This window comes from Astatotilapia calliptera, chromosome 16, assembly GCF_900246225.1.
Source record: "Astatotilapia calliptera chromosome 16, fAstCal1.2, whole genome shotgun sequence".
Classification (NCBI taxonomy): domain Eukaryota; kingdom Metazoa; phylum Chordata; class Actinopteri; order Cichliformes; family Cichlidae; genus Astatotilapia; species Astatotilapia calliptera.
Window position 1 is genome coordinate 26677605 of NC_039317.1, and position 70512 is coordinate 26748116.

The 70512-nt window shown below is 40.8% G+C and overlaps 4 protein-coding genes across 7 annotated transcripts; all 4 read right to left on the minus strand.

Moving 5' to 3' along the window:
• Window positions 1-862: 862 nt before the first annotated feature.
• klhdc3l (kelch domain containing 3-like) lies at window positions 863-23453 on the minus strand. 3 transcript variants are annotated; one of them, XM_026145380.1, is made up of 8 exons: window positions 23371-23453; window positions 11780-11975; window positions 11079-11161; window positions 10901-10979; window positions 9516-9562; window positions 8928-9048; window positions 8225-8408; window positions 863-1818 (listed from the first exon to the last, which is right to left on the minus strand). In XM_026145380.1, exons 2-8 carry the CDS (start codon window positions 11940-11942, stop codon window positions 1206-1208), a joined length of 1290 nt encoding a protein of 429 aa, XP_026001165.1. In that variant the 5' UTR covers window positions 11943-11975; window positions 23371-23453; the 3' UTR covers window positions 863-1205. The 3 variants fall into 3 exon arrangements, with proteins under 3 accessions (XP_026001165.1, XP_026001166.1, XP_026001167.1); XM_026145381.1 differs by having other exon boundaries at window positions 11780-11972; window positions 23371-23449; XM_026145382.1 differs by lacking the exon at window positions 23371-23453 and having other exon boundaries at window positions 11784-11884.
• A 3075-nt stretch (window positions 23454-26528) lies between these two features.
• Window positions 26529-31847, minus strand: LOC113008081 (ileal sodium/bile acid cotransporter-like). Its single transcript, XM_026145233.1, has 6 exons — window positions 31450-31847; window positions 30873-30991; window positions 30640-30728; window positions 28902-29077; window positions 28657-28814; window positions 26529-26875 (listed from the first exon to the last, which is right to left on the minus strand). Exons 1-6 carry the CDS (start codon window positions 31845-31847, stop codon window positions 26688-26690), a joined length of 1128 nt encoding a protein of 375 aa, XP_026001018.1. The 3' UTR covers window positions 26529-26687.
• Window positions 31848-33658: 1811 nt separating this feature from the next.
• On the minus strand, window positions 33659-39645 carry LOC113008003 (ileal sodium/bile acid cotransporter-like). The gene is made up of 6 exons (XM_026145099.1): window positions 39248-39645; window positions 38671-38789; window positions 38438-38526; window positions 36699-36874; window positions 36454-36611; window positions 33659-34673 (listed from the first exon to the last, which is right to left on the minus strand). Exons 1-6 carry the CDS (start codon window positions 39643-39645, stop codon window positions 34486-34488), a joined length of 1128 nt encoding a protein of 375 aa, XP_026000884.1. The 3' UTR covers window positions 33659-34485.
• A 2218-nt stretch (window positions 39646-41863) lies between these two features.
• On the minus strand, window positions 41864-57193 carry LOC113007920 (ileal sodium/bile acid cotransporter-like). 2 transcript variants are annotated; one of them, XM_026144980.1, is made up of 6 exons: window positions 46752-47755; window positions 46175-46293; window positions 45942-46030; window positions 44566-44741; window positions 44320-44477; window positions 41864-42472 (listed from the first exon to the last, which is right to left on the minus strand). In XM_026144980.1, the coding sequence occupies exons 1-6, from the start codon at window positions 47147-47149 to the stop codon at window positions 42285-42287; spliced, it is 1128 nt and encodes a 375-aa protein (XP_026000765.1). In that variant the 5' UTR covers window positions 47150-47755; the 3' UTR covers window positions 41864-42284. The 2 variants fall into 2 exon arrangements, with proteins under 2 accessions (XP_026000765.1, XP_026000764.1); XM_026144979.1 differs by lacking the exons at window positions 41864-42472; window positions 44320-44477; window positions 44566-44741; ... (1 more) ...; window positions 46175-46293; window positions 46752-47755 and adding exons at window positions 50446-51055; window positions 54199-54356; window positions 54445-54620; ... (1 more) ...; window positions 56113-56231; window positions 56690-57193.
• Window positions 57194-70512: the final 13319 nt, after the last annotated feature.

Consider the following 70512-nt stretch of genomic DNA (forward strand, 5'->3'; position numbering starts at 1 on the left):
ATGGGAATTGTTTAAATGTCCTTTTCATAGAACAGGTAAGAATTTCTGTCATGAAGCTATATTTCTATAAAAATATGAGAACATAAATGAAACAATTTTGGTCATTTTAAAAGGAGCTGTGGGAGAAGCTCAGCTGACGAACGAATGCGACACAATTTCAAATATTTTTTACTCGAGTAGAAATATTCTTAACTCACTCAGACACACGTTCACCTTTGTTGGCACCACCTGAAGGGAGTTTGTGTATTTTGAATGAGTATTTCTTAGCAGGTTTGCTCATTACAGTTGATTTTTTGTTTGAAAGTGTTCAGCTTTAGATTAGCTGTTCTGTCTCATGTGATGTGTGGTATTGATCGTGGACAGATTTAAGGAGGTCAGAAGAATAAAATAATCCATCACAACACAAAGAGCTGACTCACTCTTTAGATGTCCCTGCCTCAGTAAGTACCAATGGTAAATACAGACACTCCAAAGCCTTCTGACACTGCAAATACTTATTTTAATGTTAATTAAATAATGCTTATTTTTCATTTATTTCTGTTTTGCTCTTTTTTCAGTTCATTAGATACCTGAGTATAGCTGTTGCCTATCTGTATGACCACAGTGTATCCATCTTCTGATGGCTGCTTCCAGCAGGATAACATGATGTGCCACATATCTGGTATCTGGTATCATGAAGATGACAATGAGTTCACTGTACAGCCACTGTGTGATGCTGTCATGTCAATGTGGAACAAAATCTCTGAGGAATGTTTGCAGAAACTTGGGTGAATCTGTGCCATGAACAATTAACTAAAGTAGGTCCACCCTGGTGGTAGCATGGTGTACCTAATGAAGTGTACAATGGGAGTACAACCAAGAATAAAAATGCACTATTCTGTCTTTATTAATACAGGAATAAATGACTGTGAAATTCTGGGCTGATGCTCACTAAAGATCTGATTCCAATACCTTCCCTGTTCTTACAGAAACTATAAACAGATACACAGAACAGATACTGTGTTTTTTCACATTCACTGTTAACAGGACACAGCTCATGCTAATGCCATTTCCCCAAAATTTACTTGAATGTTGCAAAAAATGTAAAAATCAAAACACTGAAACTGTACAAAAGTATAAAAATATTTCATGTTGTTTTCTTTTTCACAGAAAGCTAGTAACACCTATTAAAACCTGCTTCTCGCGCAGAGAACAGAATCGTTTATTCAGTCAATCATCGTCACCTGCCACATGGAGATGGGGCTGGTTCTCGTACAAGGTTTTCCGCCGAGCACCAGCAGCAGGTCGGGCAGATGCTGAGTGATGTCTCCATCCTTGTCCTCCAGCGCCTCCTCCTCTGAGCAGCTCCATTGTTTCATGAATGCTTTGTTCTCAAATGTCAGGCAGCTTCCAATACGCTGACCATCTATCTCTATTAAGGCCTCTCTGCTGGTCTCCAGTTCTGAAGAACTTCTGTTGGCTTCTCTGTCTGGAGTGAAAGTCTCCAGCTCTATAGCGTTATCTGGTGCTGGGAAGCACTTGTTCTTAAACGGCTTGAGTTTCCCTCCCAGTAACCTGGGCTGGAGTCCTGAGTCTGAGCAGAAGCTCTTGCTGGTGCTACTGGTTTTGTAGCTGGGACCCAGACCAGTGCAGCAATGGTGAATCTTGTCTGGGGGGTTGGAGCCCGGGAGTGTGGTGAGCTGCATCCAGGTCTGAGTGATGAAGCTGTATCTCCACAGGCAGTTCTTTGGAGAGTCCTGGGTCTCGCCTCCACCGAAAAGGAGCATTGAGTCTTTATAGGTGACAGCTGAGTGTCCTGTGAGTTTAGGAGGGCCGTACCTGAGAAAAACAACCACAGGTGGTGTTAGCAGGAAAGAGCACACCAAATGATGCCAAATAAGTTCAGCAGTCAGTGCTAAAAACATCAGAGCTAAACAGACCGGTCAGACAGGAAGTGCTGGGAGTACCAGGAGCTGTAATCGATAATCTGCTGATCCATGTGTGATCGTATGTGTGATAATATTTCTATATGGCGTGTTGTGCCATGTTACTTTATTAAAATTACCCCTGGATATAAAACACATCATTTGCACTGTTAAACCTGGGATGATAAATCTATTTCTGACAGATGTGTCACTCATCGTATTTAAAGGACGGACATCTCTTTTTGTTGAACACCAGCTGCCTTGACTCCTCTCCTTGTGTCTCTTCCTTGCCTCCTCTGCTCTCTGTGGTAGGGAGGGGCTAAGACTAATACGCTAAGAGAGGAACTGAGGACACAAAAGAGGGGTGAGGCAAATGATCTGTGGAAAAACATCTTAAAGTGAGGTGTTGAGTTTAATGCTGACTCTTGTGTGTTTTGAGGACACCAAAAAACTGACTGCAGATACATCTGTGTGTCACAGCAGACACTACAAGCTTCCTGCCCCCTTTTTCCTTTCCTTTTGCCAAAGCTCTTTTCACACTTTGGGAATTAAAGCTGATATATCACAGATTAGAAAAACAGTGAGTCTATTTGTGGTACGTTTGTCACCAAGAATATGCAGACAGTAAAATTTCCCTTTGATCTGGATGCAAACTTGATTTCCAAGTCTCCTTCATCAGTTTCAGAGCTCTAATGCGCAGTGATTTCTGTGACGTGCACCTCTGATAATGTCTTTGAATTACAGTGGGGCAAAAAAGTATTTAGTCAGCCACCGATTGTGCAAGTTCCCCCACTTAAAATGATGACAGAGGTCAGTAATTTGCACCAGAGGTACACTTCAACTGTGAGAGACAGAATGTGAAAAAAAAAATCCATGAATTCACATGGTAGGATTTGTAAAGAATTTATTCGTAAATCAGGGTGGAAAATAAGTATTTGGTCAGCTCAAACAAGGAAAATCTCTGGCTCTCACAGACCTGTAACGTCTTCTGTAAGAAGCTTTTCTGTCCCCCACTCGTTACCTGTATGAATGGCACCTGTTTGAACTCATCATCTGTATAAAAGACACCTGTCCACAGCCTCAAACAGTCAGACTCCAAATGCCGCCATGGCCAAGACCAAAGAGCTTTCGAAGGACACCAGGAAAAGCATTGTAGACCTGCACCAGACTGGGAAGAGTGAATCTACAATAGGCAAGCAGCTTGGTGTGAAAAAATCAACTGTGGGAGCAATCATCAGAAAATGGAAGACATACAAGACCACTGATAATCTCCCTCGATCTGGGGCTCCACGCAAGATCTCATCCCGTGGGGTCAAAATGATCATGAGAACGGTGAGCAAAGATCCCAGAACCACACGGGGGGACCTGGTGAATGACCTGCAGAGAGCTGGGACCAAAGTAACAAAGGTCACCATCAGTAACACACTACAACGGCAGGGAATCAAATCCCGCAGTGCCAGACGTGTTCCGCTGCTGAAGCCAGTGCATGTCCAGGCCCGTCTGAAGTTTGCCAGAGAGCACATGGATGATACAGCAGAGGATTGGGAGAATGTCATGTGGTCAGATGAAACCAAAGTAGAACTTTTTGGTATAAACTCAACTCGTCGTGTTTGGAGGAAGAAGAATACTGAGTTGCATCCCAAGAACACCATACCTACTGTGAAGCATGGGGGTGGAAACATCATGCTATGGGGCTGTTTTTCTGCCAAGGGGACAGGACGACTGATCCGTGTTAAGGACAGAATGAATGGGGCCATGTATCGTGAGATTTTGAGCCAAAACCTCCTTCCATCAGTGAGAACTTTGAAGATGAAACGAAGCTGGGTCTTCCAACATGACAATGATCCAAAACACACCGCCCGGGCAACAAAGGAGTGGCTCCGTAAGAAGCATTTGAAAGTCCTGGAGTGGCCTAGCCAGTCTCCAGACCTCAACCCCATAGAAAATCTGTGGCGGGAGTTGAAAGTCCGTGTTGCTCGGCGACAGCCCCAAAACATCACTGCTCTCGAGAAGATCTGCATGGAGGAATGGGCCAAAATACCAGCTACTGTGTGTGCAAACCTGGTAAAGAACTATAGTAAACGTTTGACCTCTGTTATTGCCAACAAAGGTTATGTTACAAAGTATTGAGTTGTATTTTTGTTATTGACCAAATACTTATTTTCCACCCTGATTTACGAATAAATTCTTTACAAATCCTACCATGTGGATTCATGGATTTTTTTTTTTTCACATTCTGTCTCTCACAGTTGAAGTGTACCTCTGGTGCAAATTACTGACCTCTGTCATCATTTTAGGTGGGGCAACTTGCATAATCGGTGGCTGACTAAATACTTTTTTGCCCCACTGTAAGTTGGCAGCACTCAGTCAGTTCATTTCAGGAACCCTGCCATAAAACGCCTCTAAACCAACCAGAGAAAGTTTGGAGGGGAGGTGAGAAACAAACAATTACATCTGCATCTTAAGCTCTCATATTTTTCTCAGACTTTACTTAAATGTAACTGTAACGGTTTACAACCTACAAAGTCAGGTTATCACCATTAGAAATCACAAGACCTTCCAGTAACATTGTGTTATTAGGGTCACACTGTCTGTCTGTTTTTTTTTTTTTTTTTCCATTTGCTGTATGATACCTGTGCCTCAGGGGGCAAAAACAAGTGACGTTAGTCCTGACTATGCTACTGACCGGCTAATCATTAGTCCTGATAAACTGCTGTTCATGTTCATAACGCCAGACGAATCAATCCACAAGTCTTTACATGTAACATATTCAGTCATCCAGAACAAAAAAAACAACAAAAGAAAAACAAGTCTCCAGATGTAAATCTCAGTGATCTGAAGCTCTTTATATACATAAATTTACGTATTACTAAACCATTAAAGAGACGGTTCCTCAGGACTCTTTCTTTCCTTTTTTTTTTTTTCAACAGACACACTACAATCAGTGTTTCCACCTCACATGTCAGCCTGTCAGCACGAGGCAGCAGCGGCTGAAAAGTGATCCCAGTCTTTTCAGCCGCTGCTGAAGGATTCTCTGTCTCATCAACTGGATCAGGTTCTTCTGCCATGTTGTGTTATGTGGGAATATTCAGATGAGGAGCTGCAACAGACTGCTTGTCAAGTTTTCTCGTGAGTCTTGACCTTCCCTTTATGTTCCTCCTGCTCTTTGCTTTACTCTTTATGCTAAAAACTGCATTTGTTTTACAAGGTTTGACTCATTTCTCACCCTTTACAATTTGCCATGAACACCACGCCTCATTACTCTGCATTACACCACTCTATCTGGAATAAATCATTTAAATCATCTGAAGCAAATTAGTTTCTTGATTTGAAACACAAAGTTCTTTAAAAGCAAAACTAAAAAAATAAATAAATTACAACTAAAATATAGTTTCACAAATTAAAACACAGGTAAAAAAAATGTGAATAAAGAAACATTAGGAAGCAAAAAGTACTTTAACTTAAAAAATGAAAAGCAATGTAGCAAGCTTGTAATTTGCTAAACTGCTGGAGCGATTAGGACAATACAGCTACAGGGAGTGCAGAATTATTAGGCAAATGAGTATTTTGTCCACATCATCCCCTTCATGCATGTTGTCTTACTCCAAGCTGTATAGGCTCGAAAGCCTACTACCAATTAAGCATATTAGGTGATGTGCATCCCTGTAATGAGAAGGGGTGTGGTCTAATGACATCAACACCCTATATCAGGTGTGCATAATTATTAGGCAACGTCCTTTCCTTTGGCAAAATGGGTCAAAAGAAGGACTTAACAGGCTCAGAAAAGTCAAAAATAGTGAGATATCTTGCAGAGGGATGCAGCAGTCTCAAAATTGCAAAGCTTCTGAAGCGTGATCATCGAAAAATCAAGCGTTTCATTCAAAATAGTCAACAGGGTCGCAAGAAGCGTGTGGAAAAACCAAGGCGCAAAATAACTGCCCATGAACTGAGAAAAGTCAAGCGTGCAGCTGCCAAGATGCCACTTGCCACCAGTTTGGCCATATTTCAGAGCTGCAACATCACTGGAGTGCCCAAAAGCACAAGGTGTGCAATACTCAGAGACATGGCCAAGGTAAGAAAGGCTGAAAGACGACCACCACTGAACAAGACACACAAGCTGAAACGTCAAGACTGGGCCAAGAAATATCTCAAGACTGGTTTTTCTAAGGTTTTATGGACTGATGAAATGAGAGTGAGTCTTGATGGGCCAAATGGATGGGCCCGTGGCTGGATTGGTAAAGGGCAGAGAGCTCCAGTCCGACTCAGACGCCAGCAAGGTGGAGGTGGAGTACTGGTTTGGGCTGGTATCATCAAAGATGAGGTTGTGGGGCCTTTTCGGGTTGAGGATGGAGTCAAGCTCAACTCCCAGTCCTACTGCCGGTTTCTGGAAGACACCTTCTTCCAGCAGTGGTACAGGAAGAAGTCTGCATCCTTCAAGAAAAACATGATTTTCATGCAGGACAATGCTCCATCACACGCGTCCAAGTACTCCACAGCGTGGCTAGCAAGAAAGGGTATAAAAGAAGAAAAACTAATGACATGGCCACCTTGTTCACCTGATCTGAACCCCATTGAGAACCTGTGGTCCATCATCAAATGTGAGATTTACAAGGAGGGAAAACAGTACACCTCTCTGAACAGTGTCTGGGAGGCTGTGGTTGCTGCTGCACGCAATGTTGATGGTGAACAGATCAAAACACTGACAGAATCCATGGATGGCAGGCTTTTGAGTGTCCTTGCAAAGAAAGGTGGCTATATTGGTCGCTGATTTGTTTTTGTTTTGTTTTTGAATGTCAGAAATGTATATTTGTGAATGTGGAGATGTTATATTGGTTTCACTGGTAAAAATAAATAATTGAAATGGGTATATATTTGTTTTTTGTTAAGTTGCCTAATAATTATGCACAGTAATAGTCACCTGCACACACAGATATCCCCCTAAAATAGCTCAAACTAAAAACAAACTAAAAACTACTTCCAAAAACATTCAGCTTTGATATTAATGAGTTTTTTGGGTTCATTGAGAACATGGTTGTTGTTCAATAATAAAATTATTCCTCAAAAATACAACTTGCCTAATAATTCTGCACTCCCTGTATAAACTGGGCCTAAATTGAAAAAGCTAATGAGCAAAGTTGTGTTTTTTTAGAGGCTGACCATCTGTAAGAGCCAGTGTGAGCTAATTTAGAATGACTCTGGGTCTGGGTTCATTGCTGGTGCATTTAACTATAGTTTCAACAGGCGGCTTACCTACAGCTTCTAGGTTTTATTGTCGGAGTGTAGACCAAATATAATGATAGTAAAAACTCCCAGAAAGCTTAAGAGTCAGCAGCAGCAAAAACAATAACCACAGCACAGGATTAAAAAAACATAGAACTTTTTGACAGCCAGGTTAGTGAAACCCACAGAGATGAATTCCTTCAAGGGGCATATGATCCAGTAGTATATTCACAGGAGTGATGTGTTACATATTCACACCTTTATATCATGGCAAAAAAGACTTATGTATACCTGCAATAAGTGTGCCTCGTGAATGGACTTTTTCCAAGGTTAGGGATGTCAGTTAATAATAATGAAAAAACATCTGACTCACCTAAGAATAGCTGAAAAACCAAAAAGACTCAAAATGTCGTGAATAAAAATCTTTGCATATGACAAATGTAGACAGTATTGCTTCATTTTTCTCTTATTTTATTCATTTTCCATAAGTGTAATTAGCTATATTCAGTCACAAAGAGAATAAATGATATTGGGGCCTCTACTTAACCTATTTACAAAATGAGCCGCAGTCAAATCCACAGACCTTGTGTGGACATCATGATGAACAGAGCAGCTATTTTCAGTATACATTATTTACAAACTGGCTTGTTTTGTATTGCACTGAATTAGTAAGTAACTGAAACAGCCTCATGTACGTTAACACAACCACAGCAAAATGCTGAAACACAGAGTTCATTGCAGTCATCGCTGTCTTTAACCATTCCAAAGTATTTCTTATTTTGTTGTAAAGGAAGTTCTCCAAAACATGTATTGATCATAACTATTGATAGTCTGGTATAACATGTAGATTTGTCTAGAAATCTTCAATGCTTGTCTGTGTTGTTTCACAGAATAGCCTGTTCAAGTACTGACACAAAAGCAGCCAGCAGGTGTCGCTGTGGAGATGGCTGTGAAATTGTTTTGAAACCATGATCCAGTGCTGGCACAACGACTTTGTATGTCTCAGTTTGCCCATCACTACCTGTCAGTGGTTTTAATGTCGAGACTGATCTTTTTCACTGCATCCAGTTTTCAAAAATACAGACAAACTCCGCACTTACTTGAGTGAACTCCATGTCTGGCTGCTGGAATTCCACTTCCAGAAGTCTCTCTGCTCCCGTAAACCTTTTAAGCCTCCGAACAGGTACACGCAGCCCTGATAGGCTATAGCTGAGTGACTGTGTCTGGGGCCTGGGCCTAATGAGTCCTGCTGAGAGCCACTCAGCAGGGACCAAGACATGGTATCTGCCATTAACACACACACAAACAAGTATCTATAATTAATGCTCATTCTGCAGCTCACATTGTGTTTGCATGTGTCACAATGCTGATGATGTTCACATGCTGCCCTCTAACTGAATATGGGTGAGACTTCACTCCTAGAAACAGTTCAGCTCAGTTTAATTGTCAATTTGTTTCTCCATCTCACAGCTATAAACTACATTCACACTGGTAAATATGAGCAGTTTATAAAATTATATTGACCAAGATGGAATCACAGCTAGAAGATGAGCTTGGCATCAAGTGGGACTAAACTGATGCAGTTTACTGAACTTATGATCTATCCCATTATATTAATGCTCAAAGTTGCTTATAGAAAAATCATGCTGAACAAAAGCTACAATTAATCTTTTGATAGTAACTCTGGCAAATACCATAAAAGGTCAGCTGATTTTGAGGGTGTGAGGTGGGAATTTTAAGATTTGGTTAGTTTTATATGGAAGGAGCTGACTGAATTCTCCCTTTTGTCAGTTTTAAACTCACTAAAGTCCAAACTCCAGAAATCCTGGGAGGTGCCTTTCATGTCAATGAATCCTCCGTACATGAGCATGGCAGAGCCGAGCACCACGGTGCTGTGGCCCTTCCTGTTGGTCGGCATTTGGGTCTGCACACAGAAAGAGAGAGAAATACATTTAGAATAGATGGTAAGCTACTTCTATGACCTTGATTGAACAGTCACAAAAAATGCATTAAATTTGGGCTTCTTCAACCTAACCCTAACCTTTCTCTTCCTACTTTGGTGATCCTCTTCCTACTTAGCTATATCCATTCTGTGGGGAAACACTGCAAATCAATTTATTTGACCTTTAAAGTTCTAACAAATATGTGGGTAGTGTGTGACTTCTGTTCTGCTGATACAAGCTAAAACAAGCAAAGGATGGCAGGAACTGTGCACAGTGTTCACTGATGTGCTTCCAAGTGTTGTGACTGCGTGACACAAAACAAACGGCAGCACACGAGGACTGAGCGGTTAATTATTTCTGTTATAAGCTGATAATGAGATCTAACCATCTGATTGTTTTCTATAGACAGAGAACATGTTATCATTTAGATATGAAAAGCACTCGGTACCTGAAGCAAGCTCCTCTTTCCCTGCCACTGCACCCACTTCTGCTTTGCTGAAACACAAATGACACAAGAAAATTAAACTAAAAGAGTGACGTACAATAAAATGGATATGATATCTTTACAACATCTGTCAGCCTTACTCCAAGACAAAAAAAAGTAAGTAAAGGCTAACATACAAAGAGGAGAGGCACTTCTGCAATAATTCTGAAATACACTGACACACACTGTTGTGCAGCCCAGTCTTATGAAATCTATTGTTACAGGGACACAAACTGTCCAGTTGGCCAAAGTAGAGAGGCTTTAAAAGACGTGGTAAATGTTATATTTTAACCTAAACCAAGACAGTTTTAAACCTAATCCTGTCGTTTTTAATGCTTAAATGTAACCAGGCAAAATATTTTTAATAAATAACATATTTAAAAATACCACCAGCTACCTGTGCTACCTGTCCGCTTCCTAGCATAGGTGATTTTAAGAGAAGTTGACCCCTGACCTTGACCTTCAACTCAATTGAGATTCGAACTTAGAAAAACATCTTCAGGACCATAACTTGCTTTGATCAGTGTGATCTGTCCTAACTATTATTGAGATTGCGGTAACACCAGTGTTGTTTCTCCACTCCACAGCTATCGCTACATTGACCTATCCATCCAAGGATATTAACCTTGAAAGTTTACCCAGAATGCACTTTTTCAATGCTTGTCTCTGTTGCTCTATGTCAAAGAAATGAAACTGCTGCATTTTATGCAAGTCATGACAGATCCCATCATGCTGAACAAAAACTAGATTTTTCTTTACATCGTGACACTTGGAGTGGAACGAAAACTTCAAGAGCTTATACTTCTAAAAATATCCAAGTTCGGTAAAATGTAACAATTGTGTAAAACAATTGCTTCATTAAACATATTGTAGTTCTTATGAAAACAAAAGAACCAATTGATTTTGAGGGTGGGCGTTTCGGGGGCTTTTTACAGATGTGATATGATTTTATATACAATAAGTGGTGAGAATTGAAAAAAACTGTGCATGAGATGGAATTTAGGTTATGTTGGAACAAGCAGAATAAAAACTGAGCTGAAGTGAAGAACACAGGAAGTGTTAGAGCAGGAAATGAACACAGCTGCAGTTTTCCTCCATTTGATAAATATGTGTTGGGGTAAATCACCTTTTCTTATGTTGTTTCTAATTGTCTTTAGAGTCGTGAGGTTATGAGCATGGAGACCCTCTCAGGTTTCTCTCTCAGCTTTAGTGACACAGAGGAATGAAACGTTTTACAGGGATTAGGAGGATCGACATGCAGCAACATGTTTTACCTGCTGAGCCTGAGAATTGACTACAACAGTAGTGTGACTGGCTGCCAGCCCATGCTGCACTGCAGTGAAACTCACCGATGTCAAACACCCAGAGAGCACATCTGCATGTGGTGTATGCAGAGTCCAACAGGCCTCCAAACACGTACAGGAAACCCTGAAAAGTTCAAAGCTGTTAAACATACTCTGCATGCCCACCGCTGTCATAAGATGGTCTCTCTGCTTTATGTCCAATGATTAAAGAAATTGAAGGTACCTTGTGAGCTACCATAGAATGTCCCTCTAGCTCCTCTGGTGCCGCTTCACCACTGCAGCTCAACTCGGTCCATTCATCAGACACTGAAATATTGAACACAGCAGTGTTGTTAACTGATGATTACAAAAAGAATATTACAGGAGGCTGTTTTATAAGAATGCAGCAAAAAACATCCTTTGCAAAGTTTAAGTGGAATAAATGTTGCATCTTTTTTCATGAATGACAGTGTGTATATAAACTTGAACGACTTGCAACACTTTCTACATCTGCACAAAGGCGTTGCCCAAATACCATAGGAATAGTTGGTGCTATCTTTTAATAAAAGACTGCATATAAAAGATGGAGATTTGAAGCATTGTAGCCTTCACCAGGGCAGAGCAGGAGGTGATCATAACCATACCTGAAAGGACAGATCTTAGTGAAGATCAAAGTGTTAAGTCATAACATTTGTCTGTTTCTTTTGTGCTGTTTTAAGTAGTAGACTAATTGGTCATTTGAAGAGAGGGCTTTATGTAAATGAGTACCTGAACATGGTTTTTGGCTACTCTGCCTAATATGTAATTCTTAAAAAGAGGTCTTTCTAGTGGCTATTCTGCGACCAGCCACAAGGATATCGCTTCTAAGGAAGTATTCTGTCATCCGTCTTTATATAGATCTGCATCTTTATATATGCATGGCTATTAATGGATGGGGGCCCTTACCCACGTTGTATTTCCAGAAGTCCCTCAGACATCTGTTCTCTCTGCCTCCCAGGACGTAGACGTTTGCATTGTAGCTGCAGCAGGCGTGCTTGTAGCGGTCGCACGGGGACAGGCTGCTTCTCAGGGGGAGCTGTTTCCACAAACAGGGGTTGTTCTGACTCATACCTGGCAGCCCTCACTCTCACTGGAACATCTTCTAAAAGAAAGTAAGTGTATACAGTCGTGCGTTATATGGACCCACTATCATGGCTAAAAAGTGCCAAGAACAAATGTTACAGACTGGTAGCACCTTTTTAGCTTCATTGTGCGATGATATGCAGGACTAAATAGCCTTCTTTCTGTTAAAAGTTTACATTTTTTAGATACTAGAGCCGCTGACTGACTCCACCTGGATGCTGTAAGTTGTTAAACGGTGCAAAACGATGAGTTTCATCTCCGTCCGTGTGAACAGGCCCTGATCAAAGTGGATGAAACAAAGGCTGCACTACAGGAGACAGGACAAATGAAAAACCCAAGCAACAGCTGCTTCCGTATTCACGAGGGGTCACCACAGCAAGCTCCACATGTTTGATTGGGCAGTTGTACGCCAGATGCCCTTCCTAACCTGTCTGTGGCTGGAACTGACCCTGGAACCTTTTACTTTCTAAGCTAATGTGCAAACCACTACACAATAAATGCTTTAAAAACTGTCTGTATCACCAGAACATGAGTGGAGATTCACGAGTTCATATCTTAAAAGAGCAGAGGGACTACACCAAGTTTTTTGGAGCACCGCTCCTCAAACAGAGCCAGAATTGTAGTGTAATAATAATAATATAACACGATAATATAATCATAGTTTACTCAACTTTCCAAAAACTCTAGTACTTAAGATCCTGCACGCAACTACACTAATTTAACTTTCATTTTAGAACCCATCAGAGCTTTTCCCTCATTTGCATCTTTTTTCCGACTGCCTGCAGAGTCCTGAGAAAGACAAAATTAACTTTTATTTACATGCACATTGTGGCATTGACAGAATTTTATACCGTTCTTCTTCCTTCTTCCTTGTTGAATGATAAACTTCTTATCAAATGAACAAATTTTTTTCTCCTGAATTAATTTACTGAAGACATTTGGTTTGAGTGCACATTAACTTTACTCCTCAAATGAATCCTGTTTGTTCTGCATTTACCCGATGGCCAGTGACAACAGCAGCCTTTGGAAAACTGTTCTGACGCACAAAACAACTGGATACCTTTTTTTTTTCCCCTGTCCCGTTTGGTTCTTTTGCCATCAGAATTATCATCTAAAGGCAAAGAAAGATGCCCAACAGAATTACTTGACCAAATGGACCATCCCGGCCTTGCCGTATTGGTCTATTTGACTCACCTTTGCTTTTATTGTTTATTTTATTTTATTTTCGCTTACTACACACGGGACAGACATGACTGGGGGAAAGAAAAGGGAGAAAGAACGAGGGAAAGAAAAACAGCGGGGAAGAGGAATGATGATAAAGGGCAAAAAACAAAAACCAACAAAACAAACAGACAAAAAATACATATATCAATCACCTGGATCACCTGTTGAGAAAGACAAAAGAGAAAACAAGCAAAAAAGAGAGAGCAATATAATAAACAACATCATTGCGATGATCTATGTGAATATAACAGTAAATACTAAATATTAATTATTATTGTGCAGCACGTAGGATTGACAGCACACAGGAGGAGAAGTAGGAGCCAAAAAGGGTGTAGTTTGTGTCTGTGAGCACCCGTGTGTACACCTGTGAGCATGAGCGCGCTTGTATTTAAAAGGTTCCTTCGTGTAATGATCTGCTAGAGGGCGTGGGGAGCCATAGCCCCGGATACCAACTGGATACCTTTTTAGTACCGACTGAGAGCACCCAGCATCTGAACAAGGAGCCAAAGCAGAAACCTTCAAACTGACACTCAAGCTTCTCATCTACAAAGAAAGCAGGCTAAATCCAGACTGAACCCCTACTGTGGGAAGCATTTATCCAGTAATTTCCTGCAGTTTTGAAATATGAAATTTCAAGCCTATAAGAAGTTTAATGTTACTCAGTTACAGTGCTGAATTTGAATCAAACAGCTGTTTGGGGCCTTACTGTCAGGGTCCTGGGTCTCCTGACCCAGCGTTTTAGTTCTTTGTGGGTTGTGGGTTTTGTATTATTGTACTTGGTGTGAGTTATGCTATGGTTTCTAGTTTCTATCCCTTGCCCTTCATGTTTCTCTGTTCTGTGTAAGTCCGTGTCTGCATGTTTGGGTTCCCCTCTGTGTCTCTCGGTTCTTAGAGTCCTCTGCCTTATGGTTTATGTCTCTGTGTTTCTTAGTTGCTGTCTCCACGGTGTCAAGTTCGCGTCTCTGTGTGATCCTTCCTGTTTTACTTTGAAGGTCCGTGACTTATGTGAATGTGTCCTGCTTTGCTTGTCTCGTCAGTTCTAATTTCCCCCAGCTGTGCTCTCCTTCTGTGTCTCATTCTCCTCGTTACTTCCCAGTGTATTTAGACCCTGTGTTTCTCTGAGTTAGTGTTGCGTCGTACCCTCAACAAGCTGTGTGTGTTTTGCCTCCGTGTTGCCAGTGTTTTGTTTCCAGTTCAGTGTTTTGTGCTTCAGTGTTTTAGTCCACCAGCGTTTTTGTTTGTCTTTTGGTGAGTTTAGTTAGTAAGAGGTTTTCCAGCATTAAAGCTGCGCTTTAAGTTGAACTTCTGTGTCTGAGTCCTGCATTTTGGATCCACCACTCCTGCTTGCCCGCCTACCACACAGCCAACCATGACAGAACGACGCAACCATCAAATGGATCCTGCGGACTCACGGTCTCAGTATTTCGCGCAGTTGTGGAATTACTGCCGGGAAGTAATCCACGCTGAGGACACCCCCAAGAGACTCCTTCAGGTGGTCTTTTTCGACAACTTTTTGTCTTCCACCCTCTGCACAGCTGGTTTTTTGGACATTAACAGATTAAAACAACTAATAACAGCTCTGAGAGCCAGGATGTGCTTCGAACTGTTTGGCATGGGCGGTCCAGGCAAGGAAGGGTCAGCTACCCTCCTGGAAGCCCTCGCTGCCTGGTATTCTCAGCATCAGCATCTGTTCCCATCAAGCCTTATCACTAAATCATTCCATCCTCCCTTAAGAGAGGGACTGCATCCTCGTTGCCTTCACCCCAGTACACCAGTGTCACCTGCCCCGCAGCCTCCCTCAGCTCAGTCTCCAGTGCCTGTTTCAGCTCAGTCTCCAGTGCCTGTTTCAGCTCAGTCTCCAGTGCCTGTTTCAGCTCAGTCTCCAGTGCCTGTTTCAGCTCAGTCTCCAGTGCCTGTTTCAGCTCAGTCTCCAGTGCCTGTTTCAGCTCAGTCTCCAGTGCCTGTTTCAGCTCAGTCTCCAGTGGCTCCAGTGCCGCCTGTCGCGCAGGCCCCAGTAGCTCCAGTGCCCCCGCTACCCATAGCTCTGGCTCCAGTATCACCGGTTTCGCTCATTCACTCCATGCAGGGAGAAAGTTTAATTTCATCTCAAGGTGCTTTTCATGGTTCAGCCGCCATTGGCACAGTTTGCCGCTCCAGGGCTTCCCCAGAGGCTAGGTCTCAGTCCCCAGCTGATTCTGGATCCCTGAAGTCTATGCAGCCACCTGAGAACTGCACCATGTCAGCGTTGCCTGGGCAGAGCCAGTGCTCAGTGCATCGCCAGTTGCCTTCGTGTTTGCCAGAGGACTCCATGACTGCTGGCATAGTGGTGGCTTCTGCTGGAGGGTCCGAGGGACCGCTCCGGCTTTCGTCTCTTGTCTCCGCTGGAGGGTCCGAGGGACCGCTCCGGCCTTCGTCTCCTGTCTCCGCTGGAGGGTCCGAGGGACCGCTCCGGCCTTCGTCTCCTGTCTCCGCTGGAGGGTCCGAGGGACCGCTCCGGCCTTCGTCTCCTGTCTCCGCTGGAGGGTCCGAGGAGCCCGTCCAGCCTCCTGCTGCAGCTTCATCATCCTCGTCTGGTCCAGCTTCATCATCCTCATCTGGTCCAGCTTCATCCGAGTCTTCACCCTCGTCTGGTCCAGCTTCATCCGAGTCTTCACCCTCGTCTGGTCCAGCTTCATCCGTGTCTTCAGCCTCGCCTGGCCCAGCCTCCGTGTCTTCAGCCTCGCCTGGCCCAGCCTCCGTGTCTTCAGCCTCGCCTGGCCCAGCCTCCGTGTCTTCAGCCTCGCCTGGCCCAGCCTCCGTGTCTTCAGCCTCGCCTGGCCCAGCCTCCGTGTCTTCAGCCTCTGCTTCGCCTGGCCCAGCCTCCGTGTCTTCAGCCTGTGCTTCGCCTGGCCCAGCCTCCGTGTCTTCAGCCTCGCCTGGCCCAGCCTCCGTGTCTTCAGCCTCGCCTGGCCCAGCCTCCGTGTCTTCAGCCTGTGCTTCGCCTGGCCCAGCCTCCGTGTCTTCAGCTTCGCCTGGCCCAGCCTCCGTGTCTTCAGCTTCGCCTGGCCCAGCCTCCGTGTCTTCAGCTTCGCCTGGCCCAGCCTCCGTGTCTTCAGCTTCGCCTGGCCCAGCCTCCGTGTCTTCAGCTTCGCCTGGCCCAGCCTCCGTGTCTTCAGCCTGTGCTTCGCCTGGCCCAGCCTCCGTGTCTTCAGCCTGTGCTTCGCCTGGCCCAGCCTCCGTGTCTTCAGCCTGTGCTTCGCCTGGCCCAGCTACTGCCTGTGCTTCGCCTGGTCCGGATCGCCTGAGTCGCCGCCGCTGCCTTCCGCGCGGCCGGCCCCCGGACCGCCTTCGCCTGAGTGGCCGCCGCTGCCTTCCGCGCGGCTGGCCCCCGGACCTGCTCCGTCGTCTCCTTCGTCGTCGCCGCCGTTGGCTTCCGCACGGCCGGCCCCCTGACCTGTTTTGGCCTCCTGTGCTGTCGGCCCCCTGGCCGGCCCCCTGAACTGTTCTGTTTTGGACGCGTGTTTTGTTTTGGGGCTTTCTTGTGCTTCTGTGTTTTTGTTTCGTGCCCTCCTTCCTGGACCCCCGCCGCCCGCCCTGGTCGGGTTGTTTTCTGTTTTCGGCGGTTTTCGTTTTTTTTTTGTTTTTTTTTTTGTTTTTTTCGTTTTCTTGTGTTGGGCTGTCGGGAGCCAGCCCTTGGGGGGAGGGTACTGTCAGGGTCCTGGGTCTCCTGACCCAGCGTTTTAGTTCTTTGTGGGTTTTGTATTATTGTACTTGGTGTGAGTTATGCTATGGTTTCTAGTTTCTATCCCTTGCCCTTCATGTTTCTCTATGTGCCCTCTGTTCTGTGTAAGTCCGTGTCTGCATGTTTGGGTTCCCCTCTGTGTCTCTCGGTTCTTAGAGTCCTCTGCCTTATGGTTTATGTCTCTGTGTTTCTTAGTTGCTGTCTCCACGGTGTCAAGTTCGCGTCTCTGTGTGATCCTTCCTGTTTTACTTTGAAGGTCCGTGACTTATGTGAATGTGTCCTGCTTTGCTTGTCTCGTCAGTTCTAATTTCCCCCAGCTGTGCTCTCCTTCTGTGTCTCATTCTCCTCGTTACTTCCCAGTGTATTTAGACCCTGTGTTTCTCTGAGTCAGTGTTGCGTCGTACCCTCAACAAGCTGTGTGTTTTGCCTCAGTGTTGCCAGTGTTTTGTTTCCAGTTCAGTGTTTTGTGCTTCAGTGTTTTAGTCCACCAGTGTTTTTGTTTGTCTTTTGGTGAGTTTAGTTAGTAAGAGGTTTTCCAGCATTAAAGCTGCGCTTTAAGTTGAACTTCTGTGTCTGAGTCCTGCATTTTGGATCCACCACTCCTGCTTGCCCGCCTACCACACAGCCAACCATGACACTTACTGGTTGGAGTTTGCATGTTCCTCCAGTGGCTTGGGTACTACAGCTTCTTGCCACAGTCCAAAGCGATGCATGTGAGGTTAACTAGTGATTCAGAAGTGCATGTAGGGCTGGATGTGAGTATGAGTGGCCGTCTGTCTCTGTGTTCCCACATTTACTAGCTATTTTACTAATGAATAATCCTCCTCACTCTTATTTTGAAAGTCCAGTTGATGCTAACTAGATAGCCTCATGTTCTCCCTGACGGATGGCTTCTTCATATATTCTCTTGGAGGTGGAGTTACTCCCAGTATCCTGAAACATGCCAACACCCATAGCACTCTAGGGAAATAAAGCTTCTTTTCAAGAGTTTCACTTCCTGCTTAAATAAAAACTAATACAGCTATGGGAAACACTGCGCTCAGCATGTTCTCTCTGGCTTTAATAGATGGTGTACTGGATGGCTGATGACACACATGATCGTTTGGCATTTCAAAAACATATATTTAAATACTTGTTGTGGCAGAGACAGCGAAGCTAGAGTACTAAAGAGAACCAAAACAGGCACATTTAGAACATGGAAACTCAATACAGAAAAATTGCCTAGCCAGTCTGTGAATTCTAACCCAAGGCCACCTTCAAAAAGTTGAAAATATAAAAAAGACCAAAATTTAAAACGTGAACTACTGGCTCATTTTAAATGTAATTTAGTTTTACAGCATAAAAAAAATATTAAGGGCTGTTCTTTTTCCAATGGACAATGAAATTACTGACTTTTGTTATTGTTGTTGTTATTATTTTATCATTCATCAGCTAATCGATCATTCCGTGAAATGCCAGAACACAGATGGATATAAGGTCGGTTTACTGTGTAATATACGCATGAACAAGCAGTGGTGCTTTAGTTATATCAGTTATATTACTACAAGTCACTAAACAGCACCAGTGACTCATTTAAGGATGCTTTTACATAACATGTAAGCTGAGTTTTAATAGCGTTGCTCTTTCTCACTGTGAGCAGTAATTTTCCATCTCTAAGTGAGGAAGTATACTCAGTTTTACAAAGCCATTAGTATTCCTCTGTTTGGACTTGACCGCTGTCTTATCAGGCTGTCACAAGAGCAAACAGCTCTGAGGTCACAACACTTAAGTGACACACCTAGCCAAGTGTTGTCCAAATACTTGAGAGTCACATGAATAAATGGGACCATAACTTTGTTGTTCATGGAGAAAAAAAAGCAATATTCAGGAATGCAGTCCTTAAAATCTAGGATCAAATGGAGCAACAGCTGTTTTTCACCATATTTTTCTATATTTCCTAAAGCATCGGCTCATCTGCCTTGTGAACTTCAGGGTCACATCTAATTCTTAATACGCAGGGTTTAATATGATGTCAGCTCACCCTCTGCTGCTATAACAGCTTCAGCTTTCCTGGAAAGGCTTTCCATAATGTTTAAGAGCGTGTTTATGGGAATTTCTGACAATTTTTCCAGAAGCACATTTGTGAGGTTAGACGCTGTGTTGGATGACAAAGCCTGGTTTGCAGTCTGCACGTACAAACTCCAAAACATGTACAAAACACAACGGAAGTGCTCCAGGATGCTAGGGGCAGTGTTGAGCTTTTGTTACCTAGTGGTTACACAAGCCACGAAGTACCAAGTAAATTAACATTTTTTTAAATTATTTGAATATATATGACTGCCTGTGTATAAATACACAAACAATACACATATGCTTTCAATTGTGTACTTTAAGTGATCTAGGTAGCTTTGTTTTGGAAGTTCAGTTAACGCTAGAAATGTGTTTTGGAGTTTGTACATGCTTCAGAGTTTGTACGTGCTTTGTCTCTAGGGGCCACCGTATATATTTATATATAAACATATATAAATAAAACCACATTTTTTAAAAAACATTAGTAATTCCTTTTGTGCATAATTTTATATTGTTGTTGATAATAAATTAATTAACACTAGCATCCCCCAGGCTTCTACCTTTCTAGCAACAAAACAACCTGAAGAGCCAGTTGGGAGCCAAAAGAGCCGGCTCTTTTTAGTGAGCCGAGCCAAAAGAGCCGGCTCTTTTTAGTGAGCCGAGCCAAAAGAGCCGGCTCTCTAAAAAGAGCCGGAATTCCCATCGCTATTTTGGAGGTCAGTTGCAACTGACTATGCAGGAAGTTAGCAACCTTTGTGGACTTTTGCACCTCAGCACCCCTCAGGCTAAAACAATGGCTTTTTTGTTTTTAAGCTCTCTTTTTGTCCTCTATTACAAATCAAAGCACCTGCTCTGTTTTTAATATAGATTTTGGTTTATGACGCTCTTGTTTTTTTTAATCTTATTTAACCTTTTCTGTGTAAATGAACTCCTTCTTGATTGTAAATTTTACCTTATTGGATTTTATTTTACTGAACTTTTCTATTTTATTTGAGCTAATCTGTGATAGGCATTCTTTAATATTTTGGATACTATAACACAGGAAGTTCCAGCTTTTGGCATAAATACAGTTTATTCTTAAATTTAACATTTCAGGCATGTGATTATACTAGCACTGAAAGGTTAATCGGAATTCCTTTTTACATTTTGTCTTCCAGTGATTCTAAATAAAACAGGATAATTAGGATAAAGTGATTACTCGTTTGTTTTCTGTTACAATTCAAATGCACCTCTGTTCAAGTGTTTTCTAAAAGCCAAAACTCACTCACGGCTCAGGCTGAGATGACAGTCAGAGAATCTGTGGTTTTCGAGGTCCAATTATGGAAAGCAATCATTTGCTATAATGAAGCAGCTCGAATTAAGGCTGTGCAAATAACTGTGTATTTTGATTTCAATTACAGTTCCAACAAATATTACAACAAGTTACTCTAAAAAAAAAAACTCTACTGTCGTTTTTAACCAACTCTGAGACTTCAGATTTGTCGTAGGATTTTTTCAGTGAAGAGGTTTTCTCCTGCAGTGACTGAACCTCACTCAGTCAACAAATACTGTTATTGTAGCAGGATGTGTAATCATGTTATTACAGAAATCTGAGTCGCAGAAAACTCAGGTTGCTGCAATGCTGCCCACTGGAATTTAAATAACGTTTGAGCACCATGATCAACTCCTGTGGTGAAAATAGCACAGCAAAACTGTTCCTATGTTGTTATGTTGGTTTCTGTCTTACATAGGTTATTTAAGTCTTATAGATTTCTTTGTGTTAATGAATTTACAATATGTGAAGATATCAGCCAAACAAATGAAACAGGATGGAGCTGTTAAAGAAACTGCAATGTTTCGAAACTGTGAGCATACTCTAACTAGCGCTAGCCCATCTGCTCCATTGACCCAATAAATCATCCAATCGCAGTCGAGTTTAACATGCACCTATTAAAGCACCACCTTATACTTCGTAAAGAACCATGTGGGGCCCAAAGACAAAACACAACAGTACTGATGAGAAAAAAAAACTTCAAGCATGAAGAAATGTTCATGTGCAACTATGAAAAATTCAGATGACCAGAATTTGTGACCATACGTGGACAGCTATCAGCTGAACAGGTAAAAAAATCTGCATCCTCTTTGCATTTTTACCTCGTAGCTCCACTAACTCAGTCTGCTGCTCACCTGCATAAACGCCGCTCTTTATAAAACACGCACACTTGCTGAAACAAAGTTGGAACAAGATAAAAGGAGATCTTTTTAAACTTAGCCACTTTAAGCTCCAATCTAAAATCAAAGCAAGAGAAAAAAATGTCCTCCTATTGTTTTTTGATGCTAGATCATTCAGACTGCTCCATGTACACGTTTAATGATCAGGGAAAAAATGATCTCTTCTATGCTGTAGCCCATGCAGCAGTACAAACTCAATACCGAAGTCCAGTTTCTGGTGAGCGCAGCTGGGTCCAGTCCAGACAGTACGTGCAGTGAGGCCTGTGAATCACCTTGCTGAACTCTCCATGGCATCTGCTCCAGATCCACTATCTCCATTAGTTTAAAGGAGTGTCCTCTATACCAGCGGTCCCCAACCCCCGGGCCACGGACTGGTACCAAACAACTTTGATACTTTGTTTGGTACTGGGCCACAAGAGTTGAGGCTCGGTGTGAAATGTATGATTTACAGGGTATTTATTGTTAACTTTGGTTTCCCTGGGTCTTTTCCCGTGTGTTATGAATAATTTTTTTTGGGTACCGGTACTCGTTTTATTTTGTTGTATTTATCCACGACACCTTAAAGGCCAGTCCATGAAAATATTGTCTGACATAAACCGGCTCATTGCGCAAAAAAGGTTGGGGACCACTGCTCTATACAGTATAAAACACAGTGCAAAAGATGGACAGAGGCACCTCTGGTGTAGGTTCATCAAGTTGTGTTATGAAGCATCAAACTGAAGAGTTTTGCAACCAATTCGTGACGAAATGACCAAAATTGATCAAATAAATATTTTATCCTGTGTCGCCTGATACAAAATCTGAAAAGTGCTTACAAAAGTCAGGGCTAGTTTCCCACAGACTTCTGTGGGACCGGGAGTCTATGGAAGCAACTGCAATCAAACTGGAAACCAGAGATCAGTAAAGTTAATGGCAGTTAAACCTTTCTTAGTCCTGACTGACTGAACTGACCACCAATGAGTGCAAAGGATATCATTGACTGACACACGAGGGGAGTAAATACACAAGTGTTACCTAAGCAACCAGAGCCTGGTATCCTATCCACTACCAACCAACAGCCAGTGACAATGTTATGGGAAGGAAACAACCAAATCACTTCCTGTGTGGATGCTACTGTGTGGAGGCCACTTCAGGACTATACACAGAGTAACTGTTAGCTTGTTGCAAAACAAAAAAAAGCTAATATAATCACCTACAAATAATTTGGATTTTTTTTTAAAAAGGGTCAAATTAAAAAGTATTTAAAAAGAGACTGCATGGCCTCTTTTTAAATGCAGTAAGCTATTACTGCTTTACAAACATTCATCAGTACAGTGGAAGTGATCTGTGGAGTTACTGGACCAACATAGTGTCATCATTGTATTCTGGTAGCTGACTTGTTAGGGAGGATGTTAATCAGAAATTCAGTAATATATTCTTTCCAAGGAAATGCACTTTATAGATGGTACCGAACTTAAAATATGAGGTAAAGATTTAAATCAACCAGTCTCTGCCAATCCTCTGGGTAAATGTGTAATATATTACTTTTCCCAAGCTGGTGCAATCAGATAAAGCACACACAATGGAGCCGCTGTATTCCCATGAAGCCACATTAGTGATGTTTTCACTCCTATCGAATCTGAAATTCTCGGACTGTTACAGATAATAAGACATGAAGTTGTCTGGGTGACTAAGGCTACGCTAACTGCCCTCTTTCTTTATCTTAGGTGTATACTCAGGACAAAAAGTGTTTTCTAACCGTTTAACATTAGATAAGTAGCAACAGGCGCTTTTTTTGTACAAGGCGGCTGTTAACGTGAAGTTGTCTGATGTGTACAACCGTTCCTAACGTGACTTTAGACACTTCAGTTTAATCAGGGGGAATGCGACCCGTGAACCCACAACTCGCTCACATCTCCAGCAGCGACACCCCGCGTGCTTTCAGTAGTTTATGTAATCGAAGGAAAGCCACTTGGCTAAAGTAAGATAACTTACTGGTTTCCCACATATTAAACCCCGAGGAAAATCTATCAGAGGAATGATAACGGTAACGCTCGAGAAGAGGAAATGAGATCAACTTTTTTTTTCGTCTGTTTGATCAAAACGGAACCAAAGCAGGTCCGAGCTTCAGTGCCGAAAAGCCTCTGAGCTCTAAAATAGTTATAAAAAGGTCACTTCATGTGAAAAAAAAAAACAGCCAGTTTTGGCGTTAAAATGATGTTTTACTTACGCACAGTCCTCCGCTGCAGTGTCTCTTTTTTGGTCGTTGCTTTACTGCTAACGGGCTGCTGGTGCGTTCGATTTCACCTCGTAAATTCCCACCGCAGGTCTGGGAAGTGAAAGAATTTGTTTGGATTGGCCACGCGTCCGTGACGGCAAAAAACAAATGTACTGCGTATGATGAGATATGAAACCTCATTTTAGATACACATTACAATGTTATTTTCAAAAGCAACCTAATTAGGTGACTATGATGTATAAGAATGATTTTAAAAAATCCGTTTTAATATAATACACGTGCTCTTGGGTGAAAAACGGAACGACTCAATCATGATTATCAGAATTTTTTCCAGATGCTAATAAACAGTTTATAGCAAAGCAGATATGAAGGGAAAATATAGTGTATATTAGTTCAAGTTACTGTTTTCTAAAATGGGATTGCACACCCCCAAATGCCCCAATCTATGACTGTTGCAAGTCTGTGGTAATTCTATGTTACACAGACTCAACTTTCAGTTGATCAGTTCCTTTCTCTACCAGTAGTTTCTCAATTGCAGTAGATGCAGCATCAAAATTTGGGCCATGAACCTTTCCTTCACTGCACCCTCCTTCACACAGAAGGCCAACTGTTCTGACTTTCCATCTCTGGTCTCATCATCTGGTCTCTCGTCAGTCTCATCAGGTATTTTTTGCTTCCCTAACATACAGGTGATGGTCACAACATGCTGTAGGCACCCGTTTTTTCACTTTTACTTTGAAATGTGCTGTTTTTATCTGCTGTAAACACTGCCAACTCCTAACTCCGCCTTTCATAAATGTTGTTATTTAGATTCTTACTAAAAACCTGATAAACAAAACAGAAAGATGCATTCTTAGCAAGGTACTCCAGCCATTTGAAACCCTGGAACTAGCTTTGATGAAAGATTCAAAAACAAGTATATCATTGTGCATTTCCAATAAGTCTGGGCTGTTTTCACTATTTAAGTTCACTCTCCTTAAAGGCAATTTAAAATAAACAACGAAGCCCAATTCGACCAGAACAGTACCAAAATAAAAACAGTTCATTGGGTGGAAACTAGATAAAGCTAACTTTAGCTAATAATCAGTCTCTACTGATCTAGCCGACATTATCTGATGTTTTTGACACTATTTAGAGAGCAAATACACAGTCAAAGGATTTAATAATGCACCACGAATAAATTCTCTGGTGTAGTTTGTGTAGCAGGCAAATGACCACTGAATTTCCTAACTTAATCAGTGACAAAACAAACAGAAGGAGGACCAAAACAAGAAAAATAAGCACTGTATATTGTTGTAGTGACAACCCTGCAGATTACAAAAATAAAAAAATACACAATCAGTTATTAGTGTGCACCCTATCCTCACTGATCACTGTTGTAATATGCCTGTTCAGACACATAGAGGCACAACCTCCAGATGTAATTTTGTGGGTTGGCAGCCCACTCTTCAGTCAGAATTGCCTGAAGTTGCTGCTGAGTCAATGGAGGATTTGAATGCCATTCAAACACATTCACGGGTTGCCTCCAGCATTGCAGCAGAATGATCCCAGTCCGGTTGCTCTGCTGTGGCATTCTTACAGATTTTAATTTCACAAAAACCTGTGGTGAATGTTTATAGGGTTTAGTGTGTTTGATAAAGGAGTGGAATTAGTTGGATAAAGACACTGTGACTTCTTCTCCAAAATTCGGCCAGGCCTGCTGCCCCCCGCGACCCGGCCCCGGACAAAGCGGATGAAGATGGATGGATGGATGGATGGATAGTTGACCAACACAGAAACCCATGCAGGCCACTGTCTAGACAACTAGTTTTCATGTAAGTTGGGGGATGCCCTCATAAAATAACCTTCAACAAGGTAAAGGTGTCAGGTCCTCGAAAGTTAAGTTTAATTCAGGGACCTGTTAAACTTAACCTTTTGCCTTGTTGAAGGTTATTTTACGTGTCATCAACAATTCCCTGAATTTGACTGATAATCCTAATCTCTGATGGCTACATCATTACCAATATTATGTTTGTAGATGCTAAGCCTATGCTTGAAGCAACTGAGGTGTTAGATGGCAGGGGTGACACAGTGCCACTGTTATGAATGAAACTTGACATAATCCAATAACTCCAGCCATACTTATCTTGTCCTTTATTGTTTTCCATGGGTTGCATTTGTTGTTCAACTTGGTGACTATTTACATAACATTATGATTGTGACCTTGAACCAAGACTACGTGCAGCTGTTCACATTTTACCACACTACGGTCAAAGACAAGCTTTAGTCTTTTTTTTTTTTTTTTTAAATAAGACAAAGGACATTGGAACAACTGCACAAAAACAATAACATGCAAATAATCTTTATTTATAACTACACAACTGAGAACAGAAATGTATTCATTAAAAACTGTTTGTGTTCATCATTTAAAAAAAATGTCCAAGTAAATGAAATTAAACTGTAATTGCTTCATTAAACAAAGTCCCTCTGCAGTACAGCAGACTCATACATTAAAGTGTGAATATGTTGATTTCAAAGTCTGATGCTTGAGTATGGACAGAAAAACTGATCACTGAAACCCCAGACTTTCAAAGACTGATTACATTCTTATTAACCATTTATGTATGACTATTAAATTATTATTTCAATCATTCACACTTGGCTTTTAGCTACTTCCTCACTCAACAACTAACCACAGGATTTACTGACCAATTTTAATAATAAAATAATAATTAACAATAAATAACCAAAATAGTAATAATAAAAATCTGTTTAACTACTACTGCTACTTTTATGGAGCTGTTACACAGTTAATTCATGCTAACAGCTTTACATTGACATGACTGGATCTCACATAGATTTCTCTTAAGCTGTAACTACATCATTATATACCATTTTGTTCTTTGTTGTCATCACTGTGTTCTTGTTGCTATTGAAATAACATTAATATGAAATAAATTATGGCTGTCACCTTACAAAAAACCCCAAACACCCTGTTTACAATCACTGAAGCACTGATTAAGACACATGTCTAACAATGTACAGGCAAAGTGGTTCTAAATATTTAGATATGAATAAAAGTAAATAACACATAATTCAGCAGTTGGTCCCCACCACGTTCCCACTTGAAGTTAGATACTGACTGTCCCAGGGAAGAAATTTGTGCAACCCTGTTCAGCTAAAACTTTTCCAAATGGTTTAGTGTGGTGCACATACAGCCTGCAGAGTGCAGTGTGTCTTCACAGTAGAGTCCAAATGCTGTGATCACTGATGCAGTTGTTATTGCTCATACCAACAGTCCAAAGTCTCTGGTTTTCAGAGCTGCAATATCACAGCGCAGTGCTTTTGTCAGTGCTTTTATCCTTCACATCCGTGTTGTTGCTCTCATCGCCCTCAAAGCCACCATTTTCCTGTGGGCAGTGCTTTTGCTCTTCTACATCAGCGTTCTGACCTTCCAAGTATGTAGCGTCATTGTTTGTAGACGAGCCGCCACAAAATCTTTTATAAAGCTGGAAGCCTGGACAGGAAACAAACCATAGATTCAGAACCAGTGAGCAAAGACCTTTGGACAAAACCTTTAAATGTGGAATAAACAGGACTTCTATGCAAGATGCCATAACAAGAAAATTTGAAGCATCCCATGTTTTCTTTTCTGTTCAGTTTCAAGTATAAGTGAGCATCTACGATACACTGTAAACCAGTGGTTCTCAAATGTTTGGTGCACAGGACAGACAGAATTCAAAATTTCAAGGTATTCTGCAGAAGATGCCCTGTATGTCATTTTAGACAATGTGAACTATAACTTTCATTCATTCCCTCACTGCACATTTTCACACGAAAACCTATTTTAATGCAAGCCTATTCTCACGTCTGTGACATTAAGTAGCACCATCTTCTCAAACACACAGGAATTGCTAATTTAAGCAAATTCTGTCCTTTGAATGTGTTCCGAGATGCACTGGGGTATGGCATTAGTGGGACTGTGGAAGGTCCATTTCGTCACTGGTAAATGTGCAGGAGGTTTGTTTTAACCTGAAGTGAAAGGAATAAGTTAGGGATGAAAAAAAAACCAGCAAGCAAAAAATACCACAAAACAAAAGATCTCCTAGGTGACATAAAAACTCATGAAGATGTTGCACTTCTTAAAGTTTTTCATAGGTGTTAGAGCTTCAGTGCAGTAATGCTACAGATGTCTGCATCCATGGGGAGACACAGGAAGCAGACCCGAGGAAGCGGTGTTGAACAATACCTCTTATTGAGAGTGCATTGTTCCTGCTTCTTCTGGTTCAAGTCCAGCACTGTTTTACAGAAGCCAGTATTTCTCTCAGGAGAATGTTTAGTTAATTCCTGCCAACAAATGCCACAGTTGGGCTAATGACCATTAACATCTCTGATCCAACTAAAGCCATAAGGCTTTTTACCTGACAGTTGGTTGCTACTGGATATTTCAGATATCAGTTGCCTAGGTAACCCTATAACATATATATCGTCCTCTCATGTCACTTATAATCCTCTCAACGTCTATTTGAGCTGTTATTTTACACTGTTGCAGGAAGTTGTGAAAAGTCATTGCCATTCAGGAGTCTCAGGTTGTAAAGCTGCTGCTAATTACTTCATGCGAGGAAGTTTCTAAAGACAGGTAGCTTTTGTAGGTGATTTTGGGGGTGCTTTTCTTCATCTTCTCCGCCATTCTCCAATGCTCTCCTCAATCACAGCTTTAAATGCGTCAGTCAATAATATAGTCAAATTCAATTTCTTACATTACTTTTTTTTCTGTTACAAATTGATGCTTGGTTTACACAAAGTCCCTGGCACACCTGGACACCTCTTGGGAAACACTTGAATTAACCTTGACTGGTGCCCTTGAATTCTAAGCAGCATCCCCCTTTATGTAATTTGCTTTCACAGTTAGACAATTCAATGGTCAAAGAAATAGTAATAAGACTGTGAGGTAAAGTCATCCATTTTCCCAATTTTCCCGAAAGAAACTGGTGGAAAAAATATTCAAACTATGTGCTGACATGGATATTACGATACTTTATAGCTGACACAGGCAAACCACTGAAACAACATGAAGCACACTGCAATTCTGTTACTCTTTAAACTTGGGTTAAATATTTAATCCTTATATGGCACAGCACCTGGCTCAATCTGTTGACTCGACACAGCAAAAAAACATCACAATGGAGGAAAAGAAGGAAAATAAGGAAGCTGCATTCACTGACCAAGAACTAAAAAAAAGTCAAGCGATGCAGGAGAAAATGGCCAATGTATGTGTTGTTTGTTTTAAGGTCTTACCTCCCACAAAAATGAGTGCTGACACGAGCTGGAAGATGCTGTAGATGAGGGGGAAGGCAAACATCTTTTCCAGCTCCTCTGGGGTGAAGGACAGTTGGACGATAGTGCTGCACAACTGGGCATTCTGGATACCTGTCTCCAGTGCAATGGTTCGACATCTGAACAAATAAAGAAACAATGACGAACCTCATCAATAAGTCAAACTTGAATGTAGCTGTGTCAGAAACATTTTGCTGTCACCTCACCTGTACCAGGGTTGACCCACAAAGCGAGCCAGGAAGAACCCAAGGCTCAATCCAATAAAGGGGTAGATGGTGCCAATTATCCACAGGGAGGGAGCAATGGTCCAGGACGACTGGTAGAGGACTCCTCCAATCACAGCTATAATAATAATGAGAACCAAGCCAACAATGGATCCAACCTGTGCACAACATAAACACTCCATTAAAACCCAGTCCAGGTGATTTAACTGGTTCGGCACTGTAAAATGGAAATATCACATCCCCCCAGTATGTATGATGGAAATGCTATTTCTTTTTTTTTTCTTCTTCTTTTCTGAAAAAACAAAACAAACAAACAAACAAAAACACCCCCCCCCAAAAAAACAAAACAAAACAACAACAAACAAACAAACAAACAAACAAACAAACAAAAAACCTAGGGTTAGGAGGCAGCAGGGCAGGTAGGTTTACGTAGAACTCAGGGTTGTAACATCATACACAAAATCACACCTCATATGCTTAACATAGTCGTTCCATTTAGACCATATTCCGTAGAAGGTATCCCTCTGAAGTTTAAGAGAAAATGACACTTTTTCCATCGTATAGATCTCTTGTACAGAATGTATCCAGTCTTCTATCGTTGGTGGTTCAGGCTTAAGCCATCTTCTCATAAGAGGCTTTTTACTTGCGGCCAGAAGGATATACAGGAGTCTTCTGTCGTTGGAATTCAGTTTATCCACTGGTGCATTGCACAAAAAGATGGTCTCAAAAGTTGAAGGAAAAACAAATGAAAAAACACGTAAATGATCATGGATTAGAGACCAATACTGGCGAATATCTTTACAGTCCCAAAAGATGTGGAAATGGTTAGCTCCATCTCCCCCACATCTCCAACATTTATCACCAATTCCTCGATATCTTTGTTGAGCAGGGGTAATGAAAAATCTCATAATGCTTTTCCAGCAAAATTCACGCCAAACATTAGACCCAGTGGTAGCCCACTGTATCTTGCATGCGTGAGCCCAACACTTCTCTGTAATTGTCAAATTACCCTCCTTTTCCCACTTCGCTTTAATATACAGAGTGCTGTCGTTTTTACACCGCCGGATGCTGTTATATAATTTAGAAATAATTTTACTTTGCACTTCAGATTTGGTTAGTAATAAGAATGTTTCTACAAATTGTAATTCGTTTAGGTTCACTTTTAAGTTTTGATTAAAATAATTTCTGATCTGTAGATATCTAAAAAAATCATCAGATCCCAAGTCATGTTTACTCCTTAAAGATTCAAAGCTTTGAAATGCGCCCTTATGGACAAATGAATAATAATTGGTTATACCTTTTGAAATCCAGTTTTTGAATCTATTATCATATTGATTTGGAGTAAAATCTGAATCATATGCACACCATCTTAAAACCTTAGAGGCATTTTCCAAACCACCAATTTTTATTACTTCTTTCCAAGCTGATATCATTATTTGTAGTATAGGTTTATCTGCCATATGTATTTTATTCTGCAATTTTATGTCCGATATTAAAGCTGAAACGGGTATTTCTTTTACTATTGTTCCTTCAACATCTTTCCATCCAGCGGTGTAGTTTGGACAACAGAGACAAATCAGCGGTCTTAACTGAGCTGCACAATAATATTCTCGTAGACATGCTATTTCTAAAAAGAAACATGTCACACAGGCACAAGATGTTATAAGTGAAAACATTAAACCTGTAGAATTATATTCAATAAACTGTAGAGCATTCCTACCTTCAGGATCTTTTTTGCCATCTCAGGCCACCTGTGCTTTACGTACATTCCCACACCGATCGGGATGATTAGGGCTGCCAGTGTGATACCTGAGGATGCAAAAAAGTAGATTATAAAAAGGTTACCTTAGAGGCAGGAACAGCATTCACAGTTACATCCTGATAATACACATTATTGAGAGCACTTGTTTGAAATTATTTAAGGTGTTTCAGTTCTTTGAAAGCTTTCCTTACCGATACTGTCATACGGGATCTTGATGGTGTCACTGGATGTCCATACGCTGGTGTAGATTAAAAGACAGAGAGGCATCATCCCCAAGGCCAGGAGAGAGGAGCAGGCTGTCATACTGAGACTGAGGAGCGAAGGATTTGGACACAGATGAGTTTCCTGCATTTGTCCCTAGCTGTGCTTAAACACACTAACACAAATTGTTTTATTTAAATAGTGCATTAACATTGAATAAATGTAAATAAAACTCTAGACCAATAAAAACTTGTAATACATTAATTCTGTTGTTCTCCTGCCAGGTAGCTACACAACAAGAAAGTCTTCCTTAAAATAGCTTAAGAGTGTTCTGGGATCCAAAAAACATGAAAATATTCTATTTAGTTTACATACACAAGAGAAACAAATAGTTATCATAGAGTAAACATAGTGGTCCTCTAAGAGCAGCACTTGGTGATAGTAGGGAAAAAAGAAGGTTCCTTTTTTAACAGGGAGAAACCACCAGCTGAAAAAGGCTCAGAGAAGTCTGCTCTTTAACATTAAGGGAAAAAGAAAAAATAGCAATGAACCTGCCCAAAGTCTCACCTGAGGTCCATGTCTCCATCCAACCAGTAGCAGATGATGTTGGAGTTTGAGCCACCTGGACAGCAGCCCATGATGATGATGACCACTGCCTGCACAGCCTGGACCCCAAAAGCCAGTGACAAGGCAAAAGCTGTGAAAGGCATAATGCCAAACTGGCAGAGGAAGCCAATGATAATGCCCCATGGCTTCTTAATGTGGCCCCACAGCTTTGCAGCCTCCACTGTGCAGCCCATGGCGAACATGACCATTGCGAGCATGATGGTGAGGACCGTGCTCATCACTACTCCCAGGATGGCATTGAAGTTACTGGGAGGAACAAGGCAGTCTGTGCCCGAGCAGGCTGTGGCAGCATTGTCACAGATAGCTGGCAGCATGGTGGTTGGCTTCAGCGTGGACATTGTTGTTGCAGAAGAAGAATATCAGCAGATCCTTAAAACTTGCACACACTTTGGGGCTTCTTAGAGTCCTTGAGGTGAGACAAGTCCAGTTTCACCACCTGTCCAGGAAAATGGATGTGACAAAGAGATGGAGTGAGCTTGGATCACTGCCCTTTATGCCCACGGTTTAAAAGCCAAATAAAATTGGGCGGAAAGATAAAAAATTAACCAATAGTCTATGTTTTATGGGGTCAGCGTTCAAAACACATGCATATAAAAAAGAAAATCACAATGAAATATGAAATACCATTACACCATGGCTCCAGTTTTTACAGCCTTGTGGGTTTTAAAGTTTTAATGAACTCACAATCATCAAGCATCATCATGCAGGAAAAGTTTCAAAGAGGCAGCAGCCACAGAATACATGTCCTTTGCACAATTATATATGGCCGTCTTTGGTCTCTTAATCATTCTTTTAAACATGAGTAACCCAGAGCCCATAAAACAAAATAAAGGTGTACAGTGGTCCTTCGTTTATTGTAGGAGTTATGTTCTAAAAAATAACCTGAGATAGGTCAAATCCGCAAAGTAGTCGGCGCTGTCACTTGGTGTTTGCTCGCTCTGTGGTAGAGTACAAGGTCTTAAATAATCAGGCCCCATTTTATCTTAATGACCTTGTAGTACCATATCACTCTATTAGAGCACTTCGCTCCTGCACTGCAGGCCTACTTGTTGTTCCTAGAGTATTTAAAAGTAGAATGGGAGGGAGAGCCTTCAGTTTTCAGGCCCCTCTTCTGTGGAACCAGCTTCCAGTTTGGATTCGGGAGACAGACACTATCTCTACTTTTAAGATTAGGCTTAAAACTTTCCTTTTTGCTAAAGCATATAGTTAGGGCTGGACCAGGTGACCCTGAATCCTCCCTTAGTTATTGCTGCAATAGACGTAGGCTGCCGGGGGATTCCCATGATGCATTGAGTTTTTCCTTTCCAGTCACCTTTCTCACTCACTATGTGTTAATAGACCTCTCTGCATTGAATCATATCTGTTATTAACCTCTGTCTCTCTTCCACAGCATGTCTTTTATCCTGTCTTCCTTCTCTCACCCCAACCGGTCGCACCAGATGGCCCCGCCCCTCCCTGAGCCTGGTCTGCTGGAGGTTTCTTCCTGTTAAAAGAGAGTTTTTCCTTCCCACTGTCGCCAAAGTGCTTGCTCATAGGGGGTCATATGATTTTTGGGTTTTTCTCTGTATCTATGAAGCGCCTTGAGGCGACTTTTGTTGTGATTTGGCGCTATATAAATAAAATTGAATTGAAAAATTGAATTTGTAGATGCTAAGCCTATGCTTGAAGCAACTGAGGTGTTAGATGGCAGGGGTGACACAGTGCCACTGTTATGAATGAAACTTGACATAATCCAATAACTCCAGCCATAATTATCTTGTCCTTTATTGTTTTCCATGGGTTGCATTTGTTGTTCAACAGTCTTCTTAGTATCCACCGTCATTTAGCATGACTACTTGGTGACTATTTATTTACATAACATTATGATTGTGACCTTGAACCAAGACTACGTGCAGCTGTTCACATTTTACCACACTACGGTCAAAGACAAGCTTTAGTCTTTTTTTTTTTTTTTAAATAAGACAAAGGACATTGGAACAACTGCACAAAAACAATAACATGCAAATAATCTTTATTTATAACTACACAACTGAGAACAGAAATGTATTCATTAAAAACTGTTTGTGTTCATCATTTAAAAAAAATGTCCAAGTAAATGAAATTAAACTGTAATTGCTTCATTAAACAAAGTCCCTCTGCAGTACAGCAGACTCATACATTAAAGTGTGAATATGTTGATTTCAAAGTCTGATGCTTGAGTATGGACAGAAAAACTGATCACTGAAACCCCAGACTTTCAAAGACTGATTACATTCTTATTAACCATTTATGTATGACTATTAAATTATTATTTCAATCATTCACACTTGGCTTTTAGCTACTTCCTCACTCAACAACTAACCACAGGATTTACTGACCAATTTTAATAATAAAATAATAATTAACAATAAATAACCAAAATAGTAATAATAAAAATCTGTTTAACTACTACTGCTACTTTTATGGAGCTGTTACACAGTTAATTCATGCTAACAGCTTTACATTGACATGACTGGATCTCACATAGATTTATCTTAAGCTGTAACTACATCATTATATCACATTTTGTTCTTTGTTGTCATCACTGTGTTCTTGTTGCTATTGAAATAACATTAATATGAAATAAATTATGGCTGTCACCTTACAAAAAACCCCAAACACCCTGTTTACAATCACTGAAGCACTGATTAAGACACATGTCTAACAATGTACAGGCAAAGTGGTTCTAAATATTTAGATATGAATAAAAGTAAATAACACATAATTCAGCAGTTGGTCCCCACCACGTTCCCACTTGAAGTTAGATACTGACTGTCCGGGGAAGAAATTTGTGCAACCCTGTTCAGCTAAAACTTTTCCAAATGGTTTAGTGTGGTGCACATACAGCCTGCAGAGTGCAGTGTGTCTTCACAGTAGAGTCCAAATGCTGTGATCACTGATGCAGTTGTTATTGCTCATACCAACAGTCCAAAGTCTCTGGTTTTCAGAGCTGCAATATCACAGCGCAGTGCTTTTGTCAGTGCTTTTATCCTTCACATCCGTGTTGTTGCTCTCATCGCCCTCAAAGCCACCATTTTCCTGTGGGCAGTGCTTTTGCTCTTCTACATCAGCGTTCTGACCTTCCAAGTATGTAGTGTCACTGTTTGTAGACGAGCCGCCACAAAATCTTTTATAAAGCTGGAAGCCTGGACAGGAAACAAACCATAGATTCAGAACCAGTGAGCAAAGACCTTTGGACAAAACCTTTAAAAGTGGAATAAACAGGACTTCTATGCAAGATGCCATAACAAGAAAATTTGAAGCATCCCATGTTTTCTTTTCTGTTCAGTTTCAAGTATAAGTGAGCATCTTCCATACACTGTAAACCAGTGGTTCTCAGATGTTTGGTGCACAGGACAGACAGAATTCAAAATTTCAAGGTATTCTGCAGAAGATGCCCTGTATGTCATTTTAGACAATGTGAACTATAACTTTCATTCATTCCCTCACTGCACATTTTCACACGAAAACCTATTTTAATGCAAGCCTATTCTCACGTCTGTGACATTAAGTAGCACCATCTTCTCAAACACACAGGAATTGCTAATTTAAGCAAATTCTGTCCTTTGAATGTGTTCCGAGATGCACTGGGGTATGGCATTAGTGGGACTGTGGAAGGTCCATTTCGTCACTGGTAAATGTGCAGGAGGTTTGTTTTAACCTGAAGTGAAAGGAATAAGTTAGGGATGAAAAAAAACCAGCAAGCAAAAAATACCACAAAACAAAAGATCTCCTAGGTGACATAAAAACTCATGAAGATGTTGCACTTCTTAAAGTTTTTCATAGGTGTTAGAGCTTCAGTGCAGTAATGCTACAGATGTCTGCATCCATGGGGAGACACAGGAAGCAGACCCGAGGAAGCGGTGTTGAACAATACCTCTTATTGAGAGTGCATTGTTCCTGCTTCTTCTGGTTCAAGTCCAGCACTGTTTTACAGAAGCCAGTATTTCTCTCAGGAGAATGTTTAGTTAATTCCTGCCAACAAATGCCACAGTTGGGCTAATGACCATTAACATCTCTGATCCAACTAAAGCCATAAGGCTTTTTACCTGACAGTTGGTTGCTACTGGATATTTCAGATATCAGTTGCCTAGGTAACCCTATAACATATATATCGTCCTCTCATGTCACTTATAATCCTCTCAACGTCTATTTGAGCTGTTATTTTACACTGTTGCAGGAAGTTGTGAAAAGTCATTGCCATTCAGGAGTCTCAGGTTGTAAAGCTGCTGCTAATTACTTCATGCGAGGAAGTTTCTAAAGACAGGTAGCTTTTGTAGGTGATTTTGGGGGTGCTTTTCTTCATCTTCTCCGCCATTCTCCAATGCTTTCCTCAATCACAGCTTTAAATGCGTCAGTCAATAATATAGTCAAATTCAATTTCTTACATTACTTTTTTTTCTGTTACAAAATGATGCTTGGTTTACACAAAGTCCCTGGCACACCTGGACACCTCTTGGGAAACACTTGAATTAACCTTGACTGGTGCCCTTGAATTCTAAGCAGCATCCCCCTTTATGTAATTTGCTTTCACAGTTAGACAATTCAATGGTCAAAGAAATAGTAATAAGACTGTGAGGTAAAGTCATCCATTTTCCCAATTTTCCCGAAAGAAACTGGTGGAAAAAATATTCAAACTATGTGCTGACATGGATATTACGATACTTTATAGCTGACACAGGCAAACCACTGAAACAACATGAAGCACACTGCAATTCTGTTACTCTTTAAACTTGGGTTAAATATTTAATCCTTATATGGCACAGCACCTGGCTCAATCTGTTGACTCGACACAGCAAAAAAACATCACAATGGAGGAAAAGAAGGAAAATAAGGAAGCTGCATTCACTGACCAAGAACTAAAAAAAAGTCAAGCGATGCAGGAGAAAATGGCCAATGTATGTGTTGTTTGTTTTAAGGTCTTACCTCCCACAAAAATGAGTGCTGACACGAGCTGGAAGATGCTGTAGATGAGGGGGAAGGCAAACATCTTTTCCAGCTCCTCTGGGGTGAAGGACAGTTGGACGATAGTGCTGCACAACTGGGCATTCTGGATACCTGTCTCCAGTGCAATGGTTCGACATCTGAACAAATAAAGAAACAATGACGAACCTCATCAATAAGTCAAACTTGAATGTAGCTGTGTCAGAAACATTTTGCTGTCACCTCACCTGTACCAGGGTTGACCCACAAAGCGAGCCAGGAAGAACCCAAGGCTCAATCCAATAAAGGGGTAGATGGTGCCAATTATCCACAGGGAGGGAGCAATGGTCCAGGACGACTGGTAGAGGACTCCTCCAATCACAGCTATAATAATAATGAGAACCAAGCCAACAATGGATCCAACCTGTGCACAACATAAACACTCCATTAAAACCCAGTCCAGGTGATTTAACTGGTTCGGCACTGTAAAATGGAAATATCACATCCCCCCAGTATGTATGATGGAAATGCTATTTCTTTTTTTTTTCTTCTTCTTTTCTGAAAAAACAAAACAAACAAACAAACAAAAACACCCCCCCCCCAAAAAAACAAAACAAAACAACAACAAACAAACAAACAAACAAACAAACAAACAAAAAACCTAGGGTTAGGAGGCAGCAGGGCAGGTAGGTTTACGTAGAACTCAGGGTTGTAACATCATACACAAAATCACACCTCATATGCTTAACATAGTCGTTCCATTTAGACCATATTCCGTAGAAGGTATCCCTCTGAAGTTTAAGAGAAAATGACACTTTTTCCATCGTATAGATCTCTTGTACAGAATGTATCCAGTCTTCTATCGTTGGTGGTTCAGGCTTAAGCCATCTTCTCGTAAGAGGCTTTTTACTTGCGGCCAGAAGGATATACAGGAGTCTTCTGTCGTTGGAATTCAGTTTATCCACTGGTGCATTGCACAAAAAGATGGTCTCAAAAGTTGAAGGAAAAACAAATGAAAAAACACGTAAATGATCATGGATTAGAGACCAATACTGGCGAATATCTTTACAGTCCCAAAAGATGTGGAAATGGTTAGCTCCATCTCCCCCACATCTCCAACATTTATCACCAATTCCTCGATATCTTTGTTGAGCAGGGGTAATGAAAAATCTCATAATGCTTTTCCAGCAAAATTCACGCCAAACATTAGACCCAGTGGTAGCCCACTGTATCTTGCATGCGTGAGCCCAACACTTCTCTGTAATTGTCAAATTACCCTCCTTTTCCCACTTCGCTTTAATATACAGAGTGCTGTCGTTTTTACACCGCCGGATGCTGTTATATAATTTAGAAATAATTTTACTTTGCACTTCAGATTTGGTTAGTAATAAGAATGTTTCTACAAATTGTAATTCGTTTAGGTTCACTTTTAAGTTTTGATTAAAATAATTTCTGATCTGTAGATATCTAAAAAAATCATCAGATCCCAAGTCATGTTTACTCCTTAAAGATTCAAAGCTTTGAAATGCGCCCTTATGGACAAATGAATAATAATTGGTTATACCTTTTGAAATCCAGTTTTTGAATCTATTATCATATTGATTTGGAGTAAAATCTGAATCATATGCACACCATCTTAAAACCTTAGAGGCATTTTCCAAACCACCAATTTTTATTACTTCTTTCCAAGCTGATATCATTATTTGTAGTATAGGTTTATCTGCCATATGTATTTTATTCTGCAATTTTATGTCCGATATTAAAGCTGAAACGGGTATTTCTTTTACTATTGTTCCTTCAACATCTTTCCATCCGGCGGTGTAGTTTGGACAACAGAGACAAATCAGCGGTCTTAACTGAACTGCACAATAATATTCTCGTAGACATGCTATTTCTAAAAAGAAACATGTCACACAGGCACAAGATGTTATAAGTGAAAACATTAAACCTGTAGAATTATATTCAATAAACTGTAGAGTATTCCTACCTTCAGGATCTTTTTTGCCATCTCAGGCCACCTGTGCTTTACGTACATTCCCACACCGATCGGGATGATAAGGGCTGCCAGTGTGATACCTGAGGATGCAAAAAAGTAGATTATAAAAAGGTTACCTTAGAGGCAGGAACAGCATTCACAGTTACATCCTGATAATACACATTATTGAGAGCACTTGTTTGAAATTATTTAAGGTGTTTCAGTTCTTTGAAAGCTTTCCTTACCGATACTGTCATACGGGATCTTGATGGTGTCACTGGATGTCCATACGCTGGTGTAGATTAAAAGACAGAGAGGCATCATCCCCAAGGCCAGGAGAGAGGAGCAGGCTGTCATACTGAGACTGAGGAGCGAAGGATTTGGACACAGATGAGTTTCCTGCATTTGTCCCTAGCTGTGCTTAAACACACTAACACAAATTGTTTTATTTAAATAGTGCATTAACATTGAATAAATGTAAATAAAACTCTAGACCAATAAAAACTTGTAATACATTAATTCTGTTGTTCTCCTGCCAGGTAGCTACACAACAAGAAAGTCTTCCTTAAAATAGCTTAAGAGTGTTCTGGGATCCAAAAAACATGAAAATATTCTATTTAGTTTACATACACAAGAGAAACAAATAGTTATCATAGAGTAAACATAGTGGTCCTCTAAGAGCAGCACTTGGTGATAGTAGGGAAAAAAGAAGGTTCCTTTTTTAACAGGGAGAAACCACCAGCTGAAAAAGGCTCAGAGAAGTCTGCTCTTTAACATTAAGGGAAAAAGAAAAAATAGCAATGAACCTGCCCAAAGTCTCACCTGAGGTCCATGTCTCCATCCAACCAGTAGCAGATGATGTTGGAGTTTGAGCCACCTGGACAGCAGCCCATGATGATGATGACCACTGCCTGCACAGCCTGGACCCCAAAAGCCAGTGACAAGGCAAAAGCTGTGAAAGGCATAATGCCAAACTGGCAGAGGAAGCCAATGATAATGCCCCATGGCTTCTTAATGTGGCCCCACAGCTTTGCAGCCTCCACTGTGCAGCCCATGGCGAACATGACCATTGCGAGCATGATGGTGAGCACCGTGCTCATCACTACTCCCAGGATGGCATTGAAGTTACTGGGAGGAACAAGGCAGTCTGTGCCCGAGCAGGCTGTGGCAGCATTGTCACAGATAGCTGGCAGCATGGTGGTTGGCTTCAGCGTGGACATTGTTGTTGCAGAAGAAGAATATCAGCAGATCCTTAAAACTTGCACACACTTTGGGGCTTCTTAGAGTCCTTGAGGTGAGACAAGTCCAGTTTCACCACCTGTCCAGGAAAATGGATGTGACAAAGAGATGGAGTGAGCTTGGATCACTGCCCTTTATGCCCACGGTTTAAAAGCCAAATAAAATTGGGCGGAAAGATAAAAAATTAACCAATAGTCTATGTTTTATGGGGTCAGCGTTCAAAACACATGCATATAAAAAAGAAAATCACAATGAAATATGAAATACCATTACACCATGGCTCCAGTTTTTACAGCCTTGTGGGTTTTAAAGTTTTAATGAACTCACAATCATCAAGCATCATCATGCAGGAAAAGTTTCAAAGAGGCAGCAGCCACAGAATACATGTCCTTTGCACAATTATATATGGCCGTCTTTGGTCTCTTAATCATTCTTTTAAACATGAGTAACCCAGAGCCCATAAAACAAAATAAAGGTGTACAGTGGTCCTTCGTTTATTGTAGGAGTTATGTTCTAAAAAATAACCTGAGATAGGTCAAATCCGCAAAGTAGTCGGCGCTGTCACTTGGTGTTTGCTCGCTCTGTGGTAGAGTACAAGGTCTTAAATAATCAGGCCCCATTTTATCTTAATGACCTTGTAGTACCATATCACCCTATTAGAGCACTTCGCTCTCGCTCTGCAGGCCTACTTGTTGTTCCTAGAGTATTTAAAAGTAGAATGGGAGGGAGAGCCTTCAGTTTTCAGGCCCCTCTTCTGTGGAACCAGCTTCCAGTTTGGATTCGGGAGACAGACACTATCTCTACTTTTAAGATTAGGCTTAAAACTTTCCTTTTTGCTAAAGCATATAGTTAGGGCTGGACCAGGTGACCCTGAATCCTCCCTTAGTTATTGCTGCAATAGACGTAGGCTGCCGGGGGATTCCCATGATGCATTGAGTTTTTCCTTTCCAGTCACCTTTCTCACTCACTATGTGTTAATAGACCTCTCTGCATTGAATCATATCTGTTATTAACCTCTGTCTCTCTTCCACAGCATGTCTTTTATCCTGTCTTCCTTCTCTCACCCCAACCGGTCGCACCAGATGGCCCCGCCCCTCCCTGAGCCTGGTCTGCTGGAGGTTTCTTCCTGTTAAAAGAGAGTTTTTCCTTCCCACTGTCGCCAAAGTGCTTGCTCATAGGGGGTCATATGATTTTTGGGTTTTTCTCTGTATCTATGAAGCGCCTTGAGGCGACTTTTGTTGTGATTTGGCGCTATATAAATAAAATTGAATTGAAAAATTGAATTTGTAGATGCTAAGCCTATGCTTGAAGCAACTGAGGTGTTAGATGGCAGGGGTGACACAGTGCCACTGTTATGAATGAAACTTGACATAATCCAATAACTCCAGCCATAATTATCTTGTCCTTTATTGTTTTCCATGGGTTGCATTTGTTGTTCAACAGTCTTCTTAGTATCCACCGTCATTTAGCATGACTACTTGGTGACTATTTATTTACATAACATTATGATTGTGACCTTGAACCAAGACTACGTGCAGCTGTTCACATTTTACCACACTACGGTCAAAGACAAGCTTTAGTCTTTTTTTTTTTTTTTAAATAAGACAAAGGACATTGGAACAACTGCACAAAAACAATAACATGCAAATAATCTTTATTTATAACTACACAACTGAGAACAGAAATGTATTCATTAAAAACTGTTTGTGTTCATCATTTAAAAAAAATGTCCAAGTAAATGAAATTAAACTGTAATTGCTTCATTAAACAAAGTCCCTTTGCAGTACAGCAGACTCATACATTAAAGTGTGAATATGTTGATTTCAAAGTCTGATGCTTGAGTATGGACAGAAAAACTGATCACTGAAACCCCAGACTTTCAAAGACTGATTACATTCTTATTAACCATTTATGTATGACTATTAAATTATTATTTCAATCATTCACACTTGGCTTTTAGCTACTTCCTCACTCAACAACTAACCACAGGATTTACTGACCAATTTTAATAATAAAATAATAATTAATAATAAATAACCAAAATAGTAATAATAAAAATCTGTTTAACTACTACTGCTACTTTTATGGAGCTGTTACACAGTTAATTCATGCTAACAGCTTTACATTGACATGACTGGATCTCACATAGATTTCTCTTAAGCTGTAACTACATCATTATATACCATTTTGTTCTTTGTTGTCATCACTGTGTTCTTGTTGCTATTGAAATAACATTAATATGAAATAAATTATGGCTGTCACCTTACAAAAAACCCCAAACACCCTGTTTACAATCACTGAAGCACTGATTAAGACACATGTCTAACAATGTACAGGCAAAGTGGTTCTAAATATTTAGATATGAATAAAAGTAAATAACACATAATTCAGCAGTTGGTCCCCACCACGTTCCCACTTGAAGTTAGATACTGACTGTCCCGGGGAAGAAATTTGTGCAACCCTGTTCAGCTAAAACTTTTCCAAATGGTTTAGTGTGGTGCACATACAGCCTGCAGAGTGCAGTGTGTCTTCACAGTAGAGTCCAAATGCTGTGATCACTGATGCAGTTGTTATTGTTCATACCAACAATCCAAAGTCTCTGGTTTTCAGAGCTGCAATATCACAGCTCAGTGCTTTTGTCAGTGCTTTTATCCTTCACATCCGTGTTGTTGCTCTCATCGCCCTCAAAGCCACCATTTTCCTGTGGGCAGTGCTTTTGCTCTTCTACATCAGCGTTCTGACCTTCCAAGTATGTAGCGTCACTGTTTGTAGACGAGCCGCCACAAAATCTTTTATAAAGCTGGAAGCCTGGACAGGAAACAAACCATAGATTCAGAACCAGTGAGCAAAGACCTTTGGACAAAACCTTTAAATGTGGAATAAACAGGACTTCTATGCAAGATGCCATAACAAGAAAATTTGAAGCATCCCATGTTTTCTTTTCTGTTCAGTTTCAAGTATAAGTGAGCATCTACGATACACTGTAAACCAGTGGTTCTCAAATGTTTGGTGCACAGGACAGACAGAATTCAAAATTTCAAGGTATTCTGCAGAAGATGCCCTGTATGTCATTTTAGACAATGTGAACTATAACTTTCATTCATTCCCTCACTGCACATTTTCACACGAAAACCTATTTTAATGCAAGCCTATTCTCACGTCTGTGACATTAAGTAGCACCATCTTCTCAAACACACAGGAATTGCTAATTTAAGCAAATTCTGTCCTTTGAATGTGTTCCGAGATGCACTGGGGTATGGCATTAGTGGGACTGTGGAAGGTCCATTTCGTCACTGGTAAATGTGCAGGAGGTTTGTTTTAACCTGAAGTGAAAGGAATAAGTTAGGGATGGAAAAAAAAACCAGCAAGCAAAAAATACCACAAAACAAAAGATCTCCTAGGTGACATAAAAACTCATGAAGATGTTGCACTTCTTAAAGTTTTTCATAGGTGTTAGAGCTTCAGTGCAGTAATGCTAAAGATGCATCCATTGGGTGTCCTCGTTGGTCTTCATACAACAATTCTGATGGCTAAAGAACCAAATGGGACAGGCAAAAAAAAAAAAAAAGTAATGCTAAAGATGTCTGCATGCATGGCGAGACACAGTAAGCAGACCCGAGAAAGCGGTGTTGAACAATACCTCTTATTGAGAGTGCATTGTTCCTGCTTCTTCTGGTTCAAATCCACCACTGTTTTACAAAAGCCAGTATTTCTCTCAGGAGAATGTTTAGTTAATTCCTGCCAACAAATGCCACAGTTGGGCTAATGACCATTAACATCTCTGATGTTAATTGCTACTGGATATTTCAGATATCAGTTGCCTAGGTAAACCTATAACATATATATTGTCCTCTCATGTCACTTAATCCTCTCAACGTCTATTTGAGCTGTTATTTTACACTGTTGCAGGAAGTTGTGAAAAGTCATTGCCATTCAGGAGTCTCAGGTTGTAAAGCTGCTGCTAATTACTTCATGCGAGGAAGTTTCTAAAGACAGGTAGCTTTTGTAGGTGATTTTGGGGGTGCTTTTCTTCATCTTCTCCGCCATTCTCCAATGCTCTCCTCAATCACAGCTTTAAATGCGTCAGTCAATAATATAGTCAAATTCAATTTCTTACATTACTTTTTTTTCTGTTACAAAATGATGCTTGGTTTACACAAAGTCCCTGGCACACCTGGACACCTCTTGGGAAACACTTGAATTAACCTTGACTGGTGCCCTTGAATTCTAAGCAGCATCCCCCTTTATGTAATTTGCTTTCACAGTTAGACAATTCAATGGTCAAAGAAATAGTAATAAGACTGTGAGGTAAAGTCATCCATTTTCCCAATTTTCCCGAAAGAAACTGGTGGAAAAAATATTCAAACTATGTGCTGACATGGATATTACGATACTTTATAGCTGACACAGGCAAACCACTGAAACAACATGAAGCACACTGCAATTCTGTTACTCTTTAAACTTGGGTTAAATATTTAATCCTTATATGGCACAGCACCTGGCTCAATCTGTTGACTCAACACAGCAAAAAAACATCACAATGGAAGAAAAGAAGGAAAATAAGGAAGCTGCATTCACTGACCAAGAACTAAAAAAAAGTCAAGCGATGCAGGAGAAAATGGCCAATGTATTTGTTGTTTGTTTTAAGGTCTTACCTCCCACAAAGACGAGTGCTGACACGAGCTGGAAGATGCTGTAGATGAGGGGGAAGGCAAACATCTTTTCCAGCTCCTCTGGGGTGAAGGACAGCTGGACGATAGTGCTGCACAACTGGGCATTCTGGATACCTGTCTCCAGTGCAATGGTTCGACATCTGAACAAATAAAGGAACAATGACGAACCTCATCAATAAGTCAAATTTTAAATGTAGCTGTGTCAGAAACATTTTGCTGTCACCTCACCTGTACCAGGGTTGACCCACAAAGCGAGCCAGGAAGAACCCAAGGCTCAATCCAATAAAGGGGTAGATGGTGCCAATTATCCACAGGGAGGGAGCAATGGTCCAGGACGACTGGTAGAGGACTCCTCCAATCACAGCTATAATAACAATGAGAACCAAGCCAACAATGGATCCAACCTGTGCACAACATAAACACTCCATTAAAACCCAGTCCAGGTGATTTAACTGGTTCGGCACTGTAAAATGAAAATATCACATCCCCCCAGTATGATGGAAATGCCAGTCTTCTATCGTTGGTGGTTCAGGCTTAAGCCATCTTCTCATAAGAGGCTTTTTACTTGCGGCCAGAAGGATATACAGGAGTCTTCTGTCGTTGGAATTCAGTTTATCCACTGGTGCATTGCACAAAAAGATGGTCTCAAAAGTTGAAGGAAAAACAAATGAAAAAAACACGTAAATGATCATGGATTAGAGACAATACTGGCGAATATCTTTACAGTCCCAAAAGATGTGGAAATGGTTAGCTCCATCTCCCCCACATCTCCAACATTTATCACCAATTCCTCGATATCTTTGTTGAGCAGGGGTAATGAAAAATCTCATAATGCTTTTCCCAGCAAAATTCACGCCAAACATTAGACCCAGTGGTAGCCCACTGTATCTTGCATGCGTGAGCCCAACACTTCTCTGTAATTGTCAAATTACCCTCCTTTCCCACTTCGCTTTAATATACAGAGTGCTGTCCGTTTTTACACCGCCGGTTGCTGTTATATAATTTAGAAATAATTTTACTTTGCACTTCAGATTTGGTTAGTAATAAGAATGTTTCTACAAATTGTAATTCGTTTAGGTTCACTTTTAAGTTTTGATTAAAATAATTTCTGATCTGTAGATATCTAAAAAAATCATCAGATCCCAAGTCATGTTTACTCCTTAAAGATTCAAAGCTTTGAAATGCGCCCTTATGGACAAATGAATAATAATTGGTTATACCTTTTGAAATCCAGTTTTTGAATCTATTATCATATTGGATTTGGAGTAAAATCTGAATCATATGCACACCATCTTAAAACCTTAGAGGCATTTTCCAAACCACCAATTTTTATTACTTCTTTCCAAGCTGATATCATTATTTGTAGTATAGGTTTATCTGCCATATGTATTTTATTCTGCAATTTTATGTCCGATATTAAAGCTGAAACGGGTATTTCTTTTACTATTGTTCCTTCAACATCTTTCCATCCAGCGGTGTAGTTTGGACAACAGAGACAAAATCAGCGGTCTCTAAAAAGAAACATGTCACACAGGCACAAGATGTTATAAGTGAAAACATTAAACCTGTAGAATTATATTCAATAAACTGTAGAGCATTCCTACCTTCAGGATCTTTTTTGCCATCTCAGGCCACCTGTGCTTTACGTACATTCCCACACCGATCGGGATGATTAGGGCTGCCAGTGTGATACCTGAGGATGCAAAAAAGTAGATTATAAAAAGGTTACCTTAGAGGCAGGAACAGCATTCACAGTTACATCCTGATAATACACATTATTGAGAGCACTTGTTTGAAATTATTTAAGGTGTTTCAGTTCTTTGAAAGCTTTCCTTACCGATACTGTCATACGGGATCTTGATGGTGTCACTGGATATCCATACGCTGGTGTAGATTAAAAGACAGAGAGGCATCATCCCCAAGGCCAGGAGAGAGGAGCAGGCTGTCATACTGAGACTGAGGAGCGAAGGATTTGGACACTGATGAGTTTCCTGCATTTGTCCCTAGCTGTGCTTATACACACTAACACAATTTGTTTTATTTAAATAGTGCATTAACATTGAATAAATGTAAATAAAACTCTAGACCAATAAAAACTTGTAATACATTAATTCTGTTGTTCTCCTGCCAGGTAGCTACACAACAAGAAAGTCTTCCTTAAAATAGCTTAAGAGTGTTCTGGGATCCAAAAAACATGAAAATATTCTATTTAGTTTACATACACAAGAGAAACAAATAGTTATCATAGAGTAAACATAGTGGTCCTCTAAGAGCAGCACTTGGTGATAGTAGGGAAAAAAGAAGGTTCCTTTTTTAACAGGGAGAAACCACCAGCTGAAAAAGGCTCAGAGAAGTCTGCTCTTTAACATAAAGGGAAAAAGAAAAAATAGCAATGAACCTGCCCAAAGTCTCACCTGAGGTCCATGTCTCCTTCCAACCAGTAGCAGATGATGTTGGAGTTTGAGCCACCTGGACAGCAGCCCATGATGATGATGACCACTGCCTGCACAGCCTGGACCCCAAAAGCCAGTGACAAGGCAAAAGCTGTGAAAGGCATAATGCCAAACTGGCAGAGGAAGCCAATGATAATGCCCCATGGCTTCTTAATGTGGCCCCACAGCTTTGCAGCCTCCACTCTGCAGCCCATGGCGAACATGACCATTGCGAGCATGATGGTGAGCACCGTGCTCACCACTACTCCCAGGATGGCATTGAAGTTACTGGGAGGAACAAGGCAGTCTGTGCCCGAGCAGGCTGTGGCAGCATTGTCACAGATAGCTGGCAGCATGGTGGTTGGCTTCACCGTGGACATTGTTGTGGCAGAAGAAGAATATCAGCAGATACTAAAACTTGCACACACTTTGGGGCTTCTTAGAGTCCTTGAGGTGAGACAAGTCCAGTTTCACCACCTGTCCAGGAAAGTGGATGTGACAAAGAGATGGAGTGAGCTTGGATCACTGCCCTTTATGCCCACGGTTTCAAAGCCAAATAAAATTGGGCGGAAAGATAAAAAAATAACCAATAGTCTATGTTTTATGGGGTCAGCGTTCAAAACACATGCATATAAAAAAGAAAATCACAATGAAATATGAAATACCATTACACCATGGCTCCAGTTTTTACAGCCTTGTGGGTTTAAAGTTTTAATGAACTCACAATCATCAAGCATCATCATGCAGGAAAAGTTTCAAAGAGGCAGCAGCCACAGAATACATGTCCTTTGCACAATTATATATGGCCGTCTTTGGTCTCTTAATCATTCTTTTAAACATGAGTAACCCAGAGCCCATAAAACAAAATAAAGGTGTGGTCCTTCGTTTATTGTAGGAGTTATGTTCTAAAAAATAACCTGAGATAGGTCAAATCCGCAAAGTAGTCAGCTTTTAAAAAAAAATTATTATAGATGTTTTAAGCTGTAAAAACCCCTCACTACACACTTCATACACTTTTCTCAGACAGGCATGAACATTTTCACACTTTTCTCTCTTGTTTAAACACCCTCAAAGTTCAAACCTTTGTAGAAAAATAAGTCCAGTATTATAGAATGAAACCAAAGATCAAACCCTGTTTCAGGTGCAGAACGTGAATAGAGCGGCTGCCAGAGAATTCAACATCAATGAATCAAGTAGAGAAAGCAAGAAGAATGAGTTAAGTTTGACTTATCTGTTTTGTTTCGCTTAACGTGCCTTATAATCCGGTGTGCCTTATAATCCGGAAAATACGGTAACTTCTACCTTCCTTTAGCATGTCCGGAAGTCCAACCTTTTGTGCGATGGTTCCTTCCTCTGCCTTATGGGTGGTACCGCAGTTGCCTTTGATGGTTCAAAATGTTTCGTAGCCATTGTTGTGTTTGTTGGGGAGAAAACTTACAAACATACAGCACAGCACTGCAGAGTCACACTGTAGCGATCGAAAACGTATGTAAATTTGACAAGCTGAATGCATTCTGTTCTGTACAGGAGACTAGGCACGGGGGAAAAAGCTCGTCATTTCATGGTGACATAATCTTTAATTAACACCCCAAAGTCTGCATGATCAACCATTTTGAACATGAGTTAATTTTTAATCTGAAATGTTGTTAATATAAAAACAGCCTCCCTAATTTAAAAAAAAAATAAACAAATCCACCACGTGAGTGTGTTTAAACCCAGCAGGAGATCCCAGGGCTGTTCCCTGATTAGTGGCTTTATTTTTCATATATTTTATCTTCTTCCTAACTAACGTTATGCAACTTTGCCATTTTCCAGACTGGTTTATGTAATTTATGATTCTTTCACAGGGGTTTCATTCAAATTAATGAGAACATGTTGTAACAGTCACAATGGTGTGGTTTCTCTTTAAGACAATGCAAGGTAAGGGTTAGTAACTTCATAAGTATGCACCTGCACGTGAGCGTATGGACTGGACGGACCTTAAGTCTTTCACCTCTTTAACTACTTGCAATGTTGTAGGAACACTGTGTTGTAGGAACACAGGTTGTGCTTCATGTATGATAAGCGGGCCTTGTAAGGTAGATGTAGAGAATGTGCACTAAAGGACAAGCACTGTGGAATTCCCAGTACCAGTGTGGTCGTGAGTTTTTCTGACTGTCCTGTTAAGTGCTTCTACCGCTTTTCTTAACCACTGAGTACAACCTGTGTTGTTTTAGTTTATTAAAGTCTTTATCTCCTTCCTAATTCCCTTTATGCAACTTTGCCATTACCTATCATTTATCATCTATCATTTATTTTTCAGACTAGTTTATGTAATTCATGATTTCTTCACAGGGGTTTCCTTCAAATTAATCAGATCACGTGTTGTTTCATTTTATTAAAGTTTTCATTTTAAGCACTTGGTGTGTAGTGTACTGTACATGAGTCATCATGAGCTTAGAAACCTAAAACACATCAACGTGATACCTTTTTTTTTATCCTCTCTGGATGCCCATATCAGTCCATAATGGTTATACCAATGTTTAACTTTCATTTGTGAACTAAATTAAATGGTTTACATATAAACATAATACAGATTCTTGAGGAAGTAAACATTTCCATGCTAAATCTGGTGCATCTCATATTAACACATGAAATGTCTATCTGTGTGTTTGCTGCTTTATCCACCAACTCCCTCTACACAATCAAGAGTTGAGCAACCAAACTTGGCACACAGGTACATTTTAGGCCTCTACAGGTTATTATCTAAATGGTGGATTTACAAATCTGGTTAATGTTGCCTTCACCCTCCACATCTCCTTGAGTTCTTTTCTCAGCTCTTGGTATTTCTCCAGCTTCTTGTGTTCCGTCTTTCTAATGTTGCTGTCATTTAGGATAGCTACATCTATCACTACAGCCATCTTAATCTGCTTATCCACCACTTCTGTGTCCAATTGGTTAGCCGTAATCACTTTGTCTGTTTGTATCTGGAAGTCCAACAGGATCTTGGCTTGGTTATTCTCGACCACCCTACGGGGTATGTCCTATTTTGACCACGGGACTTCTAGGCCATATTTGGCACAGATGTTCCTGTATACTAAGCTGCACATTCGGTTACGCCGCCCCATGTGTGCCCGGCAGGGCATAAATAACATCCAACAAATATGCTTTTTTAGATAACAACAATAACAAAAATCTGTTTATCTTTATCTACTTTTATGGAGCTGTTACACAGTTAATTCATGCTAACAGCTTTATTGGTAACCATATTTTTTATATAAGAAATGTCACATTTTTTTTTAATGTTATAGCAATCTATTTACATTTTTTCTTGTATTTGTGTAACTTAAACTGATCTGTATACTTTTGGGTTTTCTACATCCTACTTGATTTCTACTTCTTGTCCATTGCATTTATTTAACTGCCAACCCCTCTGCCAAAGCAAGTACAGTTGCACTCAGTTTTTTAAATTGGTGTTTCTTCAGATTATTTGTATGTATCACCACCCACATCTGAGTTATCCTTCTGTGGTAACTGTACCTCAGTGTCACTTCATCAGGCAGGGTCGTTTCAATCACACACTTTGAAAAAAACAAAAAAACAACTCCACAGCACCTTTTACATGACTGGATCTCACATAGATTTTTCTTACGCTGTAACTACATCAGTATATCACATTTTGTTCTTTATTGTCATCACTGTGTTCTTGTTGCTTTTGAAATGACAGTAATATCAAATAAATTATGACTGTCACATTACAAAAAACAACAACAACAAAAAACCACCCTGTTTTCCACCACTGAAGCACTCATTAAGAGACACTAACAATGTACAGGCAAAGTGGTTCTAAATATTTACATATGAATAAAAGTAAATAACACATAATTCAGCAGTTGGTCCCCACCACGTTCCCACTTGAAGTTAGATACTGACTGTCCCGGGGAAGAAATTTGTGCAACCCTGTTCAGCTAAAACTTTTCCAAATGATTTAGTGTGGTGCACATACAGCCTGCAGAGTGCATTGTGTCTTCACAGTAGAGTCTGAATGGTGTGTTCAGTGATGCAGTTGTTATTGCTCATACCAACAACCGAACATCTCTGGTTTTCAGGGCTGCATCACAGCTCAGTGCTTTTGTCAGTGCTTTTATCCTTCACATCCGTGTTGTTGCTCTCATCGCCCTCAAAGCCACCATTTTCCCGTGGGCGGTACTTTTGTTCTTCTAGATCAGGATTGTGACCTTCCAAGTACGGAGTGTCACTGTTTGCAGACGAACCGCCACCACAATACCTTTTGTAAAGCTGGAAGCCTGGACAGGAAACAAACCATAGATTCAGAACCAGTGAGCAAACACCTTTGGACAAAACCTTTAAAAGTGGAATAAACAGGACTTCAGTGACAAAGCATCTATGCAAGATGCCATAACAAGACAATTTGAAGCATCCTACGTCTTCTTTTCTGTTCAGTTTCAAAATTAGTAAGCATCTATGATAATCTGTAAACCACTGTTCTCAAATGTTTGGTGCCCAGGACTGAAAGAAAAGTGAAAATTTCAAGGTATTCTGCAGAAGACGGCCTCCATATCATTTTCAACAATGTGAACTCTAACTTCCATCAATCCCCTCACTCCACATTTTCACACATTAAAACCTATGTTTATTCAAGGCTATTCTCACCTCTGTGACATTAAGTAGCCCCATCTTCTCAAACACACAGGCATTGATAATTTAAGCAAAGTCTTTCCTTCCGATGTGTTCCGATTTGCACTGGGGTATGGCATTAGTGAGATTGTGTTAGGTCCATCTCATCACTGGTAAATGTGCAGGATTACTACTTTTAGGGGGTTTGTTTTAACCCAAACCAAAGTCTTTCTCTCTAAATTACTTAAAATACTTGTAATTACCTAAACCCAACACAGAACCTTTTGGTTTGCAAACTAAAGAGAGTAGAATTGAAAGGAAAAGTGAGGGATGAAAAATAACAGCAAATAAAACATCCCACTAAACAAAAAAACTCCTGGGTGACATAAAAACTCATGAAGATGTTGCACTTAAAATTGTTCATAGATGTTAGAGCATCAGTGCATCAGTGCTAAAGACACAGACACACAACGCCCCGCCATTGATGCTGCAGGTCAGCCAGCTGGCTGCTCAGTTGCCTCAGTGACACGCTTGCACCTGGCTGCGTGGCTGCGTTTCATTACAGCTTCGCTCAGTTTCATCTGGGACAGAGACTGCGTTTCCAGACGATATTACATTTGTTGAGCACGATGGCATCTATGATCACTGTAGTGCCACTTAGACTGGTAAAGATGAGAGTGTTTCAATGCTGGACTCTCTCTCACCACCTGTGTGCATCGCGTCACCTCTGGAGGAGGCTGATGGTAACCGCATCGTGCATGCTAGTTCTCTATCCCTGGACGGAGCCCAGGCTACTGCATCAGGGCTCTCAGATGGGAGGGTGTTGTTTTGCAAGGTGGTGTCCACAGATGCTTCCCTAAGGGGGTGGGGAGCGCTGTGCGAGGGTGCATCAGTGAGAGGGATCTGGTCCGCAGCCCTGCGTGATCTTCACATCAACCACTTAGAGCTGTTAGCAGTGTTCTTAGCTCTCAAACATTTCCGTCCAGTCCTGGAGGGCCAGCATGTCTTATACAGGAAGGACAATTCAACAATAGTCTCTTACATAAACAGTCAGGGAGGGACACCCTCCCTTCCCCTATTAAAGCTGTCTCGCTCTCTGCTGTTATGGTGCAGTGTTCATTTCCCCCAAGGGGGGTACTCTGGTGAAGGAATGGAGGTTGCACCCTTTGATAGTGGCTCAGATTTGGGATCTGTTTGGCAATGCACAGGTAGATCTTTTTTTGCCTCCAGGGTAAATATTCACTTCCCCCTGTTCTTCTCAATAATCGTTCACAATGCAACCTTGGGCATGGACGCGCTAGCGCACCAATGGCCAGTCATGCTCCTGTATGCATTTCCCCCAGTGGAAATGATATCTCCAATTTTAGAGAGATTGCGTCGGCAGTCTCTCTGACTGATTGTAGTGGCCCCTTGGTGGCCCACAGGGTCTTGGTATTCAGAGATAATCAGCCTGCTAGCAGTGAGTCCTTGGCAACTTAGTCAACTTAGCCTCCGCAGGGACCTCTTCTCTCAGGTGGGAGGAGAAATAATTCATTTGCGCCCGGATCTGTGGCGTCTTCATGCTTACCTGCTGAGAGGTCAAACTTGATTGCTAAGGGTCTGCTACCTAGTGTGATAGTGACAATTCAGAACACTACGGCCTCATCCACTAGAGGCTTGTACTGTTAGAAATGGCGAGCCTTCGAGCAATGATGCCAGGACCGCCACACTGTCCCATTCCAGTGCTCTTTTGTGAATGTTTTGAAATTCCTGCAGGAGCTGCTGGATGAGGTCCTTTCATTTTCAACGATTAAGGTTTATTTAGCAGCTATATCTGCTTGTCATTTTGGCTTTGACGGGGTGACACCAGGTGCACATCCCCTCACCATACCTTTTCTGAAAAGGGTTTGTTGGCTGAGACCTGTGCTTAAGTCCAGTGTCCCTGCTTGGGACTTTTCTTTAGTGCTGGAGGCATATGTAGCCCCTCTTTTGAACCCATTGAGTCTGTGGATATGAAATTTCTCTCATATAAGACTGCATCAGTTCTCACTTTGGCTTCAGCAAAGTAAGTGGGTGACCTACATGCGTTGCAGTGCATCCCTCTTGCACAGTTCTCTCCTGATGGCCATAAGGTCGTATTGCGTCCGAATGCTGCCTATTTTCCCAAAGTCAAGCCTGCATCTTATAACTGAATGCAGTTTGAGTTGCTGAGCTTTTGCTTCCCTCCTTTTGCATCTGAGGAGCAGAGGAGGATGCATTCTCTTTGTCCAGTGTGTGTGCTACGTACCCACATTGAGAGCACTCAGAATGTGTGTTTATGTTACCAGCTGTATGTTTACACAGAGCTCTACCTCTGGCTGGATTGGTGAAGCAGACAAAGGCTGTCCCACTGGATTATAGAAGCAAGCTCACTGGCATACAGCACCAAAGGGCTTGCTTTGCCCCAGGGAGTGAGAGCTCATTCCATCAGGGAATGGCAGCCCCTTTGGCCCTTTTTAAAGGGGTACCTGTAGCTGATATTTGTGTGGCAGCTAGTTGGGCATCACCGCTGCTGTCATAGGTGTCATGATACTTGATCTCTGACACAGATAAACCACCAGAGAAGCATGAAGCACGCTGCAACTCTATTACTGGTTAAACTTGGGTTAAATATTTAATCCTTATATGGCACAGCACCTGGCTCAATCTGTTGACTCAACACAGCAAAAAAACATCACAATGGAGGAAAAGAAGGAAAAGAAGGAAGCTGCATTCACTGACCAAGAACTAAAAAAAAGTCAAGCGATGCAGGAGAAAATGGCCAATGTATGTGTTGTTTGTTTTAAGGTCTTACATCCCACAAAGACGAGTGCTGACACGAGCTGGAAGATGCTGTAGATGAGGGGGAAGGCAAACATGATTTCCAGCTCCTCTGGGCTGAAGGACAGCTGGACGATAGTGCTGCACAACTGGGCATTCTGGAAACCTGTCTCCAGTGCAATGGTTCGACATCTGAACAAATAAAGGAACAATGACGAACCTCATCAATAAGTCAAATTTTAAATGTAGCTGTGTCAGAAACATTTTGCTGTCACCTCACCTGTACCAGGGTTGACCCACAAAGCGAGCCAGGAAGAACCCAAGGCTCAATCCAATAAAGGGGTAGATGGTGCCAATTATCCACAGGGAGGGAGCAATGGTCCAGGACGACTGGTAGAGGACTCCTCCAACCACAGCTATAACAATAATGAGAACCAAGCCAACAATGGATCCAACCTGTGCCCAACATAAACACTCCATTAAAACCCAGTCCAGGTGATTTAACTGGTTCGGCACTGTAAAATGGAAATATCACATCCCCCCAGTATGTATGATGGAAATGCTATTTCTAAAAAGAAACATGTCACACAGGCACAAGATGTTATAAGTGAAAACATTAAACCTGTAGCATTATATTCAATAAACTGCAGAGCAGGGGTGTCAAACTCCAGGCCTAGAGGGCCGGTGTCCTGCAGGTTTAAGATATCTCCCTGAGTCTACACATCTGATTCAAATGATTAGTTCATTACCAGGCCTCTGGAGAACTTCAAGAAATGTTGAGGTCATTTAGCCATTTAAATCAGCTGTGTTGGATCAAGGAAACATCTAAAGCCTACAGGACACCGGCCCTCGTGGCCTGGAGTTTGACACCTGTGCTGTAGAGTATTCCTACCTTCAGAATCTTTTTTGCCATCTCAGGCCACCTGCGCTTTACGTACATTCCCACAGCAATCGGGATGATTAGGGCTGCCAGAGTGATACCTGATGATGCAAAATAGTAGATTGTGTCTGTGAAGGTACTCAGTCATCCAGGTCATCGTAGTCAAATGAGCTTGCAAAGAAAAGCGTCTGGACTTCTTTAAGTTACTTGAAGACATTTCACCTCTCATCCGACAAGCTTCTTCAGTTCTAAGGTCAAATGGTGGGGAGTCCCAGATATAAACCCAGTGGGAGTATCCCCCCACAGAGGGACAAAAGGACCCCCTGATGATCCTCTAATCGCCTGAGCCAAGGTGTGAAACTGGTTGTGGGTCCCAATCACCCAGTTTGACAACTTGTAACTTTTTTCACTAGACTGCTTCATTAGTCTGCACTACTTCTTCAAAAAAGCAACAAGTTAAACAGAATGTGAACATTATCAGACATGGAAAAATAATGTTCAGTCTAAGTTAAAAAAACAAAATCCAGAAACTTGTGAACAGAGATGAAAAATATATCATTTAAATGAGAGTTTAATACTATTCACTAATGGTGGCTGCAGTGAGCCTGCTTTTGATAGCAGAGCTTTGGCGGGGCGTGGTCTGCGGGGCAGGTGAACATACCTGAGCGCCATCCGCAAACACACCTCACCAGCTTAAAACAGAATGAACTAGGTACTGTTGATGTGTGTAGGCTGTAGCCAAAAAGCTGCAGCCGCATGTGTAAGTCGACAGCCGACAGACTTGCACACGCGGCTGCAGCTTTTCAGGGGATGCAGTGGATGTGCATATTATTAACCTAGCTGCCACAAATGTCTTTGTTCCACCATAAAAGTGATTCTGATGTTAGTTCCGCATAACCTTTCTGCCAGGTAACTTGTGCCCCACCAGTGGGGTGCTCCACACACTTTGAGAACCACTGCCTTAGAGGCAGGAACAGCATTCACAGTTACATCCTGATAATACACATTCTTAAAGGCACATGTTTGAAATTCTTACAGGTGTTTCAGTTCTGCGAGAGCTTTCCTTACCGATACTGTCATACGGGATCTTGATGGTGTCACTGGATGTCCATACACTGGTGTAGATTAAAAGACAGAGAGGCATCATCCCCAAGGCCAGGAGAGAGGAGCAGGTTGTCATACTGATACTGAGGAGCGAAGGATTTGGACACTGATGAGTTTTCTGCATTTGTCCCTAGCTGTGCTTATACACACTAACACAATTTGTTTTATTTAAATAGTGCATTAACATTGAATAAATGTAAATAAAACTCTAGACCAATAAAAACTTGTAATACATTAATTCTGTTGTTCTCCTGCCAGGTAGCTACACAACAAGAAAGTCTTCCTTAAAATAGCTTAAGAGTGTTCTGGGATCCAAAAAACATGAAAATGTTCTATTTAGTTTACATACACAAGAGAAACAAATAGTTATCATAGAGTAAACATAGTGGTCCTCTAAGAGCAACACTTGGTGATAGTAGGGAAAAAAGAAGGTTCCTTTTTTAACAGGGAGAAACCACCAGCTGAAAAAGGCTCAGAGAAGTCTGCTCTTTAACATTAAGGGAAAAAGAAAAAATAGCAATGAACCTGCCCAAGGTCTCACCTGAGGTCCATGTCTCCTTCCAACCAGTAGCAGATGATGTTGGAGTTTGAGCCACCTGGACAGCAGCCCATGATGATGATGACCACTGCCTGCACAGCCTGGACCCCAAAAGCCAGTGACAAGGCAAAAGCTGTGAAAGGCATAATGCCAAACTGGCAGAGGAAGCCAATGATAATGCCCCATGGCTTCTTAATGTGGCCCCACAGCTTTGCAGCTTCCACTGTGCAGCCCATGGAGAACATGACCATTGCGAGCATGATGGTGAGCACCGTGCTCATCACTACACTCAGGATGGCATTGAAGTTACTGGGAGGAACAAGGCAGTCTGTGCCCGAGCAGGCTGTGGCAGCATTGTCACAGATAGCTGGCAGCATGGTGGTTGGCTTCAGCGTGGACATTGTTGTGGCAGAAGAAGAATATCAGCAGATCCTTAAAACTTGCACACACTTTGGGGCTAGGGTCCTTGAAATGAGACGAGTCCAGTTTCTCCCCCTGTCCAGAAAAATGGACCTGACAAAGAGAAGGAGTGAGCTTGGATCACTGCCCTTTATGCCCACGGTTCCAAAGCCAAATAAAATTTGCCCGAAAGATAAAAAATTAACCAATAGTCTATGTTTTATGGGGTCAGCGTTCAAAACACATGCATATAAAAAAGAAAATCCCAATGAAATATGAAATGCCATTGGACCTTGGCTCCATTTTTTATAGCCACGTGGGTTTTAAATTTTTATTGGACTCTCATGTCATCAAGCATCATCATGCAGGAAAAGCCACAGAGCACATGTTCTTTGCACAGTTCCCATAACATTCCCAATATAAAGGCATGCAGCTTACACAATCATAAAAGAAAGTGTAGAAATATTTTTTGCATTGATAGGAAAAGAGCACATAAATTGGGGGTGGGGGGTGGGCTAGAGGTGATTTGTCTGTGGTGTCATTCATTTTTGCATTTTGATTTTACATTTTTTTTATGTGCCATAGGTCTAATTATATAGAGAATCAAGATGCTGTAAAACAATAAAACATGAAAGGATGAAAATGTTTACGGGCACTTCATGTCAATATACCAGGTGTGGAAACAATAAAAAGTCAAAGTGTCCTGATAGAAATTTAAGGGCTATCACAAGGATAGTACCAGCATCATCAACATAAAAACAGTTTACCTAATAAAAGAAGAAAAGAAATCTGCCACATGAGCATGTTTAAACCCACCAGGAGATCCCTGGGCTGTTCTCTAATTGGTGGCTTTATTTTCCAGATATATTTTATTGCCTTCCTAACTGACTTTATGCAACTTTGCAGTCTGGGTCGTTGTGTCCTTGGGCAAGACACTTCACCTACCGCCTACTGGTGATGGCCAAAGGGTCCGATGGGGCGATATGGCAGCCTTGCTTCTGTCAGTCTGCCCCAGGGCAGCTGTGGCTACAACTGTAGCTTGCCTTCACCAGTGTATGAATGTGAGAGTGAAGGAATAGTGGTATTGTAAAGCGCTTTGAGGGTCCCGAAAAGCGCTATATAAATGCAATCCATTATTATTATTTTTCATCTATCATTTATTTTTCAGACTAGTTTATGTAATTTATGATTCTTTCACAGGGGTTTCCTTCATATTAATCAGATCATGTGTTGTTTCATTTTAGTAAAGTCTTCATTTTAAGCACTCACTATGTAATGTACTGTACATGAGACATCATGAGGTTAGAAACCTAAAACACACCAACGCAATACCTTTTTAAATCCTCTCTGGATGCCCATATCAGTCCATAATGGTCATGTCAATGTCTAACTTTCATTCTTGAACTGAACTGAATGTTTTACATATAAATATATTGCGGGTTATTGAGGAACTAAGCATTTCCATGCTAAATCCTGACATTAGTGCATCTCACTTTAACACATGAAGTGTCTGTCTGTCTGTGTGTTTGCTACTTTATCCACCAACTCCCTTAACACAGTTGAGCAACTGAACTTGGCACACAGGTACATTTTAGGCCCCTAAAGGCTCTTATCTACAGAGTGGATGCCACGTGGTTGCCAGATCAAGACACTAAAATGATTTATGCACATATAACATCCTATTAAACAACATTGGTATTTTCATTTCATGGTAGTAAAATGTAATTTATATCCACAATAACTCATTTATGCATGACAGCAAAAGTAGGACCAAAGTAGTATGTTTTTGCATTTTTGCACCACAACACCACCCCATCAGTTTAATTTAATCAAAATAAGACCATGTTTATATTTACAAATCTGATTAATAAATGTTTTATTTTAATCCCATCATTTTGCCTAAAACATGAGGACATTCCTACCTAGCAATGGGCTAAAATGATAAATAAAATTACAAAAAAATCCCGTCTTGCCCCTTCAGGCACTCTATCCTTCAAGCTTGGGTTCTCTACCACAGGCTAATGATATATGTAGTATAGCTACATCTATTGACCACCCTATGGGGAGTGTCCTATTTTGAACTCGTGACTTCCAGGCCATACAGATATTCTGTCATGGTCCTGCGGCCATGACTCAGTGACTTTGTGTTTGTGTTCCTTATTGTTATTATTCTCTTTATTATTCTTGGGCTGTTTTGGGATGGTTTGTGTTTTGGGATTTTAGATACTGGGTTTTGGGTTTGTGCTCCCTCTATTGGTCCCTGGTGTTAGTGTTCCCCTGTCTCGTCAGGTTAATCAGGTCCAGCTGTGTCTCCCACCTGTGTGTGATTTCCCAGTGTCTCTCTGTGTACTTATAGTGTGTGTTTGCCTCTGTTCCTCGTCGCGTCGTCTGTATTCATACCTTGTGAAATCCCCTGCGTGCTGTCCCTGCTGTTCTCCCTTCATGTTCAGGTTTGCCACTCCTTTGTGTAGTTTATCCCAGTTTAGTTCGTCCTTAGTTCTGTTTGCCATCTCCACTTTATGTCTGGTATTGTTAATAAATCACCCTTCACATCTGAATAAGTGCTGCATTTGAGTCCTCCTTCCACTCTTCACACGGCTGCTGCCCCGAACCGTGACATATTCCTGTATACTATGCCGATCAGTTCGTTATAGCCAGGGGTGGACGTAACGAATTACAAATACTCACGTTACTGTAATTAAGTAGATTTTTTGGGTACTTGTACTTTTATGAGTAATTTTTCAAGTGTGTAATTTTACTCATACTTGAGTACAACTTACACCATGTAATCTGCTTGGCTACTTATAAAATCAAAAGTCGCTACTGAGTACACCCACAATTTGAATTAATATTCAAACCTTTCATCTGCATTTTTGCAGCCAATAACGCTGTGCAATAGCGACCGCGCCAATTTAAGACGTAAGCAAAGAATAAACTCCGCTGCAGCAGCAGGGACAGGTGTCTAGACGTGCTAAATGGTGGAGTATAAACTACTTTATAGACGGAAGATTTGGAGACAAAGAAGCCAAAATGAAGACAGAGGACCCTGCTCTTGCTCTTGACGAAGGCGGTCGCACTTTTCTCCTCTCCTCCTCCTCCTCTCCCTTATCTTCCCTGCTTAGCTTCTTATGTCCTTGTCTTGTCTTGTGTTTTTTTTTTTTTGTTTGTTTTTTTTCCCCACCATCCCCCCACCCCTTTACCCCTGTATGGCTCTCAACTTCATCACATTCGTGTATCCAAACAGCCCATATTTACACCCGTCTATACACAAGAATCAGCACAACATTCAAGAACTCTGATCAGAAGGGCCTAACCAAGGATAAATTCAGGGTAAACCCAGAGGAATTTACGTTATCTCTATATTCTGTCAAGTCCAAAGACGGTAATACTGAAAGAAATGGTCCCCAAATTTTTTTAAAGGTTCCGTATTTCCCTTTTACACTATGCGATATCTTCTCAGGTGTACAGTAGGATGCTAACTCATTAATCCAATATCTCAGTGTTGGAGAATTTTCAGATTTCCAATGTGTCAGAATACATTTTTTAACTGCAGTACTTGCAAGTAAAATAAAATATTTCTTGTGGTAATCCACGTTTATAGAATCTATGTCACCTAAAATCCATAGTTTTGGGTCCATTTCGACTTGGATCCCAATCACCCTTGAAATTATTTCAGTAGTCCGTCTCCAGAACTCCTCTATTACTGGGCAATTCCACAGCATATGAAGGAGATCACCATCTATCACCTTACATCTCAAACATTTGGGAGAGTAATTAATATCAATTTTATGTAATCTGTAAGGTGTATAATATGTCCTGTGGAATATATTAAATTGCATTTGTCTATGATTTGTGGAAATTAACATGGTCTGTGCCTGTTCCATTAGATGGTACCATTCTACCTCTTCATAAACATAGCCCAGATCTGCCTCCCATTTTCTTTTCAGAGCCGTTTTGTTGTAGTCAGGTAATTTTTCATTAATAATAGTGTATATTGAAGATGCTATTCCTTTTATTGACTTCCATGGTTTGGTGCAAAGATGCGTTTCAAAAGGACTTTCTTTGGGAATCTCAGGGAAAGTTCCTTTGGTTTTTTCTTTGATCCAGTCTCTTATTTGTAGAAATTTAAAAAAATTTTGGTCTGGAAGTTTAAATTTTTCCTTTAGTTGTTGGAAGTCAATAAATGTGTCATTATTGTATAGATCGTGTTTTTACTTACTTTTCCCTGGAACATTCTCTCACAGTCTGTTCTCTAAAACCTAAAAGAGGAATTATGGATTGGATCAACTGGTCACTAAATGCAATCGACACCCCTTTCTCAACGAGAAGTTTGAGCTTGGGTGAGCCTGAGTGCTGAATAGGGATGGGTACCGGTGTCCGGTGCCATGATGGCACCGGTTCTGACATAAACGGTAGTAACCAGACCGTGCTTTATTTCGGTGCTTTTTTTTCCTGAGCTGTGATACACTTCTAGCCAATCATTTTACGTTTCTGAGGATAGTAGGCGGGGCCAGGTACGTACGTTCTGTTAGAGCAGAGCTACAGATTAAAAATGTCCAAGGCGAAGCGGTCAAAAGTCTGCCTGTACTTCACAGCAAAATATGCAAACTCAGCAGCCTGCAACAAGTGCTTTAAGCTGATACTGTGATACTGTCAAAGGAGGTAACACCAAGAATCCGATTAAACAGCTGGCGACGCATAGCGTTTTTTTTAAAAGCCGAGAAATGCGCCGTATTTGATAGCTTGCTGCCAGACCTCACACCGTGCACGTCGGGTGGGTTGCCAGTTATTGGACCCGGAGCAACATCCCCCAAAAACCCGAAGAATAGAGTCCTGGCCCCTAGCCCTGCCAGTGTAGCAGAAATGATGACGGATGATGATGTAGCAGCAGCCGTTCTTCTCTGCGTGAGTAGCTTCATGTTGTTCGTGTGTAATTTACGTTGAGTAGGCTAACCACGTTATTACATGAATGCATGTAAGGTGAACTAGCAAACATCATCATAGCTACATGCGGCTGTCTTCTTGTTTGATGGCAGATGCTCCCTTCACCAAAAAGGCTAAAATGACCAAAGAAAAAGTGGGAAACAGTTAAACATGAGAGGTTTTTGGACAAAGTTTGTGTTTTTTCCATTGATTAAGCACTGCTTCCAGCCAAGAGTGATGCCATATATGCCACATAGCTGCAGAAAAGGCACACATTGTTGTCTTTTTACAAAAAAACCCAGCTGAACATGAGAGGTTTTTGGACAAAGTTTGTGTTCTCCATTCTTTAAGCACCGGTTCGAGCACCGTTTAAGCACCGGCACCGTTTCAAAAGTACCGATTTGGCACCGGTATCGGATAAAACCTAAACGATACCCATCCCTAGTGCTGAAGATATCTACCTATTCGGAACCATGGTAACAGGGTTCTGGCTGATCGGAGCTGGCTTGGCCCTGACTTATCGAAGAATTAAGAAAGCGGAACCGGCTGTTCAAACCCCCACAAGGCTGCCCGCTGGGATTGGAACGATGGGAGAGGTGTGAGTTTCTCAAAATGGGCTCATTGATAAGATCTTGGAGAGGCTACGGCTGCTGAATAAGATCTCTGACTGCAGACTGGATACATCTCAGAAGGGCTAGCCCGAAATATCATCTCTGGGCGCAAATTGGATGACATCTCGGGGAGGCACACTGCCGTGAGTTCTCAGAAATCGTCTCCTTGAGCACAAGAAATGACAACATCACAGAACACAAGTATGGCGAAGCTTGCGGGAGATTGAAAGACCAGTGTTGGACTGTAGAACTGCTTTGAAATTCATATGAGCTGTTCGCACTAAAGTAAAAATCACTATCACTTATGCGGATACCCCCTTTGGCGCCGGTTGCGGTCTCAAGGCTGGAGCTGAACAATAACACCCTGATAACGACTGTGTTTAGTCTGTTCCTTCCCATTCCATGCTGGCCACCTGGGTTGGCTGGAAGACTGTTTACTTAGCCTAGCAGGGCGAAGGACACTGTCTCAGCTGAACTCTGGACACGCACATATACACTGATATGCACACACTCATCCCCCCTCGCTTTCCAAACGCCTTCGACACTTATTCTCTTCCGATGCTGACGGGGATCAAGGAGACCAGCGCATGCAGGCCCGGATGTACTGTCTAATTCGGCTGTCTTTCACCCTTTACCCACCCCTGTCGCTTGTCATGTGTTTCTTTGGTGTATTAAGAGTTTTTTTCATGTGCTATGTGCAGAGGTGTTTTTTTTCTGTTCTCAAACTGATCTCCCTGTTGGAGCTCAGTCTAGGGGGAGTTATTTTTTTCTCCTTATCTTTCCTCATGTGGTGCATTTTCCATTGTTATACCTCTCTGACCTGTCTTCCCCATGTGATGTTTTGTGTAATGTATGTATGGTCGGAGGGTAAGATGGCGCCGCCATTGCGTGCAATAGGTCGGCAGCCTTATGAAATTTCCCCTTGTGGGACTAATAAAGGTATATCAAATTTAAATTTATCAAATCAAAACACTGTCAACCATGAAAACGACGTAGAAAAGACGGAGGACGAGTGCCCCCCATGGCTGTACCTGGAGGAATTTTTCATGTACAGAGGGAGAAAAGGGGACAGCGTCCAGATGCAATGCAAACTTTGTTTGACCTCATTCGTAGGAATGTTTTAGCTTATTATTTGGACAACCACCATCATTACAATAAATTTAATTTGTAGTCATTTAAAACTTGAGGTAAGAGGTTTCACAACTATACGTGTACAATATTGCTTTCTTATTTTTCATGTGTGTTAAGGTTATTAGTTTGGCTAAGATATTGTCACCACCATTGGTTAGCCTGATATTAAAATAAGATGGAGCTAGCTAACGTGCGTGTGTGTGCACATGCATATGAGCTACAATTCGTAGGAATGTTTTAGCTTATTATTTGGACAACCACCGTCATTACAATAAATTAAATTTGTAGTCATTTAAAACTCACAGGCCTACAATCAGCTGGCCTATATTTAAAAAAAAAACAAAAAAAAAACCTGGAACATAGTGCTGAGCTGCATCTCAAATTAATCTTCCAGCTCTCAGCTGACATGTACCAGAGCCAGATTGATGGATCAGTTGATCAGTATCATTGGCCTGATATAGGCCTATCATAGTGACATGGCTCTTGATCAGTAGGGTTATATGTTTCCCAATATGATATATTTTTTTAAAGAACATAATGTAGATTGTTTTTATTTGTTAGCTGTATGGGCAGCATTTTTGTGTATGTGATCCCTTTTCTTAAATTAGATTTGCTAAATACACATATTTTGCTCTCTAAGTATTATCTGATGAAGATGAATTCTTCTCCAGACCAATCTCCAGAAGGCTGCAAAGTACAGTTGAGCTTGATGGTTACCTTGCTTGTGCCACAGACACCATGGAGCTGCTGCACTCCTTCTCAGCAATCAAAAACCTCTCTCTTAAACTGAACACAGCTCTGCCTGCTTCTGCTGCGTGTGAACGATTCTTTAGCTGTGCTGGTTTACTCTTCACAGCCAAACGAAGTCGGATAGCCTCTGTTAATTTAGAAAACCAGCTCTTGCTGAAACTGAACAAAAGGTTCAGAAAGTAAAGTGTGACAGAAATGCTAAGAGTTTAAGACACTTACCTGCCTGTTGTTCAGTGTATGGGGAAAAGTTTAAATGGTTCGACGCATGTTCAGAAACATTTTTGTCATTCTTTTAACAAACAAAATTCCTTCTTTTATATCTACATTTATTTACAAAACAAGTTACCTTTCTATACCTTGTTCATCTGAGAAATGTGCTTTGAACATTATACTGGTGAATCGAGTTGAATGCCTGCTATTGACGACAGAATAAAACATCAGTCTGTTAACAAGTAATTAATACTCTGAGTAGTTTTTGAGAAGAGTACTTTGCACTTTTACTCAAGTATTTTTAACACCAGTACTTTTACTTGTAATTGAGTACAATTTAACCACTGTAACAGTACTTGTACTTGAGTACAAATTTTGAGTACTCTTTCCACCTCTGGTTATAGCACTCCATGTATGGCCTGCTGCTAGCATCTTGCACCCTGCTGTTATGTGCTGATTGTCTCAGGGGCATCTTTACACAGCCTGCACCGGGGGTCTTGCCTGGTGTGATAGACCCCAACCTCTTTGGATCTTGCACTTAGAGCTTGTTCCTGTGCTGCCATGATTAGTGTCTCTGTGCTGTCCTTCAGTCCAGCTTTGTCCAGCCACTGCTGGGATTTCTTTTTTTTTCTTTTTCTTTTTCTTCACCTGTCCCCTGTCCCGTTTGGTTCTTTTGCCATTGTCATCAGAATTATTGTCTAAAGGCAAAGAAAGATGCCCAACGGATTTACAGGGTGGGCCATTTATATGGATACATCGTTATAACATGGGAATGGTTGGTGAAAGTTCTGTTTGTGGCACATTAGTATAGGTGAGGGGGAAAACTCCTCAAGATGGGTGGTGACCATGGTGGCCATTTAGAAGTCGGCCATCTTGGATACCACTTTTGTTTTTTCAATAGGAAGAGGGTCATGTGACACATCAAACTTATTGGTAATGTCACAAGAAAAACAATGGTGTGCTTGGCTTCAACTTAACTTTATTCTTTCCTGAGTTATTTACAAGTTTCTCTTTGTTCACAGCCATTGACATGTCGAAGAGGTTAACACGTGAGGAACGGATCAAAATTGTGTTGATATCTGGTGAACGCAGTAACCGGGTCATTGCAGCAGATTTCAATGCAAGACACCCTACGACACCCCCCATCTCCCATGCTACAGTTAGCAAACTGTTTTGCTAACTGTAAATCCAACACTGGTTCAGTGATGGATTTGCCAAAATGTCGACGCAAGCAAACTGTCACTAATGAAGAAACATCAGTGGCTGTCCTAGCTTCATTCATGGTAAATGAACTGGTTCTTATATAGTGCTTTTCTACTCATCTGAGCACTCAAAGGGCTTTACACAACTTGTGCATTCACCCATTCACACAAGCACGCTTTTGTAAGTGCTTCATAGCTAACATTCACACACATTCATACTCCAATGGATGCATACGAAAACTTGTACTTCACAGTCAAAATCTACACAATACAGACAAGAACAGGAAGACTTCACAACCAATGACGGTCAGGAAAAATGGGTGAAGACCTTTTCAGACAGGAATCTCACTGAACCTGAAAACCATTTCTCCACAACAGTTTTCCATAGTGGACCTCGGCAATACATCAATACATGATATAAAAAACTTAACAAAGTCCAGACGCTTATAGTATGGTATAATTTTCATTTAACAGATAATAGCATGAACAGGCAAACAGTACTGCAGCATGTACTAGTAAATGGCGGTAATGATCAATGGATAAATTATGTTTTGTAGTGGTGGGCTCATAAGGTGGATAAAAACCTGAGTACAAAATCACCAGCATGCTCTGGTGAACCCAGTGACTAGTGTCATTGTACTGTCGTTCAAAAAGTGAAGCTCCAGGTGGCACTTTAGTTTAATGAGTTTAATGACTAAAGTCATTAAAAATACAATGACGCATGAAACCTTTACTTCGGTTAGCCATTGTTTTTAAAGGAAGCTCTTGGAAATAGCAGGGAGAAACTGAATGTGCAACTGCTAGTGAGAGAAGTTGTTATTGATGTGTTACATTTTTATGAGACTCCCTGAAAAATAACCCATAAAGTAAAACTGAGTAAACAGTTTTCAAAGTTTCCATGCATGCTCAATCATCCGGTAAGGAAATCACAAAAAGTTTAATCTGTTCATCTGGACGTAGAATTTTCAGTGAGAGAAACAAACAAACAAATGAAATCAAAACCTAATTTCTCCTTTTCTTGATAGAGATAAACTGGCCTCACAGCCTATTATTTGTCAGCGGGTTCAGTCATTATTCAAACGTACTGTTTATAATTTTGGGGAAACCTGCTGAGACTGAAAGAGTCACTTGGATTAGCGACGAAACATTTCTCCCACTGAAAAGAGGACGTCCAGAGTAGAATCAACTTTTTGGGAGTCTTCAAAGCAAACACTGATTATTAAAACAAAGCAGTGTCTGATATAACTTGTAGTTACATTTTATTTTATTTTAGTTTTTTAAAATGTTGTCAGTTGTCTAGGAATGGCTCCAAGAGACCTTACTAACTTGTGTGAGTCTCAGCTCAATTCTCATTCTTAGACCATCATTGAGTGCCTTGGACTTTTCCATTTTTCTGAGTATTGGTCAATTTAGTGATTGCTGTCAAATAAATCTGTTTTATGCTGGCCAGTTGTAGTTTCTAATATCCACTTTTTAATGAAAACAGATTATGGAGTCTGATATGATACCCATTCTTAAACCCCTCTTTGTAATCACTTCTTCAGCAACTTTTTGTCAGGATCTAGTGAGAGAGTTATGTTGATGAGCTTTTACAAAACGTCTCTCTTAATCTATGCTTTAGTTTTCCAAAGGACAAGATCACATCAGCAGCTGAAAGATTTAAATCTTTAATTGTTTCTTTTGAAGCTCAAACTTTAAATGTAACTGGTGGAAAAAAATAAAAGGTTTGGCTATCACTAACAAAAATTTAATAGATCTCGGCCATGCCAAGATAAAAGACACTGTATAAATTTCAACACAACCTAATAAAATACATATCTATATATTATATCGCATATGTATATACTCAAACATGTATGTATAATTTTGAGCCTGTGTGGATTAGGTAAAACCCAAATTAAAATCAAACTAACTTTTTCAGTTAATTACACATGTATGACGTGCAATCATTCCTCCGTGAAAAAAGAACACTTACAGTAAACCACTGAAATTGCCCAAAAGTTACCATGTGAGGGAGGATTTTTTTGATCGCACCAGTGTTTTAATAAACTGTAACATATAGTTGACTAATGATGTTGCTGAATATGAGTTTTTGTATAAAGTGGGCGTATGTAAATATACATAATATCTCTTCTGCTTTTTAGCCCTACTACTTTAATAGGGCACCTTTAAAGTTTTCACGGCTCATAAAGTGTAAAGGTATGTGTGCAGATCAGCTATGAGGAAGGGGATCATAGTCATCCACTGCAGTGTAAAACAGTTTGTCTTCAGAGGGCGTCTTATCAGTCTTTATCTGGGTCAGCTGTTATCTTTTCTGCTCAATCTGACTTGTCCTTCGTTCTGACTGCAGTAAACTTTAAGTATGGCTTCTCTCCTGATGTGAACGAGCGTGTGAAGGCTTGTTGGGTCATATATCCACAAATCTGTCTGCAGATAACAATTTAATCTGATAGGATTCACACCGTAGTTACTGCTCTACTGTTAAAAAAGAGAAAAAAGAGTGATAAGAATTCATCTCGCTTGGGGAGAAGCCAACTAGCTCAACAGATGTTGAGTTTGCGTTGAGTTTATGGCCCTGGTCTTTTGCATAGTAGTTCCTGTGAAAAGTTTATGGATTTACGGATTTGTACCAAGTTGTGCCATCTTCAACCTCCCAGTCAAAAGTATTTTGTTGTTGTCTCAGTCATCCAGATAAGGAATTTCCAAAAAGTTGATTCTGTTCATGTGGCCGTAGTGTTTTCAGTGGAGGAAACGTTTTGTTACTCATCCAGGTGATGTCTCAGCAGACAGCAGATTTCCGTAAATAATGGACTGTGAGGTCACTTTCTTGATCATTAATATGCAAACTGACATGACCATTGATCAACAACCTTTGGTCAATGGCCAATGATAAATGGATTTTAGCACCATTTACATGAAAAGGGAAAAGACCATCTCTGAATTAAGGAGGGGGCCTAATGGTACATCTTTTACCATCTTACAATGCTGTGATTGCAGCCATTCCCCAATTCTTTAGATATTGCTCAAACCAGCGTTCCTCCCTGTCCTGATGTGTACATCCTCATCATTGAAAAAGTGGCTACTGGCCTGTAGGTGTAAATAGACTGCAGAGACCTACCCTGATGTGTTGTGCTATCTGTTTAGCCAGAGGTTGTTTGGTTTCCCTAATGTATAAATCATGGCAAGCCTCCTGGCACTTAACAGTGCACACTATATTATTCTGTATGTGCCAGGGGACCGGATCCTTGGGGTGGGCCAATTTCTAACGCAACATGTTTTGGGGTTTGAAAGCCACAGAGAGGCGGTGTTTCTCCCACTGAAAATGCTACGTCCAGATGAACACAACCAACTTTCTGGGTATTGGTTGTTGTTTTGCTTTTTGTAAGTTAGTTGTTTATTTGTTCATGAAGCTTAAAGCAGTTTTGTAACACTGGATCAGAGCTCGATTGTGTAGTAGGTGTGTGGTTCAGAAAAACTTCTGTGCTGTGTTGGGACTGTTGGATTTTTAGAACAAACACATGATAGAAAAGAACTTCTGTCTTCCTCTCTGTTTAATTACTTTAAACAGAGTTCAATCCTTGGCCCACGGTTATTGTGTTATTGTGATACTTTAACTGGTTTAACTGTAAAGAATTGATTTAATCTTAGAAATGTTACATAAAACAAATTAGACGAAACTACTGTTTCGATTTTATCAGAGTACAAACTTGCGTAATGAAATGGAACAATGGGCTATTCCCACATTATAATGAATGATAATCTATTTTCTCAAAAAGAAGGGGAATAAATAGTTCAGTCTGTCTGTAATAGTTATTAATTTTTCAGTCATATTATGATTTCAGCATTTAAAAACTGAAGATTTGTATTTTTTTTTAATTATTATTTTTACATGTGGCCTTGTGGATACAAATCAAACCAGTCTGAGCAATTGTCATTCTGATCTTTGTCAAAATTAGTTCATTAGTTTCAGCTTTCTGATGAAAACAGATTGCGGACTCTGATATGATTCCCATTCTTAAACAGCTCCTTGTAATCAGTACTTCAGCAACATGTTGTGAGCATAGGATAACTCTTTTAAGTTATTTTGATGAGCTTTTGCAACACTTCTCTCTAAATTCAGACGTATGTTTTCCAAAGGACAAGATCACATCAGCAGCTAGAAGATGAGTCATTGAATAATTTCTTTAGAACAAGGGGGGGTCTCTAATGGGGTGATATTAGGAGAGAAGGTTTGATTCTTTTAGATTTTTTTTTAACAATATAACAAATTTTATTCACATGTTCAACAGTTATTGGTCTGTTCTTGCACCTTTTCTCACTGTGTCAGAGTAAAAGTAGGAACAGATAAAAACCTTCAGGAATAGAAACACAGCAATAAATTTAGACATTTTAAACCCCAACGATCTAAATTTGCAAAGCTGCCAAGCCTTGTAAAAGAGATTTCAATCTCAGTGGAACGTCCTGGTAAAATAAAGGTAAATGTAAGAGGGTATAACAGAGATCAAGGCATCATGAGTTTTCTTTTTTCAACCATGTAGATTTTTATTTTTAGTTAAGAGGTTTTTATTTTTTTTAATCAACAGAAAAAACAGGCCTGAGG

What these genes read in the sequence shown, in the direction of transcription:
- LOC113008003 (XM_026145099.1), bottom strand. Translation starts at nt 39,645, where the DNA reads ATGTCCACGCTGAAGCCAACCACCATGCTGCCAGCTATCTGTGACAAT. An exon ending in GATGGAGACATGGACCTCAG is followed by an intron (nt 38,790 to 39,247) that starts GTGAGACTTTGG and finishes TTCGCTCCTCAG; the next exon opens with TCTCAGTATGACAGCCTGCT. An exon ending in GATCCCGTATGACAGTATCG is followed by an intron (nt 38,527 to 38,670) that starts GTAAGGAAAGCT and finishes TTGCATCCTCAG; the next exon opens with GTATCACACTGGCAGCCCTT.
- LOC113007920 (XM_026144979.1), bottom strand. Translation starts at nt 57,087, where the DNA reads ATGTCCACGCTGAAGCCAACCACCATGCTGCCAGCTATCTGTGACAAT. An exon ending in GTGGGTCAACCCTGGTACAG is followed by an intron (nt 54,357 to 54,444) that starts GTGAGGTGACAG and finishes TTATTTGTTCAG; the next exon opens with ATGTCGAACCATTGCACTGG. An exon ending in AGCACTCGTCTTTGTGGGAT is followed by an intron (nt 51,056 to 54,198) that starts GTAAGACCTTAA and finishes TTTCCTGTCCAG; the next exon opens with GCTTCCAGCTTTACAAAAGG.
- LOC113008081 (XM_026145233.1), bottom strand. Translation starts at nt 31,847, where the DNA reads ATGTCCACGCTGAAGCCAACCACCATGCTGCCAGCTATCTGTGACAAT. An exon ending in GATCCCGTATGACAGTATCG is followed by an intron (nt 30,729 to 30,872) that starts GTAAGGAAAGCT and finishes TTGCATCCTCAG; the next exon opens with GTATCACACTGGCAGCCCTA. An exon ending in GTGGGTCAACCCTGGTACAG is followed by an intron (nt 28,815 to 28,901) that starts GTGAGGTGACAG and finishes TTATTTGTTCAG; the next exon opens with ATGTCGAACCATTGCACTGG.
- klhdc3l (XM_026145380.1), bottom strand. Translation starts at nt 11,942, where the DNA reads ATGAGTCAGAACAACCCCTGTTTGTGGAAACAGCTCCCCCTGAGAAGC. An exon ending in TCTCTGGGTGTTTGACATCG is followed by an intron (nt 9,563 to 10,900) that starts GTGAGTTTCACT and finishes TTTGTGTTTCAG; the next exon opens with CAAAGCAGAAGTGGGTGCAG. An exon ending in CAGACATGGAGTTCACTCAA is followed by an intron (nt 1,819 to 8,224) that starts GTAAGTGCGGAG and finishes TGTTTTTCTCAG; the next exon opens with GTACGGCCCTCCTAAACTCA.